The sequence below is a fragment of the Rhipicephalus sanguineus genome, chromosome 9 (genome assembly GCF_013339695.2).
Source record: "Rhipicephalus sanguineus isolate Rsan-2018 chromosome 9, BIME_Rsan_1.4, whole genome shotgun sequence".
Classification (NCBI taxonomy): domain Eukaryota; kingdom Metazoa; phylum Arthropoda; class Arachnida; order Ixodida; family Ixodidae; genus Rhipicephalus; species Rhipicephalus sanguineus.
In genome coordinates, this window is record NC_051184.2 from 97309828 (window position 1) to 97374344 (window position 64517).

The 64517-nt window shown below is 47.8% G+C and overlaps 1 protein-coding gene across 1 annotated transcript; it reads right to left on the minus strand.

The window, feature by feature from the left end:
- Positions 1-26619: 26619 nt before the first annotated feature.
- LOC119405760 (uncharacterized) lies at positions 26620-43230 on the minus strand. The gene is made up of 2 exons (XM_037672594.1): positions 42494-43230; positions 26620-26866 (listed from the first exon to the last, which is right to left on the minus strand). Exons 1-2 carry the CDS (start codon positions 43228-43230, stop codon positions 26620-26622), a joined length of 984 nt encoding a protein of 327 aa, XP_037528522.1.
- Between the last annotated feature and the right edge of the window lie 21287 nt (positions 43231-64517).

Consider the following 64517-nt stretch of genomic DNA (forward strand, 5'->3'; position numbering starts at 1 on the left):
TTACCCTTAATGACCACCGGTTATCCTGCCGACGTGCTACGTGCCCGGCCCATATCCATTTCTTCTTCTTGATTTCAACTATGATGTCATTAACCCCCGTTTGTTCCCTGACCCACTCTGCTCTCTTCCTGTCTCTTAAGGTTACACCTATCATTTTCCTTTCCATCGCTCGCTGCGTCGTCCTCAATTTAAGTTGAACCCTCTTTGTAAGTCTCCAGGTTTCTGCTCCGTAGGTAAGTACCGGTAAGATGCAGCTGTTATTTACCTTCCTCTTGAGGGATAGTGGTAGATTACCATTCATGATTTGATAATGCTTGCCGAATGAGCCCCAACCCATCCTTATTCTTCTAGTTATTTCACTCTCATGGTTCGGCTCCGTGGTTACTACCTGTCCTAAGTAGACGTACTCCTTTACAACTTCCAGTGTCTCGCCACCTATCGCAAAGCGCTGTTCTCTACCAAGATTGTTCCACATTACTTTAGTTTTATGCATATTAATTTTCAGACCTACTCTTCTACTTTCCGTATCCAGTTCAGTAATCATGAGCTGCAATTCGTCTCCCGCGTTACTCATCAATGCAATGTCATCAGCGAATCGTAGGTTACTGAGATACTCTCCATTAACTCTTATCCCTAGCTCTTCCCAATCTAGGGCCCTGAAAACCTCCTCTAAACACGCGGTGAATAACATTGGAGAGATCGTGTCTCCCTGCCGTACGCCCTTCTTTATTGGGATTCTGTCGCTTTCTTTATGGAGGACTATAGTGGCTGTGGATCCGCTGTAGATTTCTTCCATTATGTTTATATAGGCTTCGTCGATGCCTTGATTCCGCAGTGCCTGCATGACTGCTGATGTCTCCACCGAATCAAATGCCTTCTCGTAATCTATGAAGGCTGTGTATAGGGGTTGGTTGTATTCCGCGCATTTCTCTATCACCTGATTAATAGTATGAATATGGTCTATTGTTGAGAATCCTGTACGAAATCCTGCCTGGTCCCTTGGTTGATTGAACTCCAATGTCGTATTAATTCTGTTAGCAATTACTTTTGTAAATAGCTTGTAGACAACCGACAGTAAGCTTATGGGCCTGTAATTTTTCAGGTCTTTGACGTCCCCTTTTTATGGATCAAGATGATGTTGGCATTCTTCCAAGATTCTGGTATCCTCCCCGTCGAGAGGCACTTCGTATACAGGGTGGCCAGTTTCTCTAACATAATCTCTCCACCGTCTTTCAACAGGTCTGATGTTACCTGATCCTCACCAGCTGCTTTGCCTCTTTGCATTCCCTTTAGGGCTTTCTTTACTTCTCCTATCAATACTGGTGGGATGTCAGATTCCTCTGCGCTATTACTCCTTCTTACGTTATCATCCTGAATGGCTCGGCTGCTGTACAGATCTCTGTAGAACTCTTCCGCTACCTCAACTATTCTATCCATATTGTTTGTGGCTTTGCCTTCCTTATCCCTTAATGCATACATCTGATTTTTGCCTATGCGCAGTTTTGTCTTCATAGTTTTGAGGCTTCTTCCGTTCTTTAGAGCATCCTCAATTTTCTCCATATTATACTTTCTTATGTCGGCTACTTTACGCCTATTGATTAACTTCGAAAGCTCCGCCAGCTCTATTTTGTCTGTTGCATTTGAGGCTTTCATAGCTTGACGTTTCTTAATGAGGTTTTTCGTCTCTTGGGATAGCTTACCAGTGTCCAGTCTAACAACTGTACTCCCGACTTCCACTGAACACTCCTTGATGATACTAGTCAGATTATCATTCATTGCGTCAACGCTAAGGTCGGTTTCCTCGGTTAAAACCGCGTACCTATTCTGAAGTGAAACTCTTTCCCTCTCAGAGCTAGTTCATTAATCGGCTTCCTGCGTATCAGTTTCTGCCGTTCCTTCCTCACGTCAAGTTGAATTCTAGATCTTACCATTCTACGGTCACTGCATGGGATCTTGTTAACTACTTCCACATCCTGTACAATGCCCGGGTGGCCGCACATTATGAAGTCTATTTCACTTTTAGTTTCGCCATTAGGACTCCTCCACGTCCACTTACGAGTAGCCCGTTTTCTGTAGAAGGTATTCAAGATGCGTAAATTATTGCGTTCTGCAAGCTCTACTAGTAACTCCCCTCTGGCGTTTCTAGAGCCGATGCCATATTCCCCAACTGCATGATCTCCAGCCTGCTTCTTGCCTACCTTTGCATCAAAGGCGCCCACCAGTACAGTATACTGTGTCTTTACCTTACTCATTGCTGATTCTACGTCTTCGTAGAAGCGTTCAACCATTTGATCATCATGGCTGGATGTAGGCGCGTAGGCCTGTACCACCTTCATCTTGTACCTCTTATTAAAATTAAATACGATACATATCACCCTCTCATTAATGCTATAGTATTCCTCTATATTGCCAGCTATATCTTTATGAATAAGGAACCCCACTCCTAGTTCTCTTCTGTCAGCTAAGCCACGATAGCATAGGACGTGTCCGTTCTTCAGCACTGTATAAGCCTCCTGTGGCCTCCTAACCTCACTGAGCCCCATTACATCCCATTTAACACCCTCCAATTCCTCGAATAGTACAGCTAGACTCGCCTCACTAGATAAAGTTCTAGCGTTATACGTAGCCAAATTCACATTGCAATGGCGGCCTGTCCGTACCCAGAAATTCTTAGCACCCTCTGCTGCGTCGCAGGTCTGACCGCCGCCTTGGTCAGTTGCCTCGCAGCCGCTGGGGACTGAGGGCCGAGGGTTAATTGGTGTATTCATGTGGGAGGTAGTGGCCAAGTACTACACCAGGGTGGCCAATCCTGCTCTGGTGAGGGAGTGCATTGCTGGCTGTGGTCGCCAGTGAGGCTGCACCCCAGGCCTTTTTGCACAATTCCATCATCACGCGGATTTTTTTTTAATCCGGTTGGGAATTGTCCGGCACCGGGATTCGAACCACGGACCTCTTGCATGCGAAGCTGATGCTCTACCACTACGCCATCGCTGCCGCTAAGAAATGCTTCGCATTTAATATCTTGGCGTCAGTCCGGCGGCAGCACTTCCCTGTCTCCCACAGCAACGGCGGATGCTCAACTATTTCACCGAGGCTGTGGAGGTTTAAAGTGCGTCCTGGGGCATTTACAGTACTTGATTGGGCACTTTTGGAGATGGGTACCCTTGAGCAACCGAGCGCCAGTTCGGTGTACTCCTCTGTTCCTTAGGAAAAACCGGTGGCTTTCCGGTCCGCACTGGGAACGGAACCCATTGCCTACCGGATTCGGAAGACGACGTTCAGCCATGTAGCCGCGACCGCGGCACTTCGTCGTTGTGCCGTTCGCATGAGAAACAGCGCAGTAGGGACCTGAGGATGGGTGAGACGCGTGGTGCAGAGCGGTCGTGCGCAGCAATGACCCTCCAAGCATGCGAAGTCTAGAGTGGAGGGGGGGGGGGGGTCTGTAGACTGCAGACGCGCTCGTCGTGATAGCTTTTAGTCGGCGCGGGGCCCAACTTGGCTGCTTGTGCTGCCTAGGCTGTGAGTTCTTCTTTGCTGTGTCATTTCGAAGACTCCACTGCACGTGTACTTACGTCGCCGCGTGGTCTCGGAGCTTCATTTCACATCGCCATGGGCTCACTAGGATTTTGCATTTGGACTATTATAAAGTTTGGAGCATCCGCGTAATTTTCATCTGGACGCGCTTGTATTGAGTCTTCGATTGTGACCGAAAGTACGTATCCGACTGACGGAGGCGTGTCTACATTAGGTACTAATGTTAGGGGCGAAGCTCCTTATAGCGGCACCCGTTCGTCCCTTGTAGCGTAGCATGTAACCAGTCTTACGATTTGACCTGCAAGGTGGTGCCGGTGGGAGATTTTTCCTGTGCGTTGTTGAACAATAAAAAATCCGCAGCGTTAGCTAAAAGCCGACTTCTTCTGTCTCTCATTCCCATTAGCAGCCATTCTTTACCTCCAAGGTAGTGCCTGGTGAGATTTCTCCTGTGCGTGATTAAACAATAAAAATTTTGTTCAAAACGCCGTTGATTGATGAAATAAACCAACAAAACACGCCAGATGTTTTGTAAAAGCATAACGAAAGAACGCCAGATGTTTCTAAAGCAAAACGAAAAGACGCCAGCTGCTTAACGAAAGACGCCAGATGTTTCCTAAGCAATGGTTTTCCAAACAAGGAAAATTCACAGCGTACATGTAAAATTAAAGTGCGCTGCAAGTCGTCATAACTCATCGAACCTCTAGTATAAACGCGCCCGATCTCATGTCGGTGATGATGTACTGGGCAGAATTCACGGAAGATTCACGGTTTACCGATGAACCTCCGCAGCTTCGCCCACTCATCATCATTCACTCTGTGGATATGCTGTGATTTTTAGGGGTGAAGCTCCTTAAGGCGGCACCCGTTCGTCCCTCGTAGTCATCGTAGTAGTCCGTAACAAGTCTTACGCTTTGACCTCCAAGGTGGTGCCGGTGGGAGATTTCTCCTGTGCGTTGTTGAACAATAAAAAATTCGCAGCGTGCGCGTTAACTAAAAGCCGAATTCTTCTGTCTCTCATTCCCCATTAGCAGCCATTGGCATGTTCCAGTAGGAAACGTTAGTAGAAGTAGAAATGTAAGTGTTAGCTAAAAGCCGACTTCTTCTGTCTCTCATTCCCATTAGCAGCCATTGTTTACCTCAAAGGTAGTGCCTGGTGAGATTTCTCCTGTGCGTGATTAAACAATAAAAATTTTGTTCAAAACGCCGTTGATTGATGAAATCAACCAACGAAAGACGCCAGATGTTTTGTAAAAGCAGAACGAAAGAACGCCAGATGTTTTTCTTAAAGTGTAGTAGTAGTTGTTGTATGTAGCTACCTCTCCCGATCGTCAACGGGCGAGGTGGACCGGCAACGGCGCGAGGACCCTGCCGTACGAGAGTTAAATCACACTAAAAGACATACTTTGAGGGCGATACAGTCTAGTGAGCTTTCAACTTTTCGTCCTAATGTACATGATAAAGAAATTATTTCTACGAAAAGCGCAAGGCACACCTTGAGCAATATATTTGGTTTTGGGACGCTAAATGGAACCATGAGGCGATGCGAAGCCGGAGCACTTGCACGATCGACTTCCGTTGGCTTTCGTTGGGCATGCTACCGACCTCGCGTCGTGGAACGCGCGTCCTGTCTTCCCTCTAGCCTTGCCTTTAATTCGCACAGGGCGAGCGGGGAATGCGGTCGCTCTTGGCGCTCTTTCGCTCGGGAGCGGACTTCTTCCTTGCATTTCACCGATCACAAGTGATAATGAAGGGACCACGTAAACCAACAGTACAATAAAAGTTTGATGTTTAATATATACTCGATGTTTCACACTCTTTATATTATGTACTGGGCGCATTTCACGGAAGAGTTTCACGGTTTACAGATGATTCCCTCCGTAGCTTCGCCCCACTCATCATCATTCACCCCGTGGATATGCTGTGATTTTTTTGAACAATAGGTGTGAGATTTACAGTATGATATATAATGCGTTCTTACAACGATTTGTCCACAATTTAGAGCACTCAGTAGACATTGCAGGGTGATACGGACCGCTCGTGGAGCCGAAGTGCACACGCAATGAGCTGCCCTTGTTATCTACACAACCCTCTTAATTACTCTGCTTTCTCTGACGATGTTTATCTTTAATTATTAAGTTTCGTAAAAAACATTATTGGCTCTTTAAGTAGCTTTTACGGATATCGCCAGCAGGATTATTCCTTTATCTGAGCACGTCGAATAGTTTTATGAAAACAATGTAACCTTGTCTTATTTCTGTCTGAATATTTGCTCTAACTTGCTCTAACACTCGCTACCCGTATGGTGATTAGGTGCCAGAGTCGCGTGTACGAGTACGAGAGTGTGCGGTTGAATGATCCGGACGGCGAGTGTCAACGGCAGGCCATTCAATAGGGACTTTAAGAATTGGGAGGCCAAGACATTGGGTCCCCAAGTTGCGTTGGGCAGGCTGCTCTTGCGTACGGAGAATCGGCAGAGTTTAAGCATTGGGTCAAACTCAGGCTACGTTGGGTCAAACGCACGGGGTACCACACGCGGCCGAATTCAAATTCTGCGAGACGCAAGCGCTACTGCATCGTAGCCCACGCTGCGTTTGCGCAGTCTTGCTGTCGACACAAGATGCCTTCGGTACCCGCGCCAGTTTTCGATTGTTGGCTCTTGGGCCAACGCGAGCGAGAGAGCCCAAGGGTGGCTTGGGTTCTCCGCATGCGTCCTGGCTGCTCGGAAATTTCTGCGGTCCCCTGGCTTCTTGGGGCCCCAATTCTCAAACTCTCTACTTTTCATACATTGATTAAACTTTATGAAAACATGTTAGAGTGTAGGCACCACAATCGGGCGTATACCTGACGCGAAACTGACTGCAGCACGAGCTTTGCGTGCTTGCAAGGAATTGTGCCATGAATTCTTGCAGAGAGCAGGCGACTTATAGCAAAATTATTTAAAATTTGAAGTCTAGAAGCGAGGCGCGGGTCTCTTTCCGGCATTGTCGCGATAACTGTTAGGAAGACATCATGACAGAGTTTCAAAATGCGTGACGTTGGCGATGTTTACGGCAAAAATGATGACCGGGACCAAGTGTAACTCTAAAAAGTTTTCGGGAGCAACTGCGCAGTTCATCCGAAAAAGGGCGCTTTACTCCCTTGAAGGACGAACTGCAGAAGCATGCGTGCCGTGCGCAAAGTTCGGAGGGTAACTGCTTGGTCCTTCGTCAAAGTGAGAGGAACGGGAGGGCGACTGGCAACACTTACTCCCACATGCCTCGAGAAGGAGAGAGAGGGACGCGGGGGTGAGAGGGTGAGCGAGTAGATCTCCTTTCACTACTGAGCATATTTTCACGTTAAGTGCATTGCGAAGTGTCAGTTCCTGGAAAATGTATATTAGTGGCCGTAACAATGCTCGTTCGTTTCTTGTAAGCAATAAGTGGATGAATAAATAACTAAAATAAAATTGTTAAGAGAGATGACAGGATGACCTTTATTGAACGGTAAAGGTAGGCCCTGTGCTGTGGGGCGCGTTGTGCATTCACATTTCTGTCTCACGACTTGCTGGTATTTGCTCATAACATAGAGCTTCCCGTAATACTTACTCTATGAAACTCTATGGTGTCTATGGCTCGTTAGTCAAAAGTAGTGCTGCGTTTGAGAACATCGCAAAGAAGGAAATTTCTTGTTTGTCTGGTGATATCACATTAATGTAAACTTTACTAAAAAAACGTGAAGGTTCCTTTCATTTTTGTAAAAAGACCAAAAAGCAGTAGATTCCGTCGCCTTTTCACTGAATCAGCAGAAATTACAAACATCAGTAGAGCTACTGATAAATCAGCGGTCATGGCAGCGAGGACCGCACGTGGATACGTGCCGTGTGGCGCGGACAGTTTGTTTCGGAGTGCTGGGAAGCCACGCGTCTAGCATACGGCCCCCGCGACCGTGGCCTTGGAACATTGAAAGCGCAATTGACTGAAACACTGAAACCGCTACTGTTCTCCCCTCCGAAGTGGGCCATAAAACGGGGGACGGACACGTGCACCAGTGTCCATGGGCGTAGGCAGGGGGGTGCAAAAGGGGCACTTGCCCCCCTCAAGCCACACCGGCACTTGCCCCACCCACCCCAAGCTATGCCAGCTGTTTCTCTCTCTCTCTCCCCTCCTCCCCCAGACGTGATGTAACACGGGTTTGCACCCCCAAGGCAAAATCCTGTTGACGCCCATGCCAGTGTCGGTGGTTGTTTTTGTGTGCGTGTGTTTGTGGTGCAAGGAGGAGAATCCAGGCCCAGCGGACCGGGAAAACATCAGTCGCCAGCGAACCTTTTGAGCAGCGTGGACGTTTCCTATTTTGGTGCATCAGGAAATAAGTTCGTTTTGTTTTAATCACTGGCTTCGTTTCACTTTTGGATGATTCAGGACTAGAGCAATCGAGTCGTAGAGACACTACACCGTGTATGTGTGAGCGAATGCATGTACCGCGGCAGGCTTGAGAACTGTTCTTTGTCTTGCGCCGTTGTCGGCCCAATGTCATCGAAGTGCCTCGTTACATACGGCGACAGAAATGCCGTCGTCACTTTCGACGAGCCGTGGACGGGGCGGGATTCAATGGAACATATAAAGGAGTTGGACATGTTCTCTGAAGTTGACGTCTCCACCATCGGTTTAACGGTGAGTGCTTGATCTTCATGTTGTAGCGGTTGCAGCAGCGTTTGTCATCGATTACTGCAGCGTTGGGTTACATTTTGGAGCTTCGTCCATACTCTGTAAAAATCCGGCAGCGCTAAATTTTACGATATTGCCAAATTTGGTCCCATCTAAGCCTTGATGACAACATTGTTGCACCGAATTTAGCCCTCACTTCTTTCATCATAGAAAACGTGGAAGGTATTGCTGGGTTTTTTTGTTGTTATTGCTTGTTCATCCTTGTTAGGAACTGGTTTGTTCATTTTATCTGAGTGTGGAAGATGCATGCGCACGGTGTAATTCATGTACATGTGATAGCTTTCAGTGATAATGTAGTTTGCATACCTGATGATTTTGATTGGCGGTTTGATTGGAATGGCGTGCTCGGCTTGATGCGCTGTAAAAACGAGCGGTTGGTGCAATAAAGAGGTCAGTTGTAAGTTCAGCGCTCGTACAGTGTATTGTGTTCCTGCGTCCTCGTCCTTTTTTGCGCTGTTTTTCCCCAGCTAAGCATGTACCAACTCGCCGAAATCGAAGTCTTGCTGGTAGTCAGTTTCTTTATAAAACAGGCCTCTCAAATGGATAAACCTCTTTGCTCAGTTGCTAGTTGCAACTTCAATGGATAAGCCCCGCCACGGTGGTATAGCGGTTATGGAGGGCACTCAACTGCTGACCCTGTCATTCGATCTCGCGACCTTCGGGTCGCGGGATAGAATCTCGACTGCAGCGTCTGCATTTTCGATGGAGGCGAAAATGTTTGAGGCCCGTGCACTTAGATTTAGGTGCACGTTAAACCTCAGGTGGTCGAAATTTCCGGAGCTCTCCACTACGGTGTCTCTCATAATCATATCGTGGTTTTGGGACGTTAAACCCCAGATATTATTATTGGGTCATTCCATGCCAAGTGTCCCAGACGTGGCGCTCGCACGTCGCAGATTTTGCTGATAAAATTTGTGCCTTTTTCCTGTGCCAGATAGAGTATTGTGGCAAAACATTTTTGCTCGATAAAAATTTTGACGATCATGGCGCCCCCTCGAAGTTCGCTTGTATTTGTTAAACCGCGCCTAATAGAAAAATGTGTATAAAATCTATTTTTCTGTGTTCAGCTTTGAAACCACGCTGGCGCTATCGCAGAGGTTCTGTTTAGATGTCCTATTCACTAATTCCTAAATTTTTGTGTTTCACTACCAGCTACGTATCTTCAAAAACTACAAAACTATTCAATGTTCGTGATTTTTTCTTGTGATATCTCGAACTCCCTCTAACCAATCTTAATAGTAGTAGTATGATTTTCAGGAAAGTGTGTTATAGTACAAAAATGTTAAGGGGTAAAAGAGACTTCAAATCTTCCCGAAAAAAATTGTGAACTTATGCGATTTGTCGCATGTTTGACCGTATTGTTCATACTGATGCGGTCCAAGTAAAAATACTCGTCATGCGGCGTTTGATAGAAGACTTGTCGTTAAGTAATGAAGGAAAGTCTAATGAAATCATTTTTTGTTTTAAGGAGGAAAATAATTCTCGTCACAGTCAGCGGCAAGATGCGACATGTATGTCAGTGGCTCGTGAGTGCTCGAAAGTCTTGTCGCGTTGATCTCAGGGCGACGAGTAATCAATTCGCGTTACAATGTGAGCTTGGCGGGCCCAATGGGAAGTATGGACGCCCGAGAGCCGCCTATGGCGTCGTTGGCACAATGTGCTAGAGGCCGTCTGCACAACACGTATACCCCGAAAAAACGTGTATACAATGTGCATTATTTCTTTCAGTATGTGTATGCTAGTTGTGCAGACGGCCTCTAGCACATTATGCCAACGACGCCATAGGCTGCTCTCGGGCGTCCATACTTCCCATTGGGCCCGCCAAGCAAGCTCACATTGTAACGCGAAATGATTACTCGTCGCCCTGAGATCAACGCGAGAAGACTTTCGAGCACTCACGAGCCACTGATATACATCTGGCATCTTGCCGCTGCCTGTGACGAGTGTCAGCTAGAAGGGCGACCACGTGCTTTGCGGCGAAGTGGCAACAAAATGAAATGCAGGCCGCGTTCGGAGTGCCAAATTCAAATTCAAAAATTATTTTCTTCCTTAAAACACAAAAATTATTTCATTAGACTTTCCTCATTACTTAACGACGAAGTCTTCTATCAAACGCCGCATGACGAGGATTTTTACTTGGACCGCATCAGTATGAAAAATACGGTCAAACATGCGACAAATCGCTTATTTTCTCTAACTTCACAATTTTTTTCGGGAATATTTGAAGTCTATTTTACCCCTAAACATTTATTCAATCATCAATTATTCAATCATCTTTTGCAATTTACAGCCATCTGTAAGGTCACATAGTTCTAAAATGTTTTTTGTGCGAGGTGTTGGCAAAATTAAGGCCACCAAGACCAGAGACGGCATGGTCTTCTCGCACTCTGTTTACTTGCAAGTCATTGCTGTAGTCATGCTAGCATGCTGTGCATACTCGGCTCTTTTATGCCTCCAATGGAATCGCTTACAATAATGTTTTCGTCGATAATGCAGCTCTTAACTCCACAATTCTGTCGATTGATGAGATCATGGCCGAGTGTGCCAATGCGTGCAGTGGTGGTGAAGTTTGGGAGAAAGGGCTGTGTTTTTGGTCTTTCACTGTTGCGAGACATGCGGCCATTTACAAGCCACACCAACCTGGCACTATGCCGAAAATGCTGAGCAAGTGAGCTGAGAACGTCATTCCTCGTTGCATTACCGCTGGTGCATCCAGCGATAAACTTGTTTATGGATGTGAAAGGATCACGACGGAAGGTTGCTTCAAGATACCGTTTTAGGTGCTGGCCACCCAAAGACACTGGGTTTATTCGGAAAAAAATGTACACTCAAGTTATCATGGTAGGAGCCACGTGGCACAATGGGTATCTAATTAGTGCAGGAAAGTAAGTCTCTCAAGTCGATAATTCATTCTAACAGCTCAACTCCCACCTACCACAACGAATTTGCTCGCATTGTGCTGATCAGATGGAAAAAAGGTACAGGAGCCAACGCTGCACATTTTTTTTTCATCAATAACCACTGAGATATGATTGTCGATTTCACTACGACTCTCACTTTTACTTTTTTCCCCATTTCCTGGCTCCTACATTCTTTTTGCACATGGCCTTGAAAAGTGTATCAGCAGGGTTCTACTTTATAAAGTATGCTAGCATGACGTGCTGCCTGCAAACAGCAAATGCCCCTGTTTTTTTTTCAGAACCAATTAATTGGCTTCCGTGTAAACGAGACCAGTCTCTAACCTGTTGATAAACCTGTAGCCTCACTGCAAGTGCTTTGACTTGTTAAGAATGGTCTTACCAGTGTCGAACCATGTTTTGCAAATAAGTTGCAATTTCATTTATTTGTCAGTGTATCGTAAAGCATTAGGTTTTATTTGTTGCTACATGAAGCAGCTGCTGTAATAATGAAGCAACAAGCCTTGTGTTAAAATGTGCCTTTTGTTTTGTAGGACCCCACCAAGACGCATCATGTGCCGACAGTGACATACAATGGAAGCTTGTTGACTTCAAGAGAATTTATTGTGCGCCTGGAGGGCCTTGCTATTAAGGAGACTAGCCTTTTGGCAGCCATTGCCACACAAATTGCGCTATACTGGGCGCTGAACATTGTTTTCAGCAAAAGCTCAGCGGACCTTCGATCTCCTGTGTCAAGTTCTGAAAGTTCAGAGCATCTTGCGGCCGACGTCACTCGTCCGTGTGGCTCTAAGCATCTTGATCCAGTGAACAGCCAGACTGATTTCAATAAAGTATTTTTCTCACAAATAGATCAGGATTTCTGCCCTCTCCTGGAGCATTTGTGTCAGCTTGGCGCAACCCGATGAAAATCATGTTCCTCAAAACTTTTTTTCATTTGCCGATGGGAGAGCTGGACTGCTGGTTTCTTGAGGAGCACTCAATACAAGCAAACGTTACTCCATCGAGAGGCATTGAGGATGATTAACTGCATGCTGCTCCGATGAGGAATGTTGTGAAAGAGTAACTGTCGCTCCCATGAGGGTATTGAGAGATAATGTCCATTTCTCCCTGCGGGACTAATGGGAACGAGTAATTGTTACTCCATTTAGGTGTCCAGAAAGAGCAAGCATTGCCCCCGTGGGAGTATCGACAGAGAGCATCCATTCCTCCTTGTAAAGAGAAACCGTCGCTCCCCTTAGAGTATTGAAAAAGACTATCTCTTCCTCCCTCGGAAGTATTTGCAAGGAGCAAGTGTCACTCCCATAGGAGTATTGACCAAGAGCATCCGTTCCTCCCTTTAGGAGTTTAGGAAAGGAGTAACGGCTGCTCTTTAGAGAAGTAATTGAAAAGAGTAACTGTCGCTCCCTTAGGGGTATTGAAGAAGACTATCTGTTCCTCCCTTCAGGAGTATTGGGAAAGAGTAACCGTCCCTCTCGTGGGAGTATCGAAAAAGACAATCCGTTCCTCCTTTGAGGAGTATCGAGAAAGAGTAACCGTTGCTCCCGTGGGAGTTTTACACAAAGAGCATCCGTTGCTCCAGTCAATTACTCCCTGAAGGAGCAAGTTCTACGGGGAGTAACAGTTCGTCCCGTCGCAGTTACCCCCAAAGAGGAGTAATGAGTGTGGCAGGTTAGTTACTCCCCTAAAGGAGTAACCTCGACCCCCCATTTCCTCCTTTACTTTTTAGAGTGTAGCATGAAACCATTTCAGCCTCCAATGCCAATGAACCAAAAACAAAAACGATTTTACACCTGCACTTGCTCGCGCCCAGGCGGACGTTCATGATCAGATTACCCCGACGCCGATAGCGACGAACGCATAATCTCGCTGACGGTGGATAGCTGCGCGTTTCGGTAGAACTCGTGCCGAAAAGTGGAGGCGCACGAGTGAACTGTATCTGTACGGCGCGTGTGTTTGCTAACGTAACCGCTTTGGTCGTCCACGTGGTATTGCCGTCACGTGATACTTATTTCAGCCGTCACTCAGAGGTTTTCTCCCTCTTGGCGGGAGGTTTTCAAAACGTCATCCAAGATTCTCGTGTCCACACTCCGAAGTTTTCTTCACTACTCGCGTTCCGCTTTGCGCGTCTTCTGACCGCAATGAGGCATTTTGTCTGTGGCGTGACCATTGCGAAGCAGTTGCTGCTGGACACCTTATTTTTCTTTCGATTCGCCAAACGCATTACGCGGAACTCCCGAAGGCGACTGCATGTCGACCCCACAGAAGTTGATTGATGTATCACGCTCTGCGATTTCTAAGTTCGAAAAAACAATGGCGGTTTAAAATGATATGCAATTATAATAACTCTGTCTTTCCTCCTGTGTTTGAAACGTGTCTGAACTAATTACACGGTCCCCAGCCAACGATCAAATCGTTACGCATTCATACGGGGTGCTTCGCCTTCGCTTATTGGCTGTTTGCTCCCTGTAGTGCTTTCGTGAAGTTGCGTTCCGTTCCATTATAGAACGCATGCGATATCGGGCACCAGGCCACCGGCAACACCCAATCTTCAAGAAACACGAAGAACCGTTGTGTGAAGAACACTAATCATCACCAGTTCCGCAAGAGAGGAGCACTGATGACAAAAATAAGAACAGCGGTATCACAGTGGAGGTAACAGGAACCACCTGAACTCCAGCATTAAGTTGCCTGGAGACAGCTACATACGACGCCCGTTATGAGGGGAACACCCAACGCTTTATCACGTTACATGGGCATGCCATCACTGAAGGGTGACGCCAAGTATCAGCACACCAACACCAGAGCAGTGGGAGGCTGCACTGTCCTGCTCGAAGGCTGTAGAACAGGTCATTCTCATCCACGGAGCTCGCAAGATGGCAATGGCCACAGGGGCCCTGGACTGCGGGCTTCACCTTCGCCGAGAGAATTCCTTTGCAATGATAAAGTTTTTCATTCAATCCAGCATTCATTTTTGAAATATAAGTCGTGTTCCACTGAGGGAAACTCCCAGGTCATTACAATTGCCAACGCCCGGGCAACAACAGCAGCCACATAAGATTCAGGTGAGTGGCGTGAGAGTTGTAATTTCCAGTGCTCTAAAACACAAAACGAACGTCAACGACAGTGATACGACAAGAAAATTGAAGAGCTAGATGGAGCAACAGGTTGAATGAGATCCAAGACGGTTTGCGCCAGAACTGAAATAAACAATGGGCCAAATTGATCTATTATCAACACAAAGCACTATATCAATAATGTTAGCAGCGATAACTCTCGCCAATTCTCTTGAATGAGGAGAGAAATGCACCTACCTGATTAATGTACACCTGGCAGAGTTATGTGAATATCTTGGATTAGAGTGACCTAGTGTCACTTGTCCCGTTATTCGGGTTGGCAATCGCCGGGCGGATTCTAAGGGCTGGCGTCACGGCTCTCCGAAAACGCACCACGAAAACGCGGACAATTTAGGGTTGGTCCTTTGGTGCGCCAGCGAACGCCGGTTGTGGTCCAAAGACCGAGTCAGAGCCGAGAGTCGATAACACAAACGAAAACGAAATATATTCTCAGTTAAGGCAATACAAATAACACAAACACGTGCACACTCGGCTGGTACCACTTACAACTTCACAATATAATTCAGATGGTGTTTACACAACGGGAGCTAAACAAACAGATCACACGCTACAAATGCAATCGCATGCATTACAACTATTCACCGATAGTTAAAGTCCTGAATAACCAATGGCGTATCCAGTCCACAATACTTGGACGGTAATCGAATGCTTCTCTTCAAGGAAACACTCACGCCAGCTCCAGCGTTGATCGTCGTAGCTCAACCGTCGTCGTGACTTGTCACGGCTCATACGGTGTCGTCATCGGATACTTCCAGATCGACGATCGACTGGCCGCACACCATCATAAACACGTCTTCTTTGGCTAACGGAGCCACACATAGCATAACTTCACCATCACCGGGCCGACTGACTCGCTCACTCCTTCGCTACTTTTCGACTCCCTGACTGGTCGTCGCCGCACGCTTTTATCCCTTCTCCCCCGGTTTCTAGAAGCGTCGGGAGAGTTCTTCGGCGTGCAGTACAGCTGAGGCTAGAGAAAGGGCGAGAGCTTTCTCGTAGGTTCGAATCGCGGCGGCATCGCTCGGGGATGCGTCCCTCCTTCCTTCTAGAAACATCCAGGTTTTGCCGGGCGTTTGATCGCGTTGTCTGCGTCTGGCTCCAGTGGGTGAGGAGAATGCGGCGCGTCCAGCGTCTTTTGATGTTTGTTTTTTTTCGTCTTTCGCGCTTGTTGGGCGCGCGGCTCGCGCCGTTCTGTCTCGCAGCTGCTTGAAAGCGGCCGCGCGCACGCTTTATAACACGCTCGTTTGTGACACCTAGAATAGGGGGAGTGTCCAAGGCATGGAGGAAGGAATACTAAGGAGAGGCCCTATCGTATTTCAATGCATTGCGAAAAGTGTGGCGGAAGTGACGTCAGATTTATGGGGCAAACAAACCGGTATGGGGCAAACAAAACAGCAGACGCCCCGCGACGTGCTCTCCGCGGTGGTTATTTTCTGCGCAGATTAGTAGTCCCGGCGTAAACTTAGCGCGTATTGTGCGGTTCGCACGCAGTAAAATGTTGCAAGCAGACGTTTACCAGGCTGTTCGTGCGTGGCAGGCCCGAGCGCTGCGTGCTGAAATTCTTCGTGGAGCGTTTTTGTGCAACAGTACAGAATACCGGTACGTGCCGTGATCAAAAACGTTCAGCCTCTACATCATTGTATTCGAACTCACCTAGCAGTGACTTACGCGTTCTGCTGCGCGTTAGGCCTTCCCTTTCTCGTCGCCCTATTTCCCGATCTGTTGCCGGATTAGCGGTTCTTTGTTCGTGTATATGAAGTGAGCGTAGTAGCTATTCGGCGCAACGCCAACCTATAGTTGAAGTAACTTCACGTGGAAAAGAGGACACCGCTGTATTGTATACGCGATCGTACACGTAAAGTTTGTAATTCCAGTACGCACACAACAACAAGCACGCAGCGAGCGCACACCGTACAATACATATATCACGTAGTCCGATAACATCACGTAGTCCGCGGCGGAAGCCGCGCCAAAGCGGCGAGCGTCTGCTACGCGCCTGATATTTTGGCCGCTATTAGCCAAAACCGCGGAAATTAGGGCAATATTTAATACTGCGTCACTGCAACATAATACTGCAGTGACTCAGCGCAGCACAGGGAACACGTTTGTGCGTTGTGAAACGGGAATTTTGTATCCTTTCAGCTGGTTTGTCACCGCAATGGTCTACACTTACGCGGCTGCTTGAGGAACGCATTCTGCGCGCAATTTATCATGAGGGGAGGCGCTTAATGTACTTTCGTGTGGAATGACGAACGTAAATGTGCTGCAGATGAGAATAAGCTGGAGATCGCGAAGATAACCAGGAGAATACGCGGCACCAATGTAGAAAAAAACGAATAGCATAACTCTCGCGTCTCGTTAACTTTGCATGCATGAAAAGTGGCATGGTCATCACATGACGTCACGGTGAATGACTTCAGGACGACGTCATAGTGACGTCACAAATTTGGTCGATCTGTGACGTCATCACGTAATGATTTTGTGCATCACTCGTGTTGGCGGTCCAGGACGTCGATGGTCAGTTTTCGTGTTTGGAGGCATCTAAGGCTTTTGCCTTTAAAAAAACAACACAAATCAAAGTAAATGAAACGATAACAGTGCAACACCGTGTATGCTTCACTTCATGTTACCAACGATCACCCGAAAACAAACGTGATTCTTAGTTCAGACCAGCTGATTACGCGTGTCTGCCGGACAAAAGAGGCTTGCTTTAGCCGTCCTGTCCTCGCTTTATATTTTTTAAAGAGGTGTCCAGACACGTAGTTTCAGTACTCCGGGGCTTCAGTATGCGGTCGGGTGCCGTGTTGACGCGCAGTCGATTGCCACGAAAACAATTGTATTTTATGTAACTGCTCGTCCACATCTTTTTCTAACGTCTCTGAACCGCGCGAACGCTAACCGCCGCGAACCGTGAAAATATCTGCAGTTGAGAATTAGTTGTTTGAAACTGTTTTCATTTCGTATGGTGAAGGGTTGAAGCAATGCACGCATCTCGCCCAAACGTCTCATACTGACATTCAGCGATCCCTGTAGATAGAAACAAGAGCGACGCATGAGTGACCACAGCTCGCTCTGAAACATAACACAGCGTAAGACTGGTTACGCACTACGACTACTATGACTACGACTACGAGGGACGAACAGGTGCCGCCTTAAGGAGCTTCGCCCCTAAAACCTACAGCGCGTAGCAGACGCCCCTCGCTTTCCGCGCGCTTCCCGAGCGCGGAAAGCCCACGGGTCCGGCGCAGCAGCGGCGCGGCGCGGTAGTTCACCGCAAAAGGCCCGCGCGGGAGCCGGCGCTTTGGACACTCCCCCTATTCTAGGGCACTCTAGTCAGGGCCTCTCCTTATTTTTCCTTCCTCCATGGTCCAAGGCGCCGGCTTCTGTGTAGGTCTTTTGCGGTGTACTCCCGCGCCGCGCCTCTGCTGCGCCGGACCCGTGGGAAGCGCGCGGAAAGTGAGGGGCGTCTGCTGCGCGCTGTAGTTTATCGCACTGTTTCCGCACAGGGCACTTGAAGTCTACTTACTTTTTATAATGCGGTGCGGAATGGAGCATATCCGTCTTTAAGCCTTGTGTTAGTGCTGGAGCAACAGCAGAATGCCAAAAAATCATTTGTCAAGCGGCATCATCGTGGCCTAGTTCCGGTGGTAGAGTTCGAGAACGCTGGTGCGTGCGTAAAAACGCGCAAAACGAACACGCACAAGAAAAGAACGAAAAAAACTTATTCTGACGGGTACTCGAGAATAGCACCACGCATGCAAGAATTGAGTAATAAAAAAAGTAAATTACACGCGCAGTCACCTGAAATACGCGAAATGACCGCTTCACACTACGAGCTTTTTACTCATGGTCTCCAGTGGTTTGCTAGCCCTATCTATGCACACCGCTTTATTCGAGAATTTGTTAGCCGCCCCCGCCACCGTGGTCCAGTGGTTATGGTGCTCGACTGCTGACCCGAAGGTCGCGGGATCAAATCCCGGCCGCGGCGGCTGCATTTTCGATGAAGGCGAAAATGTTTGAGGCCCGTGTACTTAGATTTAGGTGCACGTTAAAGAACTACATGTGGTCGAACTTTACGAAGCCCTCCACTACGGCGTCTCTCATAATCATACGGTGGTTTTGCGACGTTAAACCACAGATGTTATTATATTAATTTGTTAGCCTCCACTAGCACTTTATTATGGCCAAAGCAAGCCGGAAAGACGTAGGGAAACAAAAGAAAGAGTAGAGACGCCTATACGATCGCAACGCTGTTGGCTTATTTTTGCTTCTGATGTATATTAAAACAAGGCTTACCGTGCGCGAACATTTGAAAGAAAGCAATGCCAGGTAAAGTAACCTTATTCAGCAAGTTTTTTCATAAAAGGCAAAATATAGAAATTGCTTTACAAATATTCATATATCATGAAATAAAGTTACAAATAGCTGCCTGAACAAAAATACGGCAGGAAATTTACAAATCTGAAAGTGTAATCTCTTAATGACTTCAGAAAATTGTTCAAGTAGAAAGATCTTTACTACCTAGCTTGAAAGAAATTCAACATGATATATATATATATATATATATATATATATATATATATATATATATATATATATATATATATATATATACTGCCAGTCTCATACGAGACCAAAGAAAAAGGGCATCAGTTCTTGGATACACAATACAGTTTTCAGGTTCACGTTTATACAGCGGCATATTTGTCAGAACGTGTAAGAATGGTTGGAGGCAGAAATGCCTGTAGGGGTCTCGAGGCAAAAATTCAAAAAGTACATTCTGAAAAAATGGCGTTAATTGTATACAAACACTGAGCAATCGGTACATACTTAAAGACGGCATAGAAGACAGCTCTTATCTAGCAGACAATACAACTCTAGTTGTACACAAACACAAGAGCACTGGGAACAATACACCAGAAAAAATACACACTTGGGTAACTTTGAACCAGTTACTGCATCCAGCAAACAAATTCTTTACGCGCAATTGGACTCGAACATTTATTCCACAAAAAATAACTGCTAGTAAAATGACAATACAACACTAGTTGTACACAAACACAAGAGCGCTGGAAACAATAGACCAGAAAAATACACACTTAGGTATCTTTGAACCAGTTACTGCACCCAGCAAAATAAAATTGTTTACGCGCAATTGAACGCGAACATTTATTCCACAAAAATAACCGTTAGAAAAAACGATAATACGGCTCATCAAAAGAGAAAAAGATAACTGGAAAATTATTTGCGGAACATGTCCTCGATTTTTGAGGTGAACTCTGACAATGATTGTATACTGGTAATCGAGGAGTCTAGACTATTCCATTCTCTTATTGACAGGGGAAAGAATGAATGCTTGAAGCAATCGTTGTTCAAGGTGTATTCTGTAATAGCAACGCATGTTTGTGTCTTAGTTCTCTGGATTCCGCTAGGGAGATGTATTTTGATGCATCGATGCGGCTGCGGTTATGAAGCAGGTTGTGTAGAAATTTTAATCGTGCCAGTTTTGCTCTTGTCGCTAGCGTAGGAAGACCGAAAGATTCTAAAAGTTTAGTGGGCGAGTCGGTGCGTTTATACCTGTTGTAGATAAACCTTACGGCCTTCCTTTGTACCCGTTCTAACCTTGCGATATGAGTGGCATATTGAGGGAACCAAACAGTGTTGGCGTACTCTAAAATTGGACGAACGAATGTTGTGTAGGTTAAGAGCCTAGTTTGTGTCGGTGCAAGTGGGAGACGCCTTCTTAAGAAAAACAACTTGCGCAAAGCGGCAGCTGTGACGTTATTTATGTGTGCTTCCCATCTCAGATCGGAAGTTAATGTAACACCGATATATTTCTGCAGCGTGACTCTTTGTAAAGGTGTGTTGTTTATTGTGTAAGTAAACTCAGAGGGTGCCTTTTTTCTGGTCACAGTCATACAGACCGTTTTTGTTAAGTTTATCGACATTTGCCATTCTTCACACCAGTGAGCAATTTTTTCCATTCAACTATTTAGTGCCTTGTGGTCATCGCTGTCTTTAATTTCCCTGTAAATAACGCAGTCGTCAGCGAAGAGCCTAATTTTGCAGTCTATGTGGGCTGTAATGTCATTTATATAGATACGAAATAATAATGGCCCAAGGACGGAGCCTTGGGGCACACCTGACTTTACAGAAGCCGTTTCTGATAATGCGCCTTCGTAAACCACAAACTGTTGGCGGTCGCTAATGAAATCTTTTACCCAATTCGTAATCTCTCCACCCCCTATTGTGTTTTCTAGTTTTGAAATCAGTTTGGTATGACAGACACGATCGAACGCTTTCGATAAATCAAGCAGTATTATATCTGTTTGGGAACGGTTATTTATACAAAGGGCAAGATCGTGTACAACTTCAGTCAGCTGGGTTACAGTTGATAACCCCTTCTGAAAGCCGTGCTGGTGGGGAGACAGAAGGTTGTTATTTTCTAGAAAGACAGTTAAATGCTTTAGGATTATATGTTCGAGTATTTTGCATGACGTACTGGTAAGCGATATTGGTGTGAAATTAGAGGGAACAGCTGTATTTCCAGATTTGTGTATTGGAATAACCTTTGCTACTTTCCATTCGGATGGACGTTTAGCAATTTGAACAGATTTGCTTTATATAATGCCCAGGTATTTACTGCACCACTCTGCATATCGTAACAGAAAATTGTTGGCGATATCATCAGGGCCGCATGCTTTTTTGGGGTCTAAGTTCAGAAGAAGGTTAAAAATACCCTCATCACTTATAACTAATGGTTCAATTGGCTTTGCGACAATCGGAATAATTGTAGGAGTGATACGGTTGTCATCAGTGAAAACAGATTGAAAATATTTGTTGAACATATTGGCCTGACTCGTTCTTTGGCTATCGGTTAGAGATGAAGTTGTTCATGTGCCAGGCCGAAAGTGTTTCCAGAATCGATAAGGGTTGCTCTTAATATAGTCTGGTAGTGCGGTGGCGAAATAATATGCTTTAGCAAGTTTTGCCTTTCTCTTGAAGTCTGCCATAGCACTTGCCAAGTTAGACACGCGCACTGAATTTTTGCCTTTTTTTGATGACATAACGTAGCCTTTTCACTTTGCGCTTGGCCTGCGATACTTCGCGTGTCACCCACGGATTATGTTTGCGTTGCCTTTTAGCCTTTAGGGGGATAAAATTGGTAATACAAAATGTGACAATAGCCTTAAAGCTCGACCAAATGCGATTCACATCAGCCAATGGATTGACAGCCAAGGTTGAAAACTTATCGAATTCGTGAGCCAAGTAGGCGAGAATGCTAGCATCATCAGCTTTATGAAAGTTTTGGACAGTTGTTACTGTTGATCGCGATGTTATGCTAAATCCTAGCTTCAATTTACAGATTGGTATATAGTGATTGGTATATGGTGACTGCATCATTTGGCGGAAATTGGCCACTAATCAAAATAAGGTCAAGAATTGTTTTCGTTTCCTCTGTTATTCTTGTTGGTTCTAAAACCATCTGCTGTAGACCGAAATCTAGAATTAAATCAATAAGTGTCTCTGATGAATGTGACGTGTACTGCATGGTGTTCCAGTCTATATCAGGAAGGTTGAAGTCCCCCATGGCAACTAGGCGAGAGTTGTGAGCATAACTTTGAAGAAATTCTTGAACCGCTACAATAGAATCATTCCTACAATAGAATAATTATGTTACATTGTAAAGAAACTGAATAAATTGAATTGAATTGAAGAGGGGCTTCTGTAGACACACCCGGTAACTATGTTAATCCCATCGCAAATAATTTTACAGATTACCGCTTCAGCGCCCAAAACACCAGGAAGAGCGACAAAAGGAATAGACTTCCTTATCAGTAGGGCTACGCCACCACCGCGCGTGGGCCGATCTTTCCGGATTACTGCGTAGTCAGGAGGAGCGATTTCATCATTGAAGATATCCGGCGTCAGCCACGTTTCGGTGATAGCTACGATGTGTGGTTCTTGATCTAGCAGTAATTGTTCGAGGCATGAAGTCTTATTTACTATGCTGCGGGCGTTTACGGTTAGTATTGTTATTTCTTCGATTGAGCGTTTCGTCTCGCCTTTGGACGATTTACTGTGTCGTCGTTTTTTTGCAAAGGTACCCTCTCATTCTTTACATCGTCCCACACATAAACGAGTCGTTAATATACAGCTTCATGTATGCCAACGCTACTTTGTCCTTTTTTTCCCGGTTGGCTTTTGCACTGTCCCACAGCTTTTTTCTGATTTCACGAGTTTGGCGAGAAAAATCCTCTCCTATAGACAGATCAGTATCCCTGAGTTTGAAGCCATTCTTTAGAATCTCCGCCTTTTGCCTCGAATCGAAAAGCTTCATAATAACTGGCCTTATTTTGTTGGGTGCGGGCCTGCCTAGCCTGTGAATCCTTTCAATCTGAATCGGCTCCAGCTAAAGAGTACTTTCTATGATATCATTATTGACAGCGCGTTCAAGTTTTTCGCTTGTTTCATCCTTCGTTTCTTTTAGGCCGTAAACGATTAGTTTGACCGTCGGCTGCGGTTCTCAAGATCCTAAATTCGTTTCTCGAGCGTTTGGCATGTGCTAGTCATGGAAAAAATTTGGTCTTGGCAGGAAATTAGTTTTTCTTCGAGTGCTCCCAGAGCATCAAGCTTGTTGTCGATATCGACTAGTCTTTCTTCCTTGATTTCCTTTATATCCGTTGAAATTTCTTTCAGCTGTTTGATAATTTGAGTAAGTTCAGGCCCGGGATTGGTCTCTACATCGCCCCCCAGCAACAACAGTCTTCCGAGGAAGAATGCGCAGTCATACGCCAAGTCGCACAGCCGAGGGCACGGCAGCACCAACAAACAGCGGTCACATGAGCGGATACATTTACCACAACGTTTCCTCACCTGCACGATGAAAACGAAGTGGTTAGGGAACCGCATCGCTAGGGTGCCGCCGTGCCCTGTGGCCGCCGCACCCGCGAGTGGCGAACTTATAGGTGGGTCCCGGAGGCGCGCCCATGGCTGGACGCATGCGCCGAGATCCGTCCGTGTCGATGATGGCTGTTGGCGTTGATAATCTCTGGCGATCCGTGCGGCAGCCATGAACACGTGGCTCGTCGTTGCATTTCTTCCGTTGTCGCTTAGAGGCAGCGGCTTTACGGTGTTTCCAGTGCAGGATCGAAGTGGTAGGCCGAGTAAAATCTGCACGATGAAAACGAAGTGGTTAGGGAACCGCATCGCTAGGGTGCCGCCGTACCCTGTGGCCGCCGCGCCCGCGAGTGGCGAACTTATAGGTGGGTCCCGGAGGCGCGCCCATGGCACGACGCATGCGCCGAGATCCGTCCGTGTCGATGATGGCTGTTGGCGTTGATAATCTCGGGCGATCCGTGCGGCAGCCGTGAACACGTGGCTCGTCGTTGCATTTCTTCCGTTGTCGCTTACAGGCAGCGGCTTTACGGTGATTCCAGTGCAGGATCGAAGTGGTAGGCCGAGTAAAATCTGCACGATGAAAACGAAGTGGTTAGGGAACCGCATCGCTAGGGTGCCGCCGTGCCCTATGGAAACTATATGGAAACTCCTATATGGAAACTTGAGCGAGTTGGTAGGCGTGTTAATCTTTGGTTGAAACAGCGCACACAGGACGAGAGAGTTGATGTTTCGGAGCCAGCTGTGGTCACTCATGCGTGGGTCTCGTTTCTATCTACAGGGATCGCTGAACGTCAGTACGAGACGTTCGCGCGAGATGCGTGCATTGCTTCAAGCCTTCGCCATATTAAATGAAAGCAGTTTCAAACAACTCATTCTCTACTTCATAACTGTCGAAGGTGTCTTTTCGCTGTTACTGAATGTTAAGACTAAATCTTCCGATGGTCCAGACGGTATACCTAACGCATTTCTGCAACGTTACGCCGAACCTATCGCGCATGTCCTCACCCATCTTTTTCGTCTTTCGTTTCATAATTCAATTCTTCCTGATGATTGCCGTACGGCACGTGTTATTCCCGTATTTAAAAAAAAGGTGATCGCCTAAATGTTGAAAACTACCGGCCAATATCATAACTTCCGGTCCTGACGTGTCGGCCCCCCGAAACGCACAACGAAAGCGCGGACAATTTAGAGTAGGTCCTTTTAGTGCGCCAGCGACGCCGGTTGTGGACCAAAGACCGAGTCAGAGGCAATAGTTAATAACACAAACAAGATATATTCTCAGTGAAGGCAGTACAAGCATCAGAGAAACATGCACACTCGGCAGGTATCATTTACAACTCACATTATAACTCAGATGGCGTTAACACACGGGAACAAGACAACGGATCGCGCACTACAAATGCAATCTCATGCATTACAAACTATTAAAAAACAGTGAATGTCCTGAATATTCATCAAACGCATCCAGTCCAGAATTCTTGGAACGTAACTTGAGTGCTTCTCTTGAGGAAACGCTCACGAAAACTCCAGCGCTGATCGTCGTTGTTCCCTTCCGTCGTCGTCCCGAATGTTTCTCTTCCTGGAAACACTCACGTAACACTTCACTGCTCACCCGGCGTCAACACTGGATTCTTCCAGATCGACGACTGACTGACCGCACTACATTATAAAACACGTCTTCCTTGGCCGACGGAACCACGCTCAACATAACTTTACCATCTTCGGACCGACAACTTTCCGTCGTCGGCGCACGCTTTTACCTCCTCCCTCCCGTGTTCGAGAAGCGTCGTGTGGATTCTTCGGCGTGCAGCACAGCAAAAGCTAGGGAAAGAGCGAGATTCTACTCGCCGGTTTCACTCGCGGTGACGTCGCTTCGCGTTGCATCATCTGTTCCATCTAGATGTGTCCAGACTTTGCCGGGCGTTTGATCGGAGACTCTCGTTTGGGGTGAGGAGGCGAGCTCGTTCTTTTGTTTCGTTGCGCGCACTTGTTGATCGATCGATTGGCGCCGTGATTTCCCGCAGTCGTCTGTAATCAGCAGCGCGCGCGCGCCTTGGTAACGAGCTCGTTTGTGACAGTGCTCCTCTTGAATGGTCTTGATGCCCACGAAATGCTGCCACAGACAGACAGAGGAACTTAATGGGACGGGGGTTCCTAAAAACCCGCGGAAGGCATCGCCCGCGAAGGGGTCGGGAGCCAAAGGCTCCCGATCGCTTCTCAGGCTACCTGGACCGCCCGGATTTGATTCGCAAGATCCGGACTTGCGATGCATTTTAAGAATTCTGTCTTGTTGATGTGATGCCTTCTTGCGCAAACGCGCAAGCGGGGGCACCGCCACATTAAATGAGAAAAAGTTGCTAGCTCATCGCACGATGAGCACTTTGGCGAAATGTCTGTATACACGGCCATAGTGGCTGGCGACGGGAACGATCTAGTCTGGAGGAGTCGGAGGGCGATCTCCTGCTTCCGAGTTAGCTCTTTGTGCGGATCTGGAAAGGAGTTCCTGCCTAGCCTATAGTGTGAAGTGACCTCGTGAAAGGTGGTCAACGGGTCTCCGTCGGCGCCATTGCTATCCCCCGCAGCCTGTGGGGAGCTCGTTTGCCCGGGGCGGAGAATGAGTCCTCGCGCCCGAGTGTGAGCCACTTCGTTGGGGTTGGCGATGCCGTCGACGGAGGCGCCCATGTGGGCGGGAAACCACGTCATCTCATGAGGGAATATTGTAGATTAAGTTAAAATGCTGTGAGCAGCCAATGAGATTTGATTGGCGTCAAACGACCTCACGGCCGTCTTCGAATCGGAAAAGATGGGGCATGGATCTTTAGTTGTTAGTGCCAGAGAGATGGCGACCTGTTCGGCCACTCCGATGGACCTGGTCCTTACCGAGGCGGCACTCACAGTGCGGCCGCTCATGTCTACCACGGCGGCCACGAAGCTATTCGGTCCCGAGCGAGATGCATCGACGAAGAGCGCGTTTTATCTTCTGCTGTTTAACTGAGGGAGGAAGGCTTTAGCCCGCGCTCTCCTTCTACCGTGATTATATACCGGATGCATATTTCGGGGAAGTGGGTGAACCATGATCGCCGACCTTACGGTGTCTGGAAGTGGAACTGCTCTCTCCTTAGTCAGGGGCGAGGTGATGCCTACTCAGGCTAGAATCGCTTTGCCCGCTCCAGTGCACGAAAGCCTGGAAATCTGAGCAGTGCGCTGCGCTTCTATTAATTCTTCGAGTTTATTGTGTACGCCCAAAGCCTCGAGTCTTGTGGTACTCGTTCTAGAAGGGAGCCCTAAAACCTTTTTGATAGTCTGTATAATAAGAACTGCTAGTTTAGCCTTTTCGGCAGCGCTCCAGGCGTGCATCGAGGCGACGTAATTGATATGACTTAAAAGGAAGGCATGGACGAGCCGGAGGAGGTTGTCCTCCTTGATGCCTCATCTTCTACCTGAGATCCTTTGAATAAGCCGAACGGTGGCAGCGGTGTGCTGCTTCAGCTTGTGTATCGTGGCTGCATTCCTGCCGTTCTCCGAGATGAGCATGCCTAGCACGCGTACGGTGCCTTTGCGGGGGATTACCACGCCGTTCTTTGTGAACAAGTGTATGTCGATCTCCGCGGTGGGTACCCAACCTTGGGGTCGCCGCCCCATGCGGATGGGTTGGTAGACTAGGAGCTTGGACTTGCTGTGAGATAGGACGAGTTTCATACGGGAAAGGTGTTTCTCGACCGTATGTACGGCTTCTTGGAGCGTAGTCTCGGTGTGACCCACCGAGCCACCCCGGGACCAAATGGTAATATCATCGGCATAGATGGCGGAGCCAATGTTGCTCTTGTTATCTAGCTCTCTAGCGAGAGCTGTCATACCGATGTTAAATAGAAGGGGCGAAATCACTGCCCCTTGTGGGCTGCCCGTGTTGCCTAGATGGAACCTGGCTAATTCTATCTCTCCTAACCTGATGGTAGGGGTTCTGTCTGACAGGAACTGCCTAACGAACTCGAAGAAACGCCTACCGAGTCCAAGTTCAGATGCTGCCACAGATTCTAGTGTTTTTTGTAGGGGCTCTAGGTTGCACAATAAAGGTTGCGCCCCAAAAATAGGAATGATAATGGAAAATTATTCCCGCGGTTGTTGACCGGCGAGGCAATTAACACACCTCCTTTTAGAGGTCATGTTGCGATTAACAATTGCGTCGTAAGTACGGCTCATCTAGCAGAATGCTCCAAGTACTGACCAACAGACCCGGCGATAACACTCTGAGTCAAACACAAAGAAAAATTCTAATTTGTCGCAACGAACAATCCAACGTTCACGTTTATTCTTGTCCAGAGGAACTTTCGAGAAGCGGTAAATCTTCGATCCACGTGAATTATTGGAAAAGTTGCGCAAGTGCAAGAAGTCAAGCTGCTGCATCGCGAGACCGATGAATGATCGCGGAACCACGTTCGGTTAGTGAAAAGTGACCAAAAATGCAAGCAAGCAGCCGCGAAGATCGCCGCTGGCCGGTGCGCCCGAAGTTGCAATCGACGCGTGCGCCGCCGCTACGTGCGCTCTCGTCAACGGACAGTTAGAAGCGTGGTGAGCTTTATTAAAAGCAATCCAAACAAATTTTGGAGATACCTTCGCAGCAGCAATAATACACAGTCGCACACGACTCCAGGGGAAAGAACGGAAAAGGCTAACGAATACAACAATTTTTTCCAGTCAGTGTTCATGACTGATAATGGCATGATTCCTCCAGTATTATCCCTCGATTCGCCTATCATCGATCACCTAGAAGTCACAGATGAAGGAATACTGAACTTGCTTCTTAACTTAGATCCTAAAAAATTGAGTGGTCCAGACAATATTCCTAACGAGTTTCTTAAAAGGTACGCGGAATGGTGTAGCAAGTTTCCTGGGCTAATCTTTCGAAAATCGCTTACCTCATCCCAGCTGCCAGATGACTGGAAGATTGCAAAAATAATACCTATTCATAAATCAGGAGAACAGTCATTGGTGTCAAATTACCGGCCGATATCCCTCACTAGCATTTCATGTAAGCTACTAGAGTATATCATCTTGAAACACATAACTGTTTTTCTCGAGAAAATAAAATTTTGTCTCCTAACCAACACGGATTTCGTAGTGGCCTGTCCATTGTTACGCAGCTAACGGAGGTAGTTCATGACCTAGCTTTTACCATAAATAATCGCGGCCAAACAGACATGATCTTACTTGATTTATCTAAAGCTTTCGATTGCGTATGTCACAGCAAATTACTAATAAAATTGAAAAGTGCCATAGGAGAGGGGTTATTGTTCTCTTGGATAGAAAGCTTTCTTACAATCGTTCACAGTTCGTGCTGTATGAAGGTCATAAATCAAAAATAGTTCCCGTAACTTCTGGGTCCCTCAAGGTTCCGTCTTGAGACCACTATTATTTTTAATTTTCATAAACGACCTCGCGTCAAACATTGACTGTAATATCAAGCTGTTTGCAGACGACTGCAATATTTATAAGGAGGTAACCAGCTTCACAGACCACATTAACCTCAATGAATGTCTGACCAAGCTAGCGGATTGGTGCGCTAAGTGGCAAATGTCCATTAATGTGAAAAAATCCGCAGCTATGATGGTAACACGTAAGCAGAATCCATCACAATTCATTTTCACCATTCATGGTTCACCACTGACTAATGTTGTGTAGCATAAGTACTTAGGCATTACATTAACATCTGACGTGAGGTGGGATACACACATAGGTAACGTCACTGCGGCCGCACTGCGTAAACTTTTCTACCTAAAAAGAAGACTTAGAACTGCACCAGCGCCCGCAAAGCTTTTGGCTTACACCATGTTCGTAAGACCAATATTAGAATATGCCAACGTAGTTTGGTTTCCTTATTCACTAAGTAGTATTAGTAAATTAGAGGCAGTACAACGCAAAGCCATACGGTTCGTACACAACAAGTTCAAACGTACAGATTCTCCCACTTACCTTCTGGCTTCATCTGACATTGATAAATTAGACACTGGGGCAAAAGAGGCGCGCCTGAGGTTCTTGTACCAGTTGTTACATGGCCACTACAAGGTAGATGTCTCTAAGTACGTCACATTTTCACAGTCGCGCCCTACCAGACATAAGCACAAATACAGTCTGAAAGAATATTCATCAAAGAGCGACGTTTTTGGAAAATCGTTTTTCCCACTAACAATACGCGAATAGAGTAAACTGAAGGCAAATGGTACTAATGCCGACACACTATCCGCATTCACCGCAGTGTTAGAAACCATGCGTAACCTACAATAGTGTGTCAATGCTTCACATACTTTGTTATTTGCCTCTTTCCTTTTTTCTTTCTTTTTTTGGCACAGTGCACTGTGGCAGGCCAGACCAGGCTTAACTTTTCGCCTCTGTCTGGAAAAATGAAGGGATGGAAAAAAATATCTTTTTTAATTCATTCAATCCATCGCTCAAATACCTGGCTTCGTATGCGCAAGTCAGCAGTTTCCTGAGTTTGCTGCTAGAAAACTGCGCATATTGTTGATTCTGTGACCGTAATTTGTCCTGCTCTCTGATATGCATACCGAAAAATTTGGCGCGTTTCAAATTGATGCCTCTCGTTTCAGTCTCTCTTTTTTTTTCCTTGCGCAAATAAAATGCGGAATGGTTTGCCGGACGCACTTGTAGATAGTGATGGATGTGCCGATAATAAAGATGCGCTACATATCTATACATTTTTATAACAGTGTATAACAAATTTTGGTACGAATATCGCCTTGTTTGTCAATACAGAAAATTCATTGTTCCTAGTATTCGTTGTTGTCTGCCAATAGTGTAAGTGAACCCGTATGTTACTTGGAATGTTATTGTTTGCTCGTTATGAATGAATACAATGTACAATATGCCCTCTGTAATGACTCCATGACTGGGGTCGACAGTATTGAAAAAATAAATATATCTGTTGATCTCTTTTTTACTCTTTCTTTTATAGATGCGAAACAGCTTTTGCGCAGGGCTTTGTCCGTAGTTCCATTGGTGACCGTCCGCTCTCTAAAACCTACCATAGCCATCTGTAACATATTGAGCGCGCACTCGCGCCAAGGAGAAGCCTTCTTTGTCTTGTTCTTCGACCGCCTTGATGATGATACGTGCAGAGCACTTTAGGGACCCGGGCTGCCGTATGCTGTCCTAGCTTGGCGTAACGCAGACAAAACCACGTGTGCTGGCACGCGCTAGCACATTCGGGCGGGTGTCAGAGGCTGGGTAAGACGCAGTGGCCTCTCCCCTTAACACTCTCTCAGCAATCATGTTATGGCGTCGGCGAACGAGATTCTGCCGACGCGCGATGAACCACAGCGTTGTACCCAAGTCAGAATCTGCTGGCACGCGCTAGCGCATTCGGGCCTGTATAAGGGGCTGGGTAAGACGCTGTGGCCTCTCCCCCTTACACTCTCTCAGCAATCGCGTGGTGGCGTCGAGTAACGAGATTATGCAGACGCGCGATGAACCCGCGTGGCGTGCTCCAACAAGAGTTCGGGACGAGTAACAGCAACAGCAACTACAGTGAATTCATAGTGTGCTCCACATACAAGGACTCGTTAACATCGGGCAAGGTGCCCATGATGAACGGAACTTTATGTCGACCCAGCTCTCCTTCGCATCCCCACACGGTTCCCTTCGGTGGGAGATGGTGAATTTTTTTCACTTTCTTCCCTTTTCCTCTCTCTCCATCTCTCGCTGCCTCTTTCTATCTCTTGCTCTCTCTTTCTTTTTCTGCCTCTTTTGCTTTCTTTTTCCATCTTGCTCTCTGCTTTCTCTATCTCTTTTCTGTGTCTGTTTCTTTTTATCTCCTTCTCTCTTTCTTCCTGTTCTTTCTCTTTATGTGTATCGGTCTCTTCATTTCTAACTCGTTTTTTCTTTCTCTATCTCTCTTTCTCTCTCTGCGTACTCGTCTGCTCGTTCATCCAAGGTCAATACGGGGTAGCTGGAGAGCGCACGCCAGGCGCACATTGCGTTGCACACGCAAGAAAGGCAGATGCCATTCCTGATGATGATAGCCTATGCGAACGCCTAACGGCATAACGAAAAGAATACCAGATCCGTTGGAAAAAGCATTGAAACAAGACACCGCGTGCTACGCGTGCACTGCGTATGCGCAGTTCGCGCGAGTAGCAGCGCAGTAGGGGCGTGAAGACAGGTGAGATGCGCACTCCACACCGGTACTGCGCGATGGTCTTCCCAAGCATACCTGGTCTACAAATAAAGGCGGGCGGGCGAGCGGGTGACGCGCGAGTCGCGTTCGCTTGCAATCGTGGCTGGGGCAAATCTGGCTGTCTGTACTCGCTAGGCTGTGGGTTCTTGCGATGCTTTCGCATTTCGAAAACTCCATTGCATTCTGCTTAGACGTAACCGCTTCGCCTCACAGCTCCATTCCATGTCGCGATGGTTTAAAATAGCCTTTCACATTCACATTCATTCGTACTAGCAGTGCTGGGCAGTATCGAAGATACGTGTATCTTAGATACTATCTTATATACTCTTTGGGTATCTTGTATCTGTATTTCCGATACATTCAATAATGCATCGTGTATCTTATGATACAAGGTACTTCTATCGCAACACAACTGTGCGAAACAATAACCGCTGGCCAAACTCAGCTCCTCAAGCTGGTACTGGCGCCACTATGCCATCTGAATAAAACTAAAGGCCGTGATGAAATTTTCTTGCCGCCAGTGCCCTCCAGTGAGGGAAAAATATGAGGTCCGCGTGTCCCTATTGGGGGAGCACAGTGCCGAGGCAGCGCTCGGGCAGTCTCGACAGAAACAAGCGCGCGGACGTCTACAGCCATCTCCCGAACCTTTTGTTTTCTCGATTTTTTTCTTTTTATTTGCACCAATGCCATGACACATGCTCTTAACCACTGTCCTACGCCGCGTACTCGAATGCGTGCGGCGTATATCGCGCAAATTCTGATGTTGCTATAGTGTCGTTATTGAAGAATCTGTTGCGTCTTGCTTCGTAACGAAATCTGACGCCTGTAAGGATGGGGTTGCTTTGCGTCTCGTGGCTTTTACATATTATCGATATGAAGGATGTCGGGGATGTACATGCCATGAATTAACTTACATGCAAATAAGATTCTAACAACTTTAGCACCACTGATACCGATGTTATATAATAGAGCGAGCAGTTACCTAACAGAAGATATATTGGCCTACGGTATTTTTTCTTCTTGCTGTCCTTATTTGAAGAATTTGTGAAATCATAATTTGAATGTTAGCAGAAGTGCTTTATTAGCTGTTCTTTTGCATCCCACACATTGCCTAGGTCTCTTTACTGTTTTTTTACGATCTGGTCACTGCAGTATATCTTTTGTAACGCGCTACCAAAATAAGATCTCTGCTTTATTCTTTTGACTGCATTATTTTTACTACTGTTTACACATTTGCGCGTTTCCAAGGCGATTTTGAAAACAGATATACAATTATGTGGGCGCGCCTTGAGTATATAGTACAAAACATTTTGCTTACCGCTTAGTAAAATAGCGAAGTTGAGTTTGCTTCACAAAAGAGGAAATTATTAGTCGCCATCTTAAATATCTTAAGAAGGGGGTTCGAGAAACACTGTTATACCGAATGCTGTGTTTTTTAGGGTTCCCCTTCCAGGGGGGGGGGGGGAGGTGAAGGTTCGTCGCAGCGCCCCCCTGCCAATTATGTCAATGTATGGCACTAACATTGCGCCCCCCCTCCCTATTATGTCAATGTGTGGGGCTGACTTTGCGCCCCCCCCCCTCTTAGGTGAATAGGGGGGCGGCCGCCCCCCTGCCCCCCCCCCCCCCCCCCGCCTGCGCATGCCTATGGTCCTTACGACCCGTTTCAGGCAATTTTCCATCGGCACTGAATTTTCTATTGTCTCACTTTACAGGTGAGTAGACGACACTTCATGCTTAACTGTCAGAGCTGTTAAGGTCACCGTCTGTATTGTCTTTCTTCATTCAGTGTGAATGTTTGATACGGAACCGCCTCTCCATTTTACCTATATTCGTTTCCTGTTGTAGGCCTTCCTAAACTTTTTAGTATTACTAATCGCCACGTAATGAGACCTACAAGTGGCAATAGCCCGAGAATAACAGCGGTATCCCGCGACGGTTTGTGCAACTATACAATACGTCTGAGACGTTTCTGGATTGCACATGTTCTCTCGTTGAAGAAACATTGTTAAAAGATTGTACTTTAGTGAGTATATCAACAAAGAATCCTTTACGCCAGCAGATAAGTGCAATATGAAAATTCATTGCAGTTTTACGTCCTGTACGTATACACCAGGGGTCTCAAACTCGCCGTATAGCCAGCGGGCAGCAGTCACTAAATGAAGTCCCGCAAGAGCCAGGGCAGTAAAGTGAAGGTTGAAGGGAGGGGCGGGGGAGGGAAGAGAGAAGTGGCTTGAACAAGATGACAGCTAACGTTGCCATTTGAAAGGAAGCCTTTCCCATATCTCATATATAGGTCATTTCTGAAAGGAATTTGGAGTCACGATTCTGAAATATCGAAATAACGCGGATTGTGAAATATCGAGTTTTCGTTAATAATAATATATGAGATATCGTCCCAGAACTACTATATGATTACGAGGGACGTCATAGTGGAGTGCTCCGGAAATTTGGATCATCTGGCGTGCTTTAACGTGCACTGACATGGCACAGTACATGAGCCTCTAGTATTTCGCCTCCATCGAAATGCGACCGCCGCGGCCGGGATCGAACCGAGTTTTTGTTCCACGGTTATGTTTCAACACATGGTGACCACATGTCCTCACGAAAAGAATGATTGAGACCAGTGATGTCAGTGTAGCTCATGTAAATACTTATTAAGCAAATAAAAACAAATGGGACGAAGACGGTCATATGTGCTGGCCGGGCCGCGTGCTTGAGAGCCCTGGTATACACGATGCGTCAAGAAAAAAAAATTCGCTACCAGCGCTGTTGCTGCTGTACACCTGTCCTGTGATCCGGTATTGCGCCAACGGTCTTTTACGGACAAGGCAAAAGTCCACACCGGTATTTGCGCCATCGTGCCAGGGCTTCTTATTGAAGTTCTTGTGATTAGATGGCAACCCGTTACCTGGTCGCCAAGCAGAGCAGCGACTCCCATCAATTGCAAAAATTACAAGCAAGAAGCGCTGTCAGCGAAGTGTATAAACAGCTGTCCTGTTAAGAAGCTAAAACAAACGTCAATAAGATGTTTCGGAAGGAAACTAATGTAATTTATGGAAGAAGGGCAAAATTTTGACATACTAACAGACATTTCGCTCATTTTCTTTTTATTTTTTTTTTAATTATAATTTTTTCTCCTGAGCTACTGAGGAATGGAACCTGATACGCTTTCATCATCTCGACTCACTTGAATAGATTCATAATTACATTCTCACTATTTCGTAAGCAACATTTTCGTTTTAGAGCCGTTTGTTTGTTTGCCTTCCTTCGTTTGAGATATTCAATTGTGCCTTGTACGTGTGTTTCTTATGTTGTACCTTGGCCCTCCTGTTTGGGCCACATGGCCTACAGTATGATGTAAATAAATAAATGAAATGAAATGGATCGCACTCAAGAAATTTTCAAAGAGACATTTTTGTGCATAGGCATTTGCTGCTACATTATATGGATTTATAAAAACAAATTTGCGAATGTATCGAAGTATCTTAAGATACCATTGCCAAGTATCGTATCGGATACAATTCTTGTGGCAGTATCTTGTATCTGTATCCCAAATACTTCTTGCCTGAGTATCTTGTATCGTATCGCGATACAATTTCAAAGTAACTTTGCCCAGCCCTGACTCGTAGAAGGTTTTAAGGTGGAACCGCATGGCGCGATTTCAGGCGCGATTGACGCGCGATTGGAGGGACGCGAGCGTTTATTTTTCTTCTTTTTCTTTTTTGTCATGCGCCATCCAATATCGCGCCGTTGCGTCCCGCATGGAGCGATTTCAGGCGCGTTTGACGTGCGGTCAGAGAGACGCGCGCGTGTTTTTGACGAACGCCATCGCATAATCGCGCCGCCTCGTCTTTCTACTCGTAGTAGACAAAAGAAACCCCTCGCGCGGCGTGTCACCCGCTCGTCCGCCAAGCAGAGTTTTGGGTGCAGACGCGTGTTTGGTTTCTTTCGATGCCGGCAGATGACGCTGACCTCCACGCATCTCGGCGAAACCTTTTGAAGTTGGCGTGCGCTTTTGATGAAAATCTAACAACCTGACAAACGTGGCGAGAACACACCCCTGGGCCCGTATTCTCAAGCGATCGCAAAAGGCGATGGTATCGCGTTTGTTGACGTAGAACCTGATGCGTTCAATAAATGAAGAAACATTTGCCTGTGACGTCATTGTTGCACTAGCCGTTGGTGTCACGAATGTCTCACAACACGTACAAGCGTAGAGCGACCCGAGTGCGGCGTTTTCGAGCGTATGCTGGCTTCTACGCAGTGGCCAGGCTTGGCTGTGACTACTTGAAATAAAGGACGTGTTGAAAGTGCTTTCAACGTTTTTGCGCGATTGTTTAATGCACAGTATACCATTTAAAGAACGCAACTTTGTGTGAAATGTATTTTCGTTGAGAGTTTAACACGGTGTACTCGGAGAGTTCAGCTCTAGTGGGCCGCCGCAGCGATATCGTCTCAACATCTCAGCATGTTTGTTGCTGGCTCACGACAAGCCACGCTAGCAACGCACGGTTCATGTTCCTGGGAAGTTCAAACCACGAAAAAACAGGCGCTGGCTAAGAACGAATGCTGATAACACCCCAAGGTAACGCTTGCTGGAAGCTTCAGCGCAAAAAGCTCTGCGTACATCCACCGAGGATTCAATACTAGAAGCTACCGCCTATGCCACGCAAATTTATTTTTTAGTTAATCATACTGCCAATCCCAAGAAGGGATTATCGCAGGGAGGGCTAGAATATACAATACATAAATACAATCAAAGAGCGAAATTATACAGGCATACAAATTTTGGAGCACTAGTCTTGGTGCAAATGCTAGTCATCACCACCAACCGACGGTGATAAGGTGTGTTCGTTTATTCCAGTCATTGCAGGGACGCCGCAGAGCACCATCACGTCGACGGAAGTACTAGATTGCGCCCTCACTTTTCCTGTTTTGGTCAATACCCAATCAGCGCGCACCAAAGGCGATACTTTTGCGATGGTCGCCTTATGCGAATACGGCCCCTGCTCTCTGCTCCTGCTTTCTTTCTATGCGGGTGCACTTGCGACCACGGTAACGCCGGCGTTCTCTGCGCGTCGCGTCTTTCGCTCGCGAAAAACGCGCCATGCGGTTCCGCCTTTAAGCCTCCCCGGTATTTTCTTCCCGTTCTCCATCTTCTTACACACTTTAAACGGTTGCGGCGAGCGTTGACCATACAACACGGCTTATAGGAAGGGTGTCGAATAAGCACGGTGGTCTTCGCGAAGCAGATTTAATAAGACTTGTGCAAGGATTTGCCATCAGTAAAATCACATTTTCCCTCCCTTATCTTCACCTCACAAGGCCTGAGGAAGATAAGGTTAATTCACTAATACCCAAGCTATACAAGTTTGCCCTTGGAGTGCCAAGTACAGCCTCTACTGAGAAACTTTTGGCTACAGGCACCTTGAATACCTTTAGTGAGCTCGCAGAAGCCCACCTGACAGCTCAGTACCAACGCTTGTCGAACACCCACACTGGTAGACATATTTTGAACTCCCTAAATATTATCCCAGCACCGATGACCAAAAAGAAATTTAATATTCCCCATCAGATTCATGAGAATTTTGATATCCCTCCTCTCCCTGAAAATATGCATCCTGTTCATCACGAGCATAGAAGGCAACAACGAGCTAAATCTCTACAGAAAAAGTTGTTTAACTCCAAAGATGTGGTCTATGTCGACGTCGCAGAGTATCCGTGTGGACAGAAATTCGCTTTATCAGTTGTTAACTCCACTGGCAGTGTTGTAACGGCAGCATCCATTCGAGCCTCGTCTTCGGAGGAAGCGGAGGAGGCCGCGGTGGCACTCGCCGCAACAATTGCTAATTCGTCTCTCATTGTAAGTGACTCAAAAACTGCCGTATACAACTTCGGAGCGGGTAGGGTTTGTAGGACAGCCCTAGCGATTCTCTCTCGTAATCCGCCATCCAAACTTGTTACATTAATGTGGACACCAGCTCACGCAGGCCTAAATGGTAATGAGGCGGCTCATGCAAGCGCTCGAGCTTTCACGATTCGAGCGCAGGCTAGGCTAGGGGACGCTTCAGAAACCAATAATCTTCCTCCTGCATTTACCTCTAAGGACAGATTGGTCACGTACCACGACATTTGCGGGCATTACCGCCTAGGTCGCCAAACCCTCCCGCCTTTACTACGTCGGTCCTCACGCAGCCGCGAGGTTCTATGGCGTAGACTACAAACCCGCACTTTTCTTTCCCCTGTCTTACGCCACAAAATTTACCCCGGGATGTACCCTAATTCGCACTGCAAGTTTTGTTCTGTCAGGCGAGCGGACCTTAACCACATTATGTGGCAATGCAAACGTCACTCCCCTCCCTAGAGCCTTCGTAAACAATTAAGTAGTCAGGAGCTGTGGGAGGCTGCCATGCGCAGCTACAACCCCGCACTTCAGGAGGCTATCCTGAGGTGGGCTGAGGTGGTAGAGGAGGCCTACCGCGAGTAGGATCCCTCGCCTTCGTCTCGCAGCCCCTTTCCCTTAAGATGGGATAAATAAAGTTATCTCTCTCTCTCTATCGCGCTGTTGTCATCTGTCTTTAACTGATGCATGACCTATCAAAAGAATACTTTGGTGAATATATGTCTTTCTTTAAGGAAGAGGTATTCGTTTCATTTCATTTTTGGAAATAAGATTCGGCGCCTACTGAAGATTGACGTGAAGCAATGTAATATAACTCGGATAATTTTGCCTTCTAGCTAAGCAAGTTAAAAAACTTTTAGAATTAGCCTGTGCTTTTGTCGTGGCTGAAAGTAATGACCATTGAGCTATAGCACCAAGATATACGGTTCCGTCAAGGGTTGGTGAATACAACCGATATGCTCGTTTCGATTCGTTTCGTTTGTTTGCCCCTTTCTTAGGCTTACTTTTCCATTTTCTTATAGCAAACCACATAGTGATCTAAATCCGATACAGAGTGCTCAAAATCATTCTCCTTTTGTCTAAGCACATAATTCATTTCGTTTTCTCTTCAGTTAATAGAACACATAGTGCTCTTAAAAGTGTCGGCATTACAGTGCATTTGCAAAAGATTAGATTCTAGGAATGCTTTCATGGACAGAGTATCCTCATCCCCATTCAACCAACGTAAACACGAAAAAGTTGTTTTGCTGAATAATAATAAATTCTCGGCTTATTTAATCACTTATGCCGCGTACTACGGACAATTATGCGATATCTGGCTCGTTATTGTAGAGGTTACGTTAAAAAAAATCAGCAATGACATTCTGGGTTTACTCCTACAACGAGAAGCGCGAAGCTGCCCGCCTACCAGTACCCCTGCACTCAGTCACCCCCAACGTCGACATCATTGCAATTACGCACAGAAGGGACACATGAGTCGTCGTTTCAATAATGGAAAGCACAAAGGAAATCTGGAAAGCACACGATACATGAGAAGGCTCCTTCAAGCACTGCGGAGTTCCTGGAGTTCACCGCATGCCTTTCTCATGCGGAGAAGCTGCCTAGCAGCCGAATTCGTTTGTGTTGTGATCAGGCTATGGGAAGTCGACGCATGATTAGAGCTCACGAACAGAGGCGTGAACATGCCTTGAAGAGTTCAGGACACAATTGCAGTGTTGTTGCCGCATCTGGGGCGTTTCGGGGAACGTTGAGGTCGAAGAAAGCAGGGCTGATGCCGCCATATCATTCCGACGATCCAGCGGCGCCAAGCTGTGAAGTCCGATCATAACAACGGGTGAGACGCGTACTAGAGCTGTGCACGGGCCGTATTTCCGAGCCCGAGCCCGGCCCGGGTCCGCAGGCTTGGTAAAGGCCCGCCCGAGCCCGACCGCAAAGGGCTGCGAGCCCGACCGGCCCGGCCTGACGTACGAAAACACAATCCCGGGCCCGGCACCGCCCGGCCCGGCCCGGCACGGCTTTTTGAAGGTTCGCTGCGAAAACAAAACATTGTTTTCCAGTAATTTGGCATTTTATTGAGCATATCGAATATGATCAAGCGACACACGACGAACAGTCTCTATATTGCACAGATTACAAATTGTCGTGCAAAAACAGCCAGCAGTCCAACGGTTCCGGCTTCAACGAAGTACGGCGCTTTTGAACATGCAAGCGTCAGCTTGCACGAAGGCGATCTACGTCGGGTCGCTCGTCGCTGTCGCTTGCATTTTCACTCATATGGGATTTGGCCTTAAATCTAACGCGAACAGTCGCGTGGCACCGTCACTACCTCAGGTGGTGTTACTTCTCTGTTTGTCGGAGTGCAACAGAAACAGTGCTTTACCTGCTCCCCTTTTGTTTAAAGTAGCGAATGGAGAGGAAAAGCGGTAAAAGACGGTCGCTGAAAAGGCGCTGTATGCGTGCTGCAAAACAATTCCCGCTCATTCTCTATATTTCGGGCTTGAGTCGGGCTTTGCGCCGGGCCCGAGCCCGGCCCGATAAAACTCCATGTAGCCCGAGCCCGGCCCGGGCCCGCGGTGAATATACGTCGGCCCGCCCGAGCCCGGCCCGCGAGCCGGGTCGGGCTCGGGCTTTCGGGCTACCCGGAGCCCGTGCACACCTCTAACGCGTACTCCACACCGGTACTGCACGATGGTCTTGCCAAGCATACCCGGTCTACAAATAAAGGCGGCCGGGCGGGCGCGTGACGCGCGAGTCGCGTTCGCTTGTAATCGTGGCTGGGGCATATCTGGCTGCCTGTACTCGCTAGGCTGTGGGTTCTTGCGACGCTTTCTCATTTCTGAAACTCCATTGCATACTGCGTACAAGTAACCGCTTCGCCTCACTGTTCCATTCCATGTCGCTATGGTTTAAAATACCTTTCACATTCACATTCATTGAAGGGACGCGCGCGTTTTTTTCTTTTTTGTGAACGCCATCGCATAATCGCGTCGCCTCGTCTTTCTACTCGGAGTAGAAAAAAATTGGCCGCGTATCTGCGTGCTTCGCTGCAAATGTCGTCTAAAGACGATAGAAGAGGCGCTGCGTGAGATATCGACGCCATCTGGCAATACGTCGGGAAACATGAGTGCTGTGTTGCGGGCTGGTAGTCCCTGCGCAGTAGCAGGCGAAGACCGGCGGTGACCAACGCGACCGGCGGGGACGCCAGCCAGCTCGAACACGCGGTTTGGTGCGAAGCGCTGAAGGAGAAGAAACGTGCGCACTCAACGAGTACTATCCACACACTCTTTTATTTACACGTCGGCTGGGTAAAACAGGAATGCCAGAGCGGCGCCCCATGGCATTCGTACAGTGCAATACAGAATCGAAACCGAAACACAACAATGAGCTCGTGCAGAGGGCACGGAGGAAGGCAAGTTTCAGCGCAGTCGCATTTTCAGCGCAGCTTAAGAAACTAGGGTCTTTATAATTACGTATGTATGCATTTTCTATTAAAGAAAAACGCCAGCTAATATTTACCTAGTGATGTTGCGCCTCAGATATGCGTAATGTTTGGTTTTTCATCGACAATGCACACAAGTATGAACCTAGTCAGCCGTTCAAAATGGCTGGCCCTTGGGCAAGTGGTTCAACTTTGGCCGAATGGCTGAATCGAGTGACGTCCCGACAAACAGGAAGACAGACAGACCAAAATTTCTCCGGTTAATTATCCCAAGAAAGACTATCGTCTTTAAAAAGTAACGCCTCGCGCATGGCGTGTCACCCGCTCGTCCGCAATGCAGAGTTTTGTGTGCAACGCGTGTTTGGTTTCTTTCGACGCCGCCAGACGACGCTGACCTCCAGCATCTCGGCGAAACTTTTTGAAGTTGGCATGCGCTTTCGACGAAACCCGACAAACGCGGCGCGAACGCACCCCTGCTCTCCCCTGCTGAGGCAAAAACCAGTCAAAAAGACGGCGGACAAAGGACAGAAGTGACACACACAACGACTGCGGTCAGAGGTCGTTGTGTGTTTCCAGTCGTTGGGTGTGTCACTTCTACGACTTCTTCTGCGTCTTTTTTGACTGGTTTTTGCCTCAGCGCCATGTACAAACCGACCCAGACTTCGACATTATTCTTTACACCTGCTTTCTTTCCATGCGGGTGCACTCGCGACCACGGCCACGCCGGCGTTCTCTGCGCGCCGCGTCTCTCGTTCGCGAAAAATGCGCCATGCGGTTCAGCCTTTAAGCCTTCCCTGTATTTTCTTCCCGTTGTCCATCTTCTATCGCGCTGTTGTCATCTGTCTTTAACTGATCCATGACCTAGAGCACTGCACGGGCCGTGATTTTCAGCCCGGTCCCTGCCCGGGCCCTCCACTCGCTGAAGTTTACCCGCCCGAGCCCGGCCCGGTGACCCAAAGCGAGGCCCGCACTTGGTCCGAGCTCGCGAAAAGGTTTCACCTGCCCGACCCGGCCCGGCCCGACCGCAAGTCAGGCCCGACCGAGGCCCGAGCATGAAATTTTGAACAAGGAGTTTTAAACAACAATAATAGATGTTTCGTTGCCGCATGTTTGGCTAAAAAGTCTATTTGAACGTTCAGTTTTTAGGTGCAAAAAAAGGCCATATGGCGGAAGTATTTAAGCAAGGATAATGGGTACGATGAACATCTATTGACCAGCGGTATACTGCACCAATTTTTTTTTTTTTTGCATATACACATGGAAATCGTCAAGAGAGTTTTGTAACATATCGTGACAGCCAAATTTATTCGTAGCATGACTTCTGTTTTAATAAAAAGCGTAATAAAAACAGAGGCAGGAAACGCACTTCACTGTTCTCAAACTTCTTGTTTTTACTGTGCTCTCTATCAAAACTTAGAGGGTGCTCTCCCAACAAACCTAACCACACACCCTTCTGGATATTTAACACCAGTTCTCAGTATAGTAGCAGCTTAAGTAACAGTCCTAAGTATAGTAGCAGAAAAAGAGAATATGAAAGCCAAATTTATTAGCGCTGTTTTGAATACACAATCTTCAATTAAATCTACAAGAAACCGCGTGTACACTTCGAGAGACGTACAGCCGAAAAAAGAAAAAAAAACTGCGATATGTACTTCTCATATGACGTCACGCAACTGCAAGTATTTAGTCTGTAATATATATACTTTTGCGGCACAGTTCACAGTTGTATTACATGTTTTTGTGTAAGAAAAGCAAATTGTCGAGAGATTCTTGCTTTAAGCAGGTCCTGCGCTCGTTCATCACAAAACCTGCCGCGCTGAAATTTCGCTGACTACTTGCACTTCTGGCAGGGACGCACAAAATCTGCCTTGCGAGTTGTGAAAGACGGGGAAACTCGTCTTTCTTAGACTTCCACCGCTCTAACAGATCTCCAACGTCTTCGCACACCTCTGTGGAATTCAAATAGCTTGTCAATCCATCCCTTCGTTTCTGTGGCTCCGTAACATCGTGCCACTCTTCAAAATCATCTATAAGCCTCCTCTTTGCGGGCTTCTTGCTGCAGGTTTCACCAGCGCATGCATCAGATGGCAAGGAATTCGTCGGAATGGCTAACATTCTTGTTTTCACTGACGCGTACACTGCGCTTCTTTCATCTTCCTCTAGCGCTCGCAGCCGGCGAAAGGGCGGCCAAAAAAACGTCGCAGTGTTGTCTAGTTCACTAAGCTCCAGTTTCCCCTGAAGAAACTCTCTTGCCCGCAATTTTAATGCAGCTGTTGTTGGTGCCTCAGCTGGAACTGAAGTCAAATGTTTCTCCAGCTTTGTTTTGCAGAGCAAAACTAGTGGCAGGGTAGGTTGCTTGTCTTTCTCGAGCATGTCGGTTGCTTCTTTGAATGGTGCCAAAAAGTCAATTAACTCCTTGATTGCAGTTTTGCTCACTTCCATCATCGAGCTTCCTCTGGAATCCAGAAGTGCTTCAACGTCCTCGCATTGCGTGTACACAGAGTTCAGCATAGTTAGTTTTGAATTCCACCTGGTACTTACTTCTTGATTTACACCACGGGGTAGCTGGCTAGAAAGCCCACTCTGCTTCAGAAAAGTGACGACGGCCTTTACATTTTGTAACTGCCTACGAACATGTGGCAGTTCTTCAATCAAGAAGTCATTGTCAAAAGTGTGGCGTAGGACCGTATTGAGGACGTATGCGATGCAGCTGACACTGCTGTACGGGCGAAGTGCGCTGACCACATTGGCTCCTTGGTCGGATACAAACACGACATTTCCTAGGAGGCTTTGATCCAGTCCAAGTTTTGCGCATCTTCGCACAAGCTCTCTTCTAATGTCGCCTGTCTTCTTTTCGGGGAGGAAATCGCTTGTAAACAGTACTAAGTTTCTCAGTTCCCAGTTGTCGTCCACATAGTGTACAGTGGCTGTGGTGTACGCAGTTTTTTCATAGTCATCCGTCCACATGTTAACAGTCATTGAATAACGACCATACTCCATCGCAGCCTTAATTTCTGGCCTCAGCCGTTCTCGTAAAAAACCGGTCACTTCAGCTGCCTTGCGGGACACTGTCGTGGAGTGTGGAAGTAATTCTTTGGCGGATAAGGCTCCGTACCGGGCACCGGCGGCAACAAGTTCATCAGCAATTTTCAAAAATCCTTCATCTCGCACGACGTCGAAGGGCCTCATATCTTTAGCGCACCATTGGACGCACAACGTCGCCAAGCTTTCCTTTAAGCTGGAAAGAACCGCGGGCTTCTTTTCCGAAAAGAAAGAAGTAAGCACAGCAGATCCTCCCGTTGACTTGCATTTCTGCCAGTTCAGGTGAGACGTTCCGGTTTTACCGGTGTCAAAGCTCAGAAAGCTTTTGCACTCTTTGCATTGCACGTGTCCTGCTGAAGACAAGGTGTTCGAATCAACTGCCAAAAGAAACCTCTTCCAAACGTCGCTTTTTGGGGAGTGCTTCGACACAACCTTCAGTTTCCCAGAAGAAATGCCCTCTTTCACTCCTGCGGTCATTGTACCCTGCACAGACGTAAAATTGCCTGTGGCTATTACATTGGTGAAATATTTTAAAAATCATTGCCCCCGAAAAGCACGGCAGTCATAGCAAAAGCAACGCATTACACAATTTCGTTAGACAGATTTAGTTTTATTGCACGTATGCATTGCAATGAAAATTCGCTTACTGTGTGAACAAACATGGTTTTTCACGTATTGATAAATATGAACATGTTTCCCACGATGACAGCGAGAAACAACTGTCACAATGCTGGCGTGATGAACAGCGGACAATATAGACTACGCAACCTCTAAAGCCCCAAGCACACGTACGCGTTGGAACGCGCCAGCACGCGATGCTAACGTCAGCGTCAGCCGAGGAGGCTTGACCGCTTGTTGACGCGGAACCCGAAGCGACGCCGAGTCTAAGCGACACGCATGGTTAGGGCTTAACTCTACAAGCGCAGAAAACTAGCGACCCGTGCAGCCATGGCGGCTCGCTCTGCCTTTGTCACCGCCGCATCAGAACCCCTTATCTATTTTGAAAGGCGGCGCGCTTCAAGGCACCATGCATTCTTCTCTCTTCCCCTCGCGAACTTTGCTCGTAACCGCAGCACACCGGCCTCGAAGATCATACTGCACATCGAACTCTTTTCGGAACATCACAACGGTGTCGTCACTAACGGCGAATTTCACCTGGAGTGTTCTTATAATTGATATCGCAAAGAAAAATCCGAATGTGGATTAGCTATCTATACAGCAGCGCAAGCGAATGACAGCCGCCAAACGCGGGTAGTACGCCAGAGCGAACAATACCGGAAACAACGCGCACCACGCTAACCCCGATGTATTTCGTAATGGGAAAAATAGTTTCTGTTGCACTGATGAAAGTAAGACATTTTCGTGGAATGCTCACCTTGGAACGAGGCCAAGCGTACGACAAGAGATACGTCCAGAACCAAAGCACGCAATTATGCCGGTTCGTCAGTGGAGACAATCGTCCAACTGCTTAAGAGAAAGGGCGCCAAACTAAGTCAACGCAACCAGCTCAGTCGCCCTCGGCGCCGGCAAGTTCCATCCTTCAACCCAGTAGCGAATCCTTGCACGAGCTTGGGCAGAATACCAGGCTAAGGTTGTACAGACGGCGCTCTGAACAGTGATGGCAGTCAAAGCAGAGCTTATGAGGTGTGAATGGCGCTGCAATCGCTTCTCTTGTCTGCTTACATATGGAACTTAGTGTAGCTCTTGGCGGTTAACTTACTTTCGTTTTCGGCACAGCGAGGCCCCCCGTCTACCCCCGTCGCCAGCCGAGAAAAAAACCCGAAACGGCATTAAAGAGACATGCTGGTAGTTGCGATGGCAACCGCCTTTCTGGAGCCAGGCGAAGGGAAACAGCAGAACGAATTGCATGGAGCCGCAGCGTAGCGCTTCAAGTGGGGCGCCGGGGCTAGCAGTTGGTTTGGGCTTCTGTATTTGTGACCTGAGTAATGACGGCCATGAAAGGGAATATAGATGCCGCGCACTCTGCTGTGAAGTTATAAAGCGCGCATTTATATTTCGTCAAATTGGTAATCAAGTAAATTTGTTTACGCGTCATGGACAAATCGGCCGAATATAGCGCTTACCGTGCCGCTCAATAAATATATTGTTTATTATTTATTCATAAATTTCCCCGCAGCGCCCAAAGGCGTTAGAGCAGGGGGAGGGGAGGTTGGTTGGATCGTGGAATAAAATACATCTTCGTTCACACTGTGTGCAGGATGCACCTGGATTTGGAATTATGGTCAATACGCTTTGAGATATGGGGTGGCGCACTCATTTCCAATTCGTGAACAGAATCATATTGGTGTTCAAGCAAACTAAACGGCTTCGTGGACATTTAAGGAATTGTACCTCTTGTGTCCGCAACGGCAAGCGTAAGCATAGAAACCTTGCAGGTGTATCGACATATTCGAATGAACGTGCCCACGCACGCATCCATGTCGATATGCGCGTCCTCGCTCAGACACGCGCGTCTGCGCGGAAACGTGCACACGTATGCCAGTGTATGTGAAGCCTGTGTGCTTGTAGGAGACAATTTACTATGTGTGGAAGTACCTGCATACACTACTACAACACATGGTGATTAAATGGTGCACATTCCGTGATCCGTGTTAAGTGAAGATCATTAAGATGTAATCATTGAGATGTAATTTCTACACAAGCACAGCGCCGCACGCACAGATGTACGACTTAGAGAAACCTTAGTGATCATGTAGTTTGGTAGATCTACGTGCACTATAGCTGGCACTGTCTTGCTCCAAGACAAGAAAATGGTTAAGTGGTGCAGAGCGTTCATTTAGCATCTACCACGTGTGCCCCCCCCCCTCTCCGAATGTGTTATGCATGGTTTCTGTCGTGCTCTATTCTTCCTCCTGTAATGGTGCACGCTTTCCAAATGTGGTTACCGCTAGGAGGCGGCCATTCGACCACAGTGGTAGCACGAGGACACGTTTTCTATTCCCGGCCCCGGCCGCCGTGCATTTCGATGGGGGCAAAATACAAGAATCATATGCATGTGGATCTAGGTTCACGGTAAAAAAACCCAGGTGGTCAAAATTAATCCGGGATTCCCCACTACGGCGTGCTTTATAGTCATATCGCAGATTCGGCACTTAAAAACGCAGCAATTATTAGCGAGTGGTCTTGGAGTTTACGCGGAAAGGATTGACATGAGGCGAAAGAAAATATATCAGCCTATTTTTTGGCTTCGTTCCAGTTTGGTGATTACGGTGCCGCACAGCTTCTCGACGCTCAACGATTGGACGCATGTTGTTCTAGGTAGCGGAACCTTCCTTGGCACGCAAGTCGTAACCGCCTTTTTCAAGCCGGAGAACTCGTCAAGGGAATATACTTTGGCCGACGCCTACTTCGATAGCAGTATACTATTTCTGCACATTGCAATACTGTTACGCCAGTCACATGGTGCTCTCGCAACATATATATTGCGGCAAAGACTGTGGCACATAAGTTGGCAAACCCCTCTTTTTCGACTTGCATGGAACACATCTGTGCTTTTTAGCCTCACACAGATTTTCCGTGTGCTAACCATTTCTTTCCAACTCTTCATTTCGTAATCACCTGATTTACTTTCCTGCCTTTCCTCCTCCTTCTGTGGGCACACAGGGAAGCGAGTCGCGTGTGTCCAACTCCCAACACTAGAGAAATGGGAGCCGTGATGAGCCACGGGGAAAAACTCTTTCTCTTTACTAATTCAATGTATTGAGAATCCGCGTAGACCTTTCGTTTTAGGGCCGGCTGGAACTTTTCCCACCTTCATCCACCTTGCAACTCTGTCATCGTTCTTGCGAGGATGAATTCTAAATATAACATTGTTATTACGATCATGAGATAACATTTGAAATATATGATAATGAATACAAATAAAAGCATGGAACTAACCGCGAGATGTTACCTATACAAGTGCCTGATCCATTTACTTCTAGGTCACTCGATCCTCATAAATCAAGTAGCCACAAGAAGCAAGAGAAACACAGCATTTCAAATAAACCTTCATCAAATTGTTAGTTCCACATGAAAGCCATGAAGTTCAAAATATGCGGAACGTATATGTATGCACAAAGTATCTGGAACCATCGTAAGAACGCACCAAAGAGCAAGCCCGGCCCGACCCGAACCCGTAACCTCATACCCGGGCCCGACCCGAAGCCGGGAGCTTCAGGCACGAGCCCGGCCCGGGCCCGCCGTCAAAACCACTTTACCCGGCCCGGCCCGGCCCACGGGCCGGGCCGGCCCGAGCCCGTGCAGTGCTCTAGTCCTAATTATGTGTAGCCAACAAATACATCTTCACTCGATCTGTAACGTCACACATTTTCTAAGGCAAATCCAGATCTACACTCTAACGGTGCTCTTATAGCAATACAAGAGACATTGTTTTGCAGTTTGAAAGGTACTACACAGCGTTGTTTGGTGCCCTTCCTGATGAGGCCGATGTTTACCTCAAGGCCAGTTTTGTTTCTCTTTTCAGACCTTTGAAGGACGATGATTGCGCCACCATCAATAGTCCCGTTACAATACAAGAAATTCAGCAGGTAATTGACCATTCGCCTTTATAGAAAACACCTGAGCTGTATTCGCAAGAACGTAATAGGTTATTCAGTGTGCAATGTTGCCGATGTGCAGTGTGAATCTGGATGTCGCTGCGACTTCGGGAGCGTAGGCCAAGCTGCATCAGTTGTGTCCATACCTTCGTTGTCGTTCTGGTTTGCACCTGCCGCCGCCGATACGTGTGACTGTGGCTTCGGCAGTGGAGGCCAAGTGGTTGCCTGAAGACAAACCAACCATCATAGTGCTTCAGTCACTGTTGGACACACTTCGCGTGTTCGTCGGCAAGCTGAAAGCGCCCTACGCTCAGTCAGTACAACATGTACTCTACGTTCTGTGTCCAGTACTTGCAAGCCTTCAGTAGGCACCATGACACGACTCTACAGTGGAACATATATGCCTGAGCTCCTGAGCAGGGGCGTATCCAGGGAGGGGGGGTGCACACCGGTCCCGTGCCCCCCCCCCCCCCATGAATTTTTTTCCCCATGGGATACAGAGGACAAAATGACACTCGACCCAACTTATCTGTGCGGACCCAATGTCGAATCAAGGAGGTCCCCCCACCCCCCACCCGTAAAAAATTTCTGCCCTTCGCCACTGCTCCTGAGTCAAGTACTATGGAAGGCAGCACTGTTCTTTAGGCTGACATGTGTTTTCTGTATGCTCCCTTCTTTCTCTCTCCCTTTCTTTCCTTCCCTTAATCCCTTCCCCAGCGTAGGATAGCAAAACGGACGCCCGTGTGGTTGATCTTCGTGCCTTTCCTTTCTTCTCCTCCTCTGTATGGTAAACGTTTTCACCATAGAATATATCAGACCACAATGATGCGGGACATATAATTAGCCAAGGCGGTTGACCAACCAGAAAACACGCTTACGAAAGAGAATTTTTTTCAATTCGGCGCCTGGTCCTGATGTTATTTCGACAACATTCTCTACAACATACATCGCTTTCTACTCTCTCGTTTTCTTGTGCGCTGGATGCAAAAACAGAATATGCTAACATAACAAGACTTACGTTATTTTATTTAAATTCCGTGAAGTCTAATACGAGACTGCGGCAAGCTGTCCTCATTGACTGGGAAATAAACAGTACCCTCGCCATTAACCGTTTTCCTGTTTCTTTTTATATTTTTAGGAGACTAGGGGGCGACTTAGCGTACAGCGTGCTCTACTATATGGGAGAGCAGCGGCCGTATAATATACTTTTATTCCGTGTTCCGTATTCCGTTTTCCCTGTTACGTCATGCTTGAGGCGCCGCCCACGCCGGAAGCCGCGACGTTTTTCGAATTTGGCCAATAAAAAGCGCACGTAGCCGCCCATAGCTTGTTGAGCAAGACAGTTGGCGTTTTTTACGTAGGAATTCTGGGGAAATCCCTAGTATTTTTGAGGTATTTTCGGTGGGGAAATTTAGGGGCTTTAGTGACTTCTTGGCTGAGGGCCGCAAAGGGGCCGTATAACTCTTTTATTTCTTCCGCGAGTGTGTGACAAAATAACAATTGTACGTAAATGAAAATAAATTTGTTTTATGAGCTTCTGGTGCTAAAGTTAATGAAGCGTATTGCGAAGTAAACGCAAAACAAACGTATTTTGAGAGTCGTAGCCACACGGGTGTCGCTTTTGCATCTTTTGCAGGCGGCCGTTGCGAGAACAACAGCTGATCGTCTCTGCGAGCCGTGTTTTCCGTTCTGTCACCTATAATGCTGCGAAAAGAATGTGATCGCGACTACCGGGCAGTATTTTCGTCGCAGAGGAATATCGGAAGCTGCGAAGAACAAGGAAAACATGGAATTCTAGCCGCAAGCTGAGTAAACAATGCCGGGCATGCCGTTACCGCGTTATGTTTACTTTGCTTTGGTTCTTACAGGTAGCGAAAAAAAACTCGTTATGAACTGGGGAAGCCTGTACTTCTATCGTCTGATATCTAGTAAGCTTCACCTTTTGATTTCGTGAACGATAGTGCGTGAGCGAGCGTAGTTACAGCGTACATGGACGTGCACATTCAGTTGTTTCCCCTGTGCATTTTACGTACATTTCTGATGAATCGAATTTGCACAGAAGAAACTTGTTGCGTAAAACATTTGTGTTACCATGCACACCACGGTGTTTCATTTGTGATGATATAATGAATAGATTTGATAAGTATAATTGTCGTAGCCTGCAAAGAACTATATGATATATGCTCCATTGGTTTGCCGCGTTGCGCCGAGAACTCTGAAAAAAAAAATAGAGGGGAAAATTTACGGAGCCACCTATCAGGCTGTTCCAGCAGCGGCGGCCTGGTTTTGGTGTGTGTTGGTGGAAGTGCTACGAGTGTTTCGCCAAGTTACGAGATTTTTTTTGCCACGTAAAGGAGGCTCAAGGGTGGGGATTTAACGATGCTACTTTAAAGTGCTTGTACCGAGGTTAGGAAGAAGCGGAGTCAATTCGGGGTCACACTTTCATAGAACAAAAATAAGTGAAACCAACTCTTCAAATATACTTTACTTGACTTCTTGTGGTTGGGCCCTGGTTTAAACGTATAAATAACAAAGAACGGTTGGATTTTTTCTTCAGCTCAATGACAAATTCCTTGTCATCGCTGCCTATCCGAATCAAACCGGTGGAGCATTAGATTGGTTTCCTGTCTGTTCCTGCATTAAGTGGCCTGTAGTACATTATGTGAATTTCTCTAGCTGCAGCATCCGGAGCTTGTCGATGGAGTGAAAGGCATGCGTTCGGCTACCTATTGCATCTCAGGCACCCTCTAACATCTCCTGGCGGCCATTGGGCCTGGAGTTCCCCAGTCTTCACTGCTGCTGTAGCCACCTCGTCGGCCATGAATATTAAGACTTTATTGGCGTTTTAACTTGTCTTCATTTTTCTGTTCTTTGTTTCGCGTTTCTTTACTTGCGTGTCATATTTTTGGTGTGACAAGTGTAGTGCGTAAGTGTTTTTAAATCGATACTCCAATTTTTTGTGGTAGTGTGAGCACATCTGCCCAAGTTGCTTTGACATGTGATCGTCAGCCTTCTGAAATGATGCACACAACACATATCATGTGACATCATTTCATTCGGCAAGCCTGTAAGCATAGCCTTTATCTCCAGTAAAACTGTCACTGCAAGATTTCGTGGCAGTGCTTGCTCTTCATAAGTTTTTTGGCATATGCTAGTCAGCTATTTGAAATGATATGCAGACCATGCTTGACTGTACACCAAAAGACTGTAGTTTCATGATGTCACTTGAAGTAGGAATGTATATGACACAAGTGTGTTTACAAGTTGCACTAAAAAATGATATGCCTGTTTGCCACTCACAGGAGGTGCTTTTACACTGAACAATATTGTCACGTAAGGGACGTTGAGCTGGCCGGCGCACAGACGAGCAGAAAGGCAGACCCCGACGGCAATAAAACTAAGGGTAATTTATTGGGGCTGACTTGCGCCCGAAAGCAAGCTAAACACACTGCTCGGCGACAGCGAACCGAAAAAGAGCCCAGCGTGCCCGAACAGCAACTGACAGAATCCCCACCGGGGGGTGTGTCGATCCATTATCACTCCGTTATCTTGCAGCACATCCGGGCATCAAGCTGGCTTGCGGATACACTCCAGCACATACAAAACGCGGATAAAGAAAGCGATTAGAAGTCCGCTTCTTTTCTAAACACACGTGGCACTGCCCCTCCGGGAGACCGAGCATCGTCCCGATGCTAAAGAACACACTAGTTACAAAGAGAGGAAATTGTTAGAGTCTAACAAGAGCGCAATAATGAAAATGTCTCTTAGTCTGCTAGCGTTCAAAAAACTTCTTGAGACGCGCCACGTGGACTACTTCAGGTAGCGAGCGTCGCCGCTGTGATTGTGTCACTCCATCAGGCACAACTTCGTAGACAAGGGCCCCGAGGCGTCGCGTTATCTTGTACGGTCCAAAATACCGGCGTAGAAGTTTCTCGCTGAGGCCCCGGCGGCGAATCGGTGTCCACACCATAACGCGGTCACCGGGTACGTACTGCTGGTCGCGCCGTCGTAGGTTGTAGAGTCGGCTGTCCGTGTGTTGCTGCTCTTTGATACGCATTCGGGCGAGCTGGCGGGCTTCCTCGGCACGCTGAAGGAAACCGGCCACGTCCCCATGGGTGCTTCCGTCATCGACGTGAGGCAACATTGCATCCAGCAAGGTGCTGGCTGGGCGGGCGAAGACAAGCTCGAAAGGTGTCATCTGCGTTGTCTCTTGTGGTGCGGTGTTGTACGCAAAGGTGACGTAACGGAGGACTTCGTCCCAAGTCTTGTGCCCGACGTCAACGTACATGGCGAGCATGTCGGCGAGGGTCTTGTTCAAACGCTCCGTCAGGCCGTTTGTCTGCGGGTGATAGGCTGTGGTTTTGCGATGGACAGTGTGGCTCAAGCGTAGGATCTGCTGCGTGAGTTCTGCGGTGAATGCCGTACCTCTGTCGGTGATAAGGACCATGGGTGCGCCGTGCCGGAGGACAATGTTCTTCACGAAAAAACTGGCGACTTCGATTGCAGTGCCGGATGGTAGTGAGGCTGTCTCAGCGTAGCGTGTCAGGTAGTCTGTAGCTACCACTATCCACTTGTTCCCGTTAGTTGAAGTCGGAAAGGGACCCAGCAAATCCATCCCAATTTGCTGGAATGGTTTCTCCGGTGGTTCGATTGGTTGCAGGAGGCCGGCGGGCCTCGTAGGCGGTGTTTTCCGACGTTGGCAATCTCGGCAGGTTTTGACGCAGCGTGCGACGTACGCGCTCAGGCCGGGCCAATAGTATTTCCCTTGGATTCGTCGCAGTGTTCGCGTTAGCCCCATGTGTCCTGCTGTCGGCTCGTCGTGACACGCCTCTAGAACTTCTTGCCGTAAACTGACTGGAACCACAAGTAGGTATGTTGTGTTTTGCGGCGTAAAGTTTTTCTTCACAAGAACGTCGTTTCGCAGGCACAGCGACGAAATCGCGCGCCTGAACGCTTTTGGCGGTGTATCGGTCTTGCCTTCGAGGTATTCCAGCACGCCGCGAAGGTCAGGATCGGCGCGTTGAGCATTTGCGAAGGTATCAGAACTCACGGGCCCGAGGAATGCATCCTCGTCGTCGTCATCGTATGGCGCGACGGTATTAACGGGGGCTCTCGAAAGGCAGTCGGCGTCCGTGTGCTTTCGGCCGGACTTATAGACGACGGTGACGTCGTACTCCTGTAGTCGCAGGCTCCACCGAGCAAGACGACCTGAAGGGTCCCTTAGGCTGGCAAGCCAGCACAGGGCGTGGTGGTCAGTGACAACCTTGAAGGGCCTCCCGTAAAGATATGGTCGAAACTTTGTGACTGCCCAAACGACAGCGAGGCATTCCTTTTCTGTCGTTCAATAGTTCAACTCCGCTTTCGACAGGGACCGGCTTGCATAGGCGATGACTCGCTCGAGGTCGTGCTTCTTCTGGATCAGCACTGCGCCAAGTCCGACGCCACTTGCATCTGTGTGAACCTCGGTGTCGGTGCTTTCGTCGAAGTGACCCAGTATTGGCGGTGACTGCAAGCGTCTCTGAAGTTCACGAAAGGCGTCCTCCTGGGGCTTCTGCCACGAGAACTGCACGTCGGCCTTCGTAAGGCGTGTGAGGGGCTCGGCGATCCGTGAGAAGTCTCGCACAAAACGCCTGTAATACGCACAGAGGCCCAAGAATCTACGGACAGCTTTCTTGTCAGCTGGCGTCGGGAAATTTTCAATGGCTGCCGTCTTGTTGGGATCGGGGCGGACCCCTTCGCGACTGACCACGTGTCCGAGAAAAAGTAGCTCTTCGTAGGCAAAATGACATTTCTGCGGTTTCAGAGTGAGTCCCGGCGCCTTGATCGCCTCTAGTACGGTCTGCAGTCTGTGAAGATGCTCGTCGAAGGTGGGTGCGAAAACGATGACGTCGTCGAGGTAGACGAGGCATGTCTGCCATTTCAGCCCGGACAGTACCGTGTCCATGACACGCTGAAATGTCGCTGGTGCTGAGCATAGGCCGAACGGCATAACCTTAAACTCGTAAAGTCCATCCGGTGTGATGAAGGCGGTCTTCTCACGGTCCCTCTCGTCCATCTCGATCTGCCAGTAGCCGCTCCTGAAGTCCATCGACGAAAAATACCTGGCGCCGCAGAGTCGGTCTAACGTATCGTCGATTCTCGGAAGCGGGTAGACGTCTTTCTTGGTGACGCTGTTTAGGCGGCGATAATCAATGCAGAACCGTAAGGTACCGTCCTTCTTTTTCACCAGCACCACGGGTGAAGACCATGGGCTCTTCGAGGGCTGTATAATGTCGTCGCGGAGCATTTCTTCCACTTGTCCCTTGATTGCGTCGCGTTCCCGCGCTGAGACGCGGTAGGGACTTCGGCGGATAGGACGCGCCGATTCGTCTGTAACTATGCGATGCTTCGTTAACGGCGTTTGTCGGATTTTTGCTGACATTGCGAAACATTCGCTGTAATCCAAGAGGATGCGACGTAGCTTCTCCCGCTTTTCTTGTGGCAGATCAGGGTTAATGTCGAAGTTTGCCTCATTGGTAGCCATCGATGGCGCTTCTTGGGATGAGTCGGAGAGCGCTAGTGCATCGCTTACTTCAGCTAGCTCTTCCAAGAAAGCGACCGTTGTGCCCTTGTTTAGGTGCCTGTGTTCTGCGCTGAAATTCGTGATAAGCACAGCTGCTCTACCCTGACGTAGCTGGACGACCCCACGCGCGACGCAAACGTGGCGATCGAGAAGCAGCTGCACGTTCGCTTCCACGATCACATCACCACTTGATAGCACATCGGTTTCGACGAGTGCCATGACGCTTGTATTTGGCTGGATGCTTACTTGGTCGTCGAGGATGGTGAACGGGGCGCGGTGACGATTTCTCTGTACTGCTGCGGACTGCGTTGTCAGTGTTACGGTTTTCGTCTGGAAGTCGATCACTGCGCCGTTTTCGTTCAGAAAGTCCATCCCCAGGATCACGTCGCGAGAGCATTCCTGTATAATGATGAAGCTCACAGTGTAGCTGTGACCGTCAACAGTCACTCGCGCTGTGCATCGTCCGGTAGGCGTGATCAGGTGGCCTCCTGCTGTGCGTATTTGCGGGCCGTCCCACATGGTTTTCACTTTCTTAAGTCGATTCACAAAGCGTCCGCTAATGACGGAGTAGTCGGCCCCGGTGTCGACCAGTGCGGCCACTGGACGTCCGTCGAGGGTGACCTGCAAATCGGCGTTTGATGTCCGGCTTCGATTTCGATTGGTCACCGACTGTGCAGTCCATCGTTTCCCGCGGTCACGGCTGCGCCGGGTGGAAGCATCTTGAGGAAGCTCTGCGGAATCCAGTCGGATCGTCGTAGTGTCGGATTTTGTCGAAGCGGTGGTTTCAGTCGAGTCGTCTGGTTGCGTCGGGGTCGCTGGAGGGTTTTCCGGTCTTCGCTTGAGAGCGGCGTCACCTCCTGACGTCGCTGGCGTTAGTTTCCCCTATGGGGACTGGGTGATCTGCCTTTCGAATTCCCGCTATAGGGCGATGGCGAGCGATGAGAGGTGGGGGACGGAGACCTGAAGCGACGGGGCGCGGAGTCTTCGGCCTCTCGTAGGTACGCCTCAATATCTCGGGGTCGCTGGCCGGGAAAAGGTGGTGGGGCGTTAATGTCGTATCCGCGAAGACCCATCTGGCGATAAGGACAGTGTCGCAAAAGGTGATCGGCCTCACCGCAGTGGAAACAAAGCGGTCGTTGATCTGGGGTTCTCCAGACGTCAGTCTTACGTGGTGCCGTTGGCGGGTACGTAGCGGAACGGGGGGGCTGCCGCGCGCGTGGCGGTGGCGGACCAGCTTGCATGCGATGTTGTGGCGCGTAGGTTTCTCGTCGCCAGCCGGTTGATCTTGATGGGGCTTTCAAAGCGGCGGCGTAGGTGTGAACTCCTGGCTCCTGGATGGGTGGCGCTGTGGCCGAGGCCGTTTCGGTGGTACCAAGTGTCGCGAGCGCTTGCTGTACCTCGTCCCGCACGACGTCAGCGAGTGATGACGTTTCTGGTTGTGCACCCGGTAGCAGCCTGCGCAGCTCATCGCGAACGATGGAACGAATGGTGTCTCGGAGCGACTCAGCGGTGGCACTACGGCGATCGCTGCTGTCTGGCGGTGCAGCGTGGTAGTTGCGGTCGTACGGCTTTGCACGTAGCTCGAGCGTTCTCTCGATGGCGGCGGCCTCGCTAACCCAATCTGCGACGGTCTTCGGGGGGTTGCGAATAAGAGCCACAAAAAGTTGCTCCTTGACGGCCCTCATGAGGTACTGAAGCTTCTTGTCTTCAGTCATGTTCGCATCAGCGTGCCGGAATAGCTTTTGCATTTCCTCGGCAAAGATCGTTACGGGCTCGTTAGGGTGCTGCTTGCGAGTTTGGAGTAAGGCGTCAGCCCGCTCTTTGCGGAGGATACTTCCGAATGTTTTCGATGCCTGCCTCCTGAAGGCATCCCACGTTGTCAAGTGAGGTTCCTGGTTCTCGTACCAGGTGCTAGTGGAATCTTCGAGTGCGAAGAAAACGTTTCGAAGTTTATCTTCGTCGGACCACTTGTTCAAGGCTGCGACCCGCTCGTAACGCTCCAGCCAGTCTTGTATATCCTCGCAAGCGGAGCCACGAAACAACGGAGGTTGGCGAGGCTGCTGGATGACGACCGGAGTAGGTGCGCTGGTGGCCTCCATTGGTGACGTTGACCGGTGGTTCAGGGGACGACTGGTGGGTTGAAGCGGTCCCAATTCAGCTGGTAGCCCTTTTAGGCGGCGGCTACTGCGGGTTTCGTCTGTCTTGTCTTCTCTGGTGACCTCGTCCGTGCCGGCCGCTCGAGAGATACTTGGGCTTGGATCACGGTTCGAAGGGGGTGTGCTAAACATCAGCACCTCCACCAAATGTCACGTAAGGGACGTTGAGCTGGCCGGCGCACAGACGAGCAGAAAGGCAGACCCCGACGGCAATAAAACTAAGGGTAATTTATTGGGGCTGACTTGCGCCCGAAAGCAAGCTAAACACACTGCTCGGCGACAGCGAACCGAAAAAGAGCCCAGCGTGCCCGAACAGCAACTGACAGAATCCCCGCCGGGGGGTGTGTCGATCCATTATCACTCCGTTATCTTGCAGCACATCCGGGCATCAAGCTGGCTTGCGGATACACTCCAGCACATACAAAACGCGGATAAAGAAAGCGATTAGAAGTCCGCTTCTTTTCTAAACACACGTGGCAATATAATCACACAGTCATTTTTGAAACTGCAGTTGACTTTTGCGTGGGTCACATCTATCAATCCTTTTGCAAAGTTATGTCCTCGAAAACGAAGCATATACTCTTTTTTGCAAATTAGGCCAGTTACATTGCAACATGCATTTTACATTTACGTAATGTTGGCGCTATATCTGTAAGAAAACACGTCGCTATTGCTATTCAGGAAAGCATCCTGTCACTTGCACAGGCCTGTTTTGAACACTGTATACATTGGTTTGTCTTGCTGCTTCATGTAATACCATTGTTATGCAACTGTCCTTTGTTATAAACATTGACAAACCACCATCTTGTTAGGGGTACGATACTACTCTGTAATATATCTGAAATCCATAGCTGTGCACACAATTGCCCACGTACCTTGTGATTCGTATACTGTGCACATTTCATGTGTCCCTCTTTTTTTTTCATGCGGTAGGATGGGACGCAGCCACGGTGTTAGAATAGGTTAGGTGTACCGACGCTCCGCCTCCGCCGCGCAGCCTCCTCGCCGAACATGGGGACGCGCTTCGCGTTTTTTCCGACGGCTGCGCTGGGTGTATCGAGGCTTCAGGTCAGCCGCTTCAACGGGGGCCGCGTCGCTTACAAAGCTGCATTTGCGACAACTCTTCAACTGCTGGCCGTTCCTTTTTTATCAGGGTAACCGCACGTATCAATCTGATTTGAAAGTAAATGCACAACATCAAGAAATTCAGTGGCGGTAGCCAACAGATGGAAATACATAGGAAATATAGCTTCTGCGAACAGCGATAAGGAGTTTACAGGTGAGCACGAATTTCAAAAATATTTTAGCTCGTGCACAAATAAGGCCACCGTGGCAAATTGGTTGAGGCCACCGCGACAAACTGGAATAATAATAACATCTGGTGTTTTACGTGCCAAAACCACGATATGATTATGAGAGACACCGTAGTGGAGGGCTCCGGAAATTCCGACCATCTGGTGTTCTTTAACGTCACTGACATCGCACATGCCTCTACCATTTCGCCTCTACCGAAATGCGACCGCCGCGGCCGGAATCGAACCCGCAACAACGGAACACCGTGCCCGCGACCTTCGGGTCAGCAGCCGAGCGCCTTAGCCACTGGTCCACCGTGGCGGACCCGAACTTGGTTAGTCAAAAAGAAGAAGGTATTGCCTAAAAAAGTAAGCGGGAGGGGGAGGGGGGGGGTTGACGTCTCTCTATATGATGCTTGTAAGAAGAAAGCAACACAATTGACAATGGTAGGTTAGAAATTCCTTTCATAGGTTGTCGTTGTGCATGCACCATATAGCATGGATTCAAGCAAATGCCCACGGTGTTAGTTGTTCAGCCGCCTTTGCAACGTTTACACATGCTGGCTGGCGCGTGGTAGTGAAGGTTAACGTCCGTTTATCGACCAATCCATCATGACTCACCATGTGCCATTCTAATTCTGCCTCTTGTTATTCGTCACAGACATGCTGTTTGTTGCAGTAGCAGAAGTAGAACTTTGTGCTCTGCTCTGGGTGCACAAACGCGAAATGGTCGTGCCCGTATCCTTTTCAGCGTCCTACCCATTTGCTTTCCAGTTTATTCTTTCGGGAATGACAGGAATTGAGAGTGACACCATATTCCGTGACGTCACTGTCTGACCCGTTAAAACTAACACGCCAAACCAGACGAGGCCTCGTTCGTGCACATACGTTCGCCAGTCGAAACGCCTGCCGCCTAAATGCTAGCCTATTTTAAATAGCTTATCCTTGTCCATCGTGTCCTTATTTACACAACTTATATTGTCCAGATGGGCAAGAAGTGCTCTTTGCCGCGATGCATCTTGGGCTACAAATCGTGCATGGAGAAAATTTGCTTTTTTGCTGCTCCGAAGGATAGTGACCAATTGAAAATGTGGCCACTGCTATTCCATGGAAAAATCGCGAGTTGCAAACAGCAAGTTTTGTTTGTGAACAACATTTTGACGCGCGATTTGTGACCAAATCATAGGAAGCGCTATTTACAAGAAAACTTTCTTGTGAGGAAACATTCTTTCCTATCATTTAGCCGCAAGATACAATACTCGAGCTAAAGCAGCTTTTTCAGGCAAAAATATGTAAAATTCGTAGATCGTGCCAATACTGTGATAAAATTCTTGGCGCACCATAACGTATATATCTTGCAGTCTATTTATTTTGAATATGTCAAAGAGCGGCTTCGTAGTCATTGGCCACAAGCTGTCGCCCACTTCATTGCATTCTCTTTCAATCCTGTATTTTCCAACGTGGGAGCGGCGCGTCACCTGATAGTGCACGCCCCAAAAGACCTAAATAGAGTTATTTTATTCCATTACATCAAAGCATCCGTCTTCTCGCAAATGTTTACGGAATTTGCAAACAAGCGGTTCGTAGTAAATGATTCTGAAGGCTCACTTGATCTCATATGTGAAATGCCCCTTAACATGACACCTGCTTTTGATATGATCCTGACCGCAAATACATTAATTAATCTTTCGAGGGCAAATGAAGGGTGAGTTCAACACGCGTCACGGAACTGCAGATTTACATTTGTAGACAAATGCGGGCACGATCGCCTAGGCCACGGTGTTTCCGAGGCCGAAGGTGGTGTTTATGAGCTTCACGCCGCAGGCCGAACCGTCATGCATAAAACACTATTAAGTCTTTATATCTAACTTATGTATATGATATTACAATACCACACACTCCTCACAGGGCCTTGCGATGTTGCTAAACACGCTAAAACACCGAATGTTAGAAGCGTCAGGTTTGTGCTGGGTATAGCCAGGTGGCCACCGTCCCGCGTGCGCCTCCTTTCGGCAAGAAAGGGAAAGAGGTCCCCGATTTCTCCTCATTCCAATGCGCCGTCGCTCCACCTAAAGTATTCTAACACCGTGGACGCAGCAATAAACAGATACAACATGTACCGAACTTAAACCAAAATTTGAGGTGCGCAGACAGGTCCCTGCCATACGCAACCACAAAGGTGCTCCTTGAAACGCATATAACGCTTTTAGCAACGTAACGTGTCCATAGTAGAAAGGCATGCTGATGTCATCTATATTTGCATTGTAGTAGTCAATAACTACCCAAGCAGTACATGTGACACTGTGCTTCCTTCAGAATGATGTTTCTGTAACTTGTGCATGTAATAAATTTCAGTAATGCTTTAAAAACATGACACTACAGTTTCACAATGTACGTCTATTTACAGAAAGTATATGCCATCTTTGCATTGGTGTGAACACGAATAAATTCTTTTTTTACAACGTTCTATCTTGAAGAGACTGCTTACATATTCTTTCACATTCTTCTGCATTCACTAATGAGCACACATCTGAATAAAAAAAAAGGTACTTGAAATGCCAGCATATGATGAAACCCAGCAGCGATTTATTATTACCAGGAAATTTAACTTCGAAACATCTTCTTCTACTTGTTACGTAACATCTTAGCAGGTAAGAAGTCGCGCTGCTGAACTTCATTCAGCACATGAGTAGGTTCCTGCTGACAGCGAACACATCTCCATGAGGATAACATGCAGGATCACTGCTTACTTGCATTGAGATTCATGTGAAAGAGCGACAGGTGGTCAAGATAAATTCAGTCCTCCACTGCAGCGTGGCTCACAACTGTTTCATGGCTTTGGCACGGAAAACCCCATATATTAGATGCGAAGTATCTTATGGCGGAGCTCAATCCGGTGGTGGTGGTGGTGCGCATGCGCATACCCTTTCCGCTCACCCACTCCACTTCCCCTCTCCCATTCCCCCTCCACCCCCTCTCACCTTTTCCATTTACCACTTTCCCTCTCCCCTACCCCTATCCACTTCCCTCTCCCCCCTTTTCGCTTCCCCTCTCACCTTTCTTCTCTCCACTTTCCCTCTCCCCTCCCCCTCTCCACTATCCCTATCTTCCCCTCTCCACTCTTCCTCTGAACGCGGGCTAGACATGCCGAAATTCGCTCCTGCGCAACGCCGCGATGAGCACCAGCGCATGCGCGTCCCCTCCCCCTCTCTCTCCTCTCCTACGCTGCCCCCCTGTCGCACGCCTGCCGACCGCGTTCCCGCTCGCCCTGTGAGAATTAACGGCCGGGCTAGAGGGAAGACAACACGCGCGTAACGTTCCTCTTCGCGTTCCACGGCACGAGGTCGGTATCATGCCCAAAGAACGCCAACGGAACGCGATCGTGCAAGTGCTCCGGCTTCGCATCGCCTCATGGTCCCCTTTAGCGGGAAATGGCGTAATTTTTTACTGTTACGTCTCTTAGGCACATGTTTCTCACTGAAATGACACTTGCCTAGTGCTGTTGTCAGTGGTGCAGTTAGTCAAATAGTGGATTACCATTGCGGACAGCTTGTCCAGGAATACATGTAGAGTGTGATGACCTTCCTTGTCTAAGCAGTGGTTGGGGGTCATCACTGACAACACTGCCAAGCTCACTATTGTAGTCATCGCTGAAATCATGAACACTTTTGTCATCTTCTGCAATGCAAAGGCAAGTGCAACACTGCACATGCTGCAGCAATGTGAGATGCACATTCTGATTCTTAATGGAGGGTACAGCACTGCTGAACGCAGCGAAAGCAGCTCTTCATTAGCCCAATACAAAGCTTCATTACAGACTGCACTGCAGCATGTGCGGTGTAGCACTTACCTTTTTAACACTTTTTCTGAGAGGACAGCCTTGGAGAGGTGTCAGGAGCCATGGTCTTGGTTTGTAGCCTCTGTTACTCTGTCACCTGCACAAATACAAGTGGTGTGTTGTAAATACTACTTCGATGTAAGGGATCCACAAGGCTGATCCACACAAAGATAGCAATGATAGAATTATCTACATGATCTAATGCTATACACCTCACCATTCTGACTTACCCGTACTATGCGAAGTATGACTACTACAAATTGGTTGTCAGGACAGTGTGAGTCTTTATCGATATTATGGAGCGGATAACCGATAGCTGCAAGATGACACACATGCAGCGAGCGACATCCTGTCAGTTGTCACAGTTACGAAGTACCTGGAGCTAATCAAACAGAGCATTAACCATAGCGCGACAAATATTCCGTTAGCTCAAACTCTGAATATCCCAACTTTTTGTTCTGCTCACCTAGAGGCCAGAAGGTACGGCCGCGGCAAACCGGGGCCATTCGATGCGCGCACGCAGCCGCGTTGTCCGCCAGACGTGGGCGTCGTAGTCTGACTCCAGACGCAGTGGTTCACGGCAGCATTTCGATGTCTGCGTCGCAGATCTGACGAAAGCGTGAACCACTGTGAGCCACACTTCGCTACGCGGACATGCGCTCGAAAGGATGGGAAGACCGATACTTACTAGCATGACGATGTGGACATCATGTTCCTTGCGGGGATAAAATGCCGCTTTGTGATGGTCGCCCTTCGGTGCAATGATGACGGCAACGCTGCCGTCCACGCATCCGATGACGCCGGCAGTCGTAGGAAACATTGAAGGCCACCTTTTCATCCGGAGTCCACGGGAAGTGAACCCACTTGTTACGGATCCCGGCGTGCACGATTACCTCCGCCACAACATCGCACAGTCTGCTCACCGCAGCTTGCATGATGACAATAGCATCCTCGCTTCCAAACAAGGCTTGAAAGCTGCCACTCGCGAAAAACCGAAGGCCGCACGACACCCACAGGCTGCACCGACAGCGCAGTCGGTCGCGCCGTCGCGCGCCTTCCTCGGCCACTTCGTCGCACAACAGCCGCACCTTCCTTTCTTCGGTCGAAAGTGACGGTGCACTCTTTCATCGACTGGCATGTCGAACGCGTCGTCGGGCGCCCACGGCGCTGCCGAGCCGCCGAGCGACTGCCGCGAACAACAGGAAAAAGCTTCTGACAAATACGCTACCACCGCCATGTTTGCTGTTCCGTCGAAACGGGGCCACTCGCTGGCTGTTCCGCGCTTCGACGGAACTGATTCCGTATATTTTAGCATAATGAGCGCGTAGTCGTCATTTTGACTTCACCAGAATTTGGGCTTCCGACACGTCACTTGAGTGACAGGTGAAACGACCAATCACGGGGCGCTAATGGCGGCCAAAACGGAATACGGAACACGGAACAGCGGTTCGTTATACGGCCGCAGAAGCTGTCCCAGTTATCGCTGTAATCGAATCATGCAAGCCCTCAAGTGATCAATGGAGCCGAGTGAGAACGAGTGACAAAAACTGCTCTTTCCTTTCAGCAGTAAAAGTGGCGCCAATTTGTTAAATAACGGTTTTTCTCTTATTGTTTGTTTATACAGAAAGTGCTCACAAATAAAGCTATCAACAAATCTATTTTCGTAAGAAACGCAAAATCTTATTTAAAACTCCCTGTTGTTGCGCGCAGGTGCCGCTGCAAGGTCGGGACTACCACTACAAATGCTGTCCGCTTGCTCCCATGAGCTGTTGCTGACTCTATGGCAGTTGACCTGTATAAACGACAGAAGGGTTTAGCTGTACATTGCAAAGCTGCGCTACAGAGCCACTCGCCTTGTGTTGTTTCTGAGAGCCTCAGCGCAAATATTTTGACTCTTTCATGACCATTGAAAAATAAGCCACGTTCATATGTTTTAGTGGTTACTTTTTGTTATGAATAATATGCTGGATACAGCGTAATATTATATGTAAATATGAAGCTAAGTGATTGTACTTTCTAGTGGTATCTCTTCGAAGTTTCATAATACGCTATAATTTGAAAGAATATTTATGAAAAACAGGATTTATTGAACATAGCGTAGAACATTGTTAGCCTTATGCCCACCAGATAAAAGAAAACAATTATCTGAGAGAAACAAAACATTTCCTCTACAGCTTTCTATACTAGAGGAAAGATTGACTGAGCTAGTTAAAAAGCCTATTATATACAATTTTTTGTCTGCCCAGTGCAAACTGCATGACTCCCTTAAGTTACATGGTTATCTTTTTCGCTTTATAAATTTTTCAAACGCAGAAATACCAAAAACGTATTTGAGACAGCAACTAAATT

Excerpts from the sequence above, each read along its gene's own strand:
- LOC119405760 (XM_037672594.1), bottom strand. The coding sequence starts at position 43,230 with ATGCTGAACTCTGTGTACACGCAATGCGAGGACGTTGAAGCACTTCTG. Across the intron at positions 26,867-42,493 it reads GAGCGCAGGACCTGCTTAAA|CAAGTCCAAGCTCCTAGTCT; the intron begins GCAAGAATCTCT and ends CCTATCTCACAG.